Raw genomic sequence first — 70,339 nt, 5'->3', positions numbered from 1 at the left:
AGAGAGAGAGAGAGAGAGAGAGAGAGAGAGAGAGAGACGATCTGAGCTCGTCTCTTAATAACATCAAACTGTATCAGCATAGAAAGAGTTTTACATTTTAACTCATTTCATTTCACTAAATTCAAAGAGTCAAAAGCAAAGTTATTATTTGTATAAAGTAATTGAGGATAATGATGCAAACAGAGTGCAGGTTGATATCTAATGATTCTTCCTCCTTTGTAGAAGTGAAACCGTTCATAGCAGCTGTAGTTCACTGTCATAGTGTCTCTCATAGTTTATTAAACTGATTTTACTGTTACTTTGTGCATCAGATTGGGATCATTCATGTTTTCCAGTGAAACAGGTTTGACAGGTGAGAGGACTAATTTGATTGAAAAGCGATCGGTTGATAATGAAAATAATCGTTAAAGAACATTTTAAGACTGAAAAATAAATAATAAAAGTTTTCAAAAGAAGGATTTTCCTGACTTCGTGTGTTCCCCAGAGGTTTTTCATGGTGGGGACCTTTTCCTGACAAAGTGTGTAAGTGTACATTAGCATATTAGCTTCGTATTAGCATATTAGCTTAGCGATTAGGCCCCTGGCATTCTGGATTATTAAATGCAGTGTTAATGGTTAGGGTTAGGGTTTCAATCCAACATTTGTTCAGATACTTGTCATGAATTGTGCTGTGGCTAACAGTGATGGCAATTGTATGCTAATTATTATGGGTCCTCACAAGGGGGGCAAAATTTAGGTTAAAAATCTATGTGAGAGTTATTGATATTTAAAGTCATGTTTTTGTGGAAAAAAACAGAAGATGAATTTAGTAGTTAAAATGATGTTTCTAGACCCTTTAGAAAGGCTGGAACCCACAGGGCTCCATCCAGTCAGGGGTCCCCACAGGGTAATAAAAACAGGTATAGGTGTGTGAGAGAGAATGTTTATGAATCAGAACATTTATAATTTAACATCTGCTGTTTCTTCTGTTAACAGTTATAATTAATTATTCTAAAGATTGAAGTGAAATCAATAAATTATGACAAATCAAATTTGGTCTTCAACTGTTGACCTTTTCACTTTACACCCAGCAGCTGCTCACACACACACTCCACTCTGACTTTTATTCATGCTGGAAATATTTATTTGATTTATATGTGAGGTTACAGATTAGATCAGAGAGAAAGAAAGAAAGAGATCAACAGATATTCTGTTTGTTCGTTCTGGAGAATTACTGCACAGGACGAATCTTCATGCTGATGGTCTTCAGGGAGTAGTTATGACCCTTCCAGTGGTACCACTCCACTCCTACGAATTTGATGGTGGCATCAGCCCCCCAGCGATAAACTGCATTGGGGTTTGTATAGAAACAGGCTTTGTACCAGAACGCCCCCAGGAACAGTCTGGCACAGTTAGTGCTGTAGGAGTCCTGGTCTTTGTCGAAGGTGGAGAACTTCTGTCCGCTGTGATAACTCAGGGAGTCTCCTACAGAAACACAAGAAAACAACAAGTGTATGATCACAACACTGCTGCTAATGACACCATATTATATAATGTTATATAACTATTAACACTACAACTGTCACTACTAATACAGTACTACTGCTATGGCCACCACTTGTACAAATACTTCCAGTACTACTAGTACTGCATCTGCTGCTGCTACTGTAACATAACAACATGCAGTATGTCATGTAGACAAGAACTGTAAAAGGTTGAAGGGATAAAAACACCTGAAACCTGCTGGGGCTCATTTACATTTTTCCTTTAAATGTGTTTATAAAAACCAAAGCTTCATGTAATCAATAAAACATGAGCAGAACACAGATTTGTTGTTACTGAGTTGAAAATCTCTGTGAATCTGTCTTTAGCTGAAGGAATCACACAAATAATCCAATATAAGGACAGAAATCCTCAGTGTCTCCATGTGGAAACCAAACATCAGACAAACAGAAGTACTAACTGCTAACAGTAACTGACCTGCTCCTCCATTATTGAATCCAGACACATGCAGTCTGTATCCGTACGCCTCTGATTCGATGGAGAACGAGGAGTAACGAGCAAACACTTTGTTCCCACTGAAGTCCTCCATGTCGACACGAAGCTCCACCCTTTTTCTACGAGTCAGATGGAAGAGACTCTCTAGGCCTGAAAACACACAAACATGAAGTCACGTCAGAGTTTGTTTGTTTTAATGAACAGAGAGTTTCATGAAGTCACATGACTGTTCTCACCCAGCCAGTACTCTCCAGCAGCGCTACCAAAGCCCTTCTTGTAGTGATCCCAGGGCCTGTAGAAGTTCACCGAGCCGTCCATCCTCCTCTGGAACACCTGGGGGTTATTATGACGGTCAAACAGGAAGTGTTCATACTGAAAACCACTCAGCTGTGACTTGATGACTTCTGTTCAAAAACTCACCGTCCAGCCTCCTCCATCTGAGTCCATGTCACAGTACACCTACACACAAACACACTCATTAGTAAATACGATCCTTTACTAAAACTATATTCAACCAATCAGCAGCTGCCACGTCTTGAGTCTGAAGCACCTTAAAGTGTCACTGACAGCTGCTAGCTGCTCCAACTGACTCCTATTCAACAAGTCTCAACTTCTTTCTAGAAATACTGAGTCAGTCTTTGTTTTCAACGAGTCATTCTGGTCTCAATCTCTAAATTCAGGCCCTCTAATAAGTGTGCTGGTGGTCATTTAAAAAATATTACTTTTAATAAGATGCAACCTCCAGGAAATCTATTAGTGTGTCTCAGAGCCTCCAGTGTTGTTGTTCAGTGGAGGAGAGATACACCAGCTTCAGCAGCATCAGATTGCATCGTAAAGTCCACGTCAGTGAACCCAACTCATAGTAAAACATAAAGCTCGTCTCCAGAGAGTCAGGAGGAGGAATAATGTGTCTGTTTCCCAGTCACAGTTTCTTCAGGAGTTTTATGTTGACTTCTGTCTGCTGACACTAACAGACGTTGTAATGATTTTTAAGGTAAAGTACTGTTTCAAAATGATATAATCCTCTTTGTCAGGTTCATCAATGATGAAGTGATCTGAAGATTTTTTCAATGTTAAGACTCATCCTTACTCCATTGGACTCAGTAGTAGCATTTCCTTGATATGATTGGTCTGAAATGTACCTCCCTCCTTGATTATTCTCTAGTTGATGTGTTTTTAAACAAAGGATTTCAGATAGTTATACTAAAATGAGTTCTTTAAATGCAAAAAAATGAATTTAGAATGTCAAATTCACTCTGCCTAAATGATTGAATAAGGCATGTGCTGATAAAACTATTTGATTCCTATCAAGCTTTGATTTGAAGTGTCATTACTGAGTCAAATGTATGAAATTTGTCCCGTGGAGTCAAAATGGTCCAAAAAGCTTGTTAGCATGCAGTATGCAAACAAAAGCAACATGTGCAGAATGCCAACAATACTCTCCAGTATGCATCTGACCAGTCTACCTCACCTACTGTGTCCCACAATGCAAAGCACTGGAATATCAGAAGAACTGACTGAGTGATGAAGTTATACCATTGGTTGGCCGAATGCCACCACTTCCTGTATCTGTTTCAAATTAAAAGCAGTTAAATCTTTGGTAAAATCAATAAGACCACAAGATGCTGCTTGGTAGCAGTGATTACTGAACTGTGAATACAGACGCTGATGAGTTTTGATTCAAACAGACTCTAGGACTCTTTCACATGAAAACACTCACACACACCTACATTTCTTTTCTTGCTTGATTTAATACAACTATTGAAAACTGAACTGAGTTGTGGTCCGTCTGTTTTTGCAGTGCAGGTTTTGGGGACGTATATTTTATTGCTTTTTGCTGTTTGACTTATTGTCTCGTATGGTTTGACGATGCTACTTTCTTTCTGTTTCACAGTTACTATTTTTTAGACGTGACTTTGACTTCGCTCTTCTTCTGACGCTCTTCAAGTGTCAGAATTACAAATATATAAAGTCTGTGTATCTAACCAGTAACAGGACTACCTCCAGTTATATCTGCTGGTTTAGTAGAATCAACCTGAACTGTCTTCACATGGTGATGGACTCATCTTTGAACCAATATCTTCTAACTGTGTCCCAGAGAGGATGAAGTGTACCTGGACAGCAGACGTGGCTCCGATGGGATAGATGGTGTACACTCCACTGGGTCGGCTTTTATCATTGTGATGGATGTCACTGCAGTCCAGCGGGAGATACAGACGTAAGCAGCAGGTCAACGCTGGAGCCAGGAGGAGGAGGAAGACTGAAACCAGCTGCAACAGAAACACAGCAGCACACATGAAACAGAAGATGTTAAAGAACAGTTCACAGTTCATATGAGCAGTGAGAGAGGTTTTCCTCTCTGTAATCATTCCTCCTGTTCATACTGACTATTAAAAGATCTCCTTCAAATGTGCTTCCAGTGTTCAGTGATGGAGGATTGTATCACAGTGAGTCACACAGTCATTTAAAGTAGATGATCAGCTTCTATTGAGCTTCAGCAGTCTGAGTTAGTCATATCAAGTGATATCTGACACATTTACAGTCTTTTTAGCAGTAAATTCCCTCTTAGTGTTTCCTGTTGAGCTGTGGTGGAAGTATAGTAACAAAAAGACTTTGGTACTAAAAACACTGTAACGCTGAAACATAGAAGATGAAGATTTGACTCATTTGGACGCTGAAGCTTCATATTAGCTTCACATCAACTTTTAAATCCATGTTTCCACAGAAGGAGGACTGGATTTAGTCCTCCATCACTTCCATTGTAAACATGATGAAGGATCTAATGGTCAGTATGAACAGGAGGAATCATTACAGACAGAAAAATTGCTTCAGTGTTCATTTAGGCTCCTGACTGCTGGTTTGAAACACTTTCAAAATTGTGAACCCATACTTTAAGCAACTATTTCTGCTCATAAATGTCCTTAAAATCAAAATTGAAATGATTATGGATCCCTGGTCAACACATCCTCTAACAAACTGAAAGGCCTGACCAACATGAATTCAGTCAGGTGTATAAAGTCTCAAACTTACCTTCATCGTCAGAGTTCTGCTGAGGTGATGTGAAGAAAATCTTGATATCACTCAGTCTGTATGCTCTGATGTGTCTGAGCTGTATTTATATCCCAAAGATTCTACCTAATCCTACCTAACCACTCCTCATGCCTGAACCTCACCAGTGTGAGCAGGTAGTGGGCGTGTGGCAGGTGTGCTGTGTGTCTCTGGGTTTGTGGGTGGAGACTAAAGAATAGACTTCATGCTGGCAGAGTTTACAGATCACTGATAATATAATTATAACTGAACTTTTAACAATAAAGAACGAAATTAAAAAAAATAATTACATGAACTTAACTGTTTTAGTTTTTACTGTTTTTAAACAATTTTCAAACAACTTATGAAATCCTAACTGATGATCTTTTTGTGCCTAATCACAACATTTTTATCTCATTACAGACCATGAATTCAATTTCTTTTTTATCTTGTAACAAACCATTAGTTGGGATGTTTTTTATAAATGATTTTGGCTTCTTTTAAGTTTAACTTTGTGTGGATTTTAAAGTACTACTGTTGATTTTCTCCCTGTACACAAACCTCATTAGCAGAGTCAGCAGCATCATTCATTTTCCAAACCGCTTATCCTCTCTGTAGAGTTGCTCCACTGTGCTACAAATTGTTAACATGAAAAGAAAAATGTAGACCAAATTGATTATCAAATGGACGATGGTGGAAGAAGGATTCAGATTTTTTAAGTTATAAAAAAAACATACATAAAATAAAGTTTGATAAACAATCTGAAGTGATTTATGTTGAAGGAATCCAACCAAGCAGCTTTAACTGAAAATATTTCTCTTCATAATTATTTTAAAGTTAAGAATATAAGTGTTTGTGTCAGAGGCATCACCTATACAACAGATAATATCTCTTGAAAAAACATTGTGTAAACCAAAGGGCGTAGGTCTGTTTCAATATTGGTGGGGACCTTTTCTGTTGTACCGTAAAAATCAACAGTCGTGTATGTGTACACACAAATAAAAAGTACTAATTACCTGTCCATCATTCCTGTGCCAAAGTCATCAAAGGTGACTCTACTCAATGACTTCAGACCAGTTTCCCTAAAGCCTGTTCCCATGAAAACATTTTAACAATCATTCTGTTCATCATACTTGAATTCTTGCACGTAACCACTGATGGAGCCATCAGATAGTTTAGTAAATCAACCGGTTAGTTGAGGCTGCAGTAACTGAAGCACTTCACTACACCCTGCAACACATCCTGTTCATCGACTTCAGTTCAAACTCATTATCATTATGGTGGCTGATGCTGTCATTGGTGAGTTTATACCTTCTAGCACAACCAGGTGCTGCGAAGCATTTGTCCAGGAAGGCTAAAGTCAGGCCAGATTTGCCACTTCAAGACCGGATGCTGGAGGGCCAAGTGGGAAACACAACTAGAAGACCTAGGCCAGAGGCTCTGCTTCCTAGCTGAGATTGTGTCAACCAACCTCAGACCAGACCTCATACTATGGCACCAATACATTATTAGGTCAATGTTACTTTGCTACGTAAGGCTGCTCTTTGTTAGACTAGCTCTGCATTTAACACCATCCAGACTCTACTTCCTGAAGATCCTCAGGAAGAACCACCTGACACAGGAACTGCTTGTGTCCTTCTACTGCTGCTCCATAGAGAGCATACTGATCTACTGCATCTGTGTGTGGTTTGCCAGCTGCACAGTAGCAGAGAGGAAAAGTCGTCACCACTGGCCACGTTTGCCCTCTCCCCTCCCTGGAAGATCTCTACAACTCCCACTGTCTCAAAAACAGCCCACAGCATCCTCAAGGAACCATCCCACCTGTGACACAATCTGTTTGACTTGCTGCCCTCAGGCAGATGTTATAGGACAATAAAAACACAGACTAACAGATTGAAAAACAGTTTTCATGCAGGAGCCATAACTGTTCTAAATACTCTAAACCTGATTTTTTATTTTTGTACAGTTGCAACAACACTTTATATGTACTTTATATGATACTAAGGAAATCGTGCAATAATGACAGCAGAATGTGGAACGCCTTGTATGTGTGTATTATGTGTTTCCAGTATTGGGTGTACTGTTATGGCATTACATTTACATTAACGCAGTAATGTAACACGTTACATTGTCTACAGTCAGTAATCATATTACAGTTACTAAACAAAGAAATATGGAGTTACTTGTGTTACAAAAGTTCATCAAATATTATGTATAAATTGGGCAAATAATAAAATAACCAAAGGTACGTTTCATGCACTCTGCCTGACTTCTCATGCTCACACAAAGCTAATAGCAATACATTGACGGACCTAGAGTGATGCTCAAGCTGAGTGTGTGCAGACTCAAACCAAGCAGCCAAAGCTTAACAGTCTTCCATCCTGCCTGATATTAGTGCTCACAGTGTCTCTTAAGTTCAGAATGGGGGATGTAAATCATACATATTTATATTACACTTAAAGATTAAAGGGATGTCTAGGTGTGTTTTTACTACAAAGTAGCCTGGGCTATTCAAAGTGTTTTCAGTTTCATTTTTTTTTGAGGGTCTGAAATGTGATTCACATTTTCGCTGCCAAAGCTCCGCTGCCTTATAGTCTCTCTAACTCTGGTCCTGCGCTGTGCTCAGTGTGCTGTGTGAGAGGGGGAAAAGCCAGTGGCTAGAGTGGCCGCACCAAATGTGTTACCAATATATTTATCTATATCTTTTACATTTCTTATGCAAACAACGTCAAACTTGGCACTGCACTTACTCGTGCCCGTAGCAAGACACCTGTCACGTTTGAAATCAATGAACGCTTGGAAAGATTTGTGAATAACAGACAGACAGAGAGACAGAGAGACAGACGTTCCTGTCATTTATAGATAGGTGTTTGATTGAGTCCTGTGTGTCCTATCCTGAGTCGTGTTATGATCATTTCTTCCCTCCGGTTCTTCCAAAACAAACACATTTTTGGCAGCCTAAACATGCAAAATGGCTCTATGGCGCCCTGTAGGAGATTGACGCAGGAGAACTAAATTTGGTATGTAAATGTATCATGTCCAGATAGACAAAAAAGTTGTGGGGACCACACTGTCCGTCCAACAGGAAGTCAGCCATTTTGAGTCAAAGTTGCAATTTTTCCGCTATTTTGCCATTTCCAGCCCTCATACTTTAACAAACTCCTCCTAGATATTTGACCCTACCGACTTCAAATTTGGTCAGCATCATCTAAAGACATTGGAGGTGAAAAATTAACAAAGTCTTTTGCCTGTGTTATACATGGTGGGCATGGCAGTGTGGCAAATTTGGCCATGAAATGCCTTATAACTTGACTCCATGTCAACAAATCTGTTGAGCTAAATTCTACTAAATTTCACACACTGCACGTTAAAGGTATTTCCAAATTAATTTGCAAACATTTTACTGTTAATTTTAACTATCTAACAATGACAGGGACGACTACCCTTCCAGTCTGAATACAAGGACTTCAAAAGGGAAAAATCTATGGATTGACCATTCGCACTCCAGAGCAAAACGCAGGACTGTTTTTTTTTGATGAACTTATTGTCAGCAGTCAACAGGACAACATCATTTGTTTGTAGTTTCCAAAATTGTTTCAAATCACTGTTAAAAAATAATAGTGTTAATAATGCCACAACACTGTGGGTAATCTAACTTTGGCAATCATTCATTTTATTATGTCTCCCAGGAAAAAGACTACCAGGTGACAGTAAGGCTGACATTTCTGTATCTTCATCCGCATACATCAGTGCCAACACTGTCTGTGCCAGCATCTGGCAAACACTGTGCCTGAATAGAGTGAGAAATCCTGAATGTGTGACACTCCACAGGTTAGTATAACTCATATTAACCCAAAAATTAAAACTGGAGACAAAATGTAACTATTGTACAAGGCTGGTATATGTGTGACAGAGTAGATTTGTGCTTGGTAAATTATGGCAAGAAAGAGTGCTTGGAGATGGTGTTCTTATTGGATGAAATCAATGGAGTTGTGACTGGGACAGTGCAGAACGCCTTCCAACTAACCACCAACTGCCAACCCATGCAGACTGCTGTCAACTCCACTGATGGGGATCTTAGTGCAGTACAAGATACCTGTTTGCTGTCTGGAGGTGCTATTGGTGCTGAAGAGGTGTCAGCCATCTTGGACGTCCATCGCACTGGTGGTGTCTCCCATCTGTCCGGTACTAGCCCATCCTCACTGCAGTTGCCTGATGAAGCCCCATCCATCATCATCCCACACAGTCAGTTGCACAATCTGCAGCAGCAGGATGCTACAGTGAGCAGAGCGGCCAAACAAGAGGCCAAACGCACATGAAAGAGCAGCTAAGTTGAGCTGTGTACTCAGATTGTTGAAGCACTGGGAGAAATTGAAGGTGCATAATGGGATTATCTTCAGAGTGAAGAGAGACCGTCACATAAACAGGAAAATCTTTCAGTTTGTCATACCTGAGTCTTTGAAACATTATGTCCTGCACGGCGTTCATGATGCAGCTGGTCACCAGGGCCGTTCATGAACTCTTTCTCTGGCCAGTGGAAGATTCTTCTGGACAGGCATGGAAAGAGATGTTGTGATGCATGTGAAGCACTGCCAGAGGTGTATTTTAGCGAGGACTCCTGAACCGAATGCCTGGGCTCCTCTTGAGAACATCTGCACTTCAGCTCCTATGGAACTAGTCTGCATTGATTTTTGGACAGCAGAGACAAGTGACAAGAAGACCACTGATGTTCTTGTTGTCACAAACCATTTCTCAAAGCTGGCACTCGCCTTTCCCTGTAGAAACCAATCTGCGAAGCAAGTTGCCCGCTGCTTATGAGACAAATTTTTCTGCATCTATGGGTTCCCAAAACAAATCCATTCTGATCAGGGGGCCAACATTGAGAGCAGGCTCATCAAAGATCTTCTTGAGATGGCAGGTGTACCCAAGTCCCATACGACTCCGTATCACCCCATGGGCAACGGAATCACAGAAAGATTCAACAGAACTCTTGGTGGCATGATGAGAACTCTCCCCCCAAAGTCTAAGTGGCCGCAGGTGCTCTAGGTGTTAACCTTCTGCTATAACTGCACTGTGCATGAGACCACAGGCTTTGCACTGTTTTACCTGATGTTTGGGCGGACCCCACGCTTGCCCATTGACATCATGTTCCATCATGTCTTGGAGAATGACAACATCGTCAGCCACCATGAGTTTGTGGACCACCTGAGGAGAGATCTCTCTGAGGCTGCACAGATTGCTCAGCAGTATGCCTATGGTGAGCAAAATTGTCATGCCAAAATCTACAATCGCAAGGTCAAGGGGTTGCCATTGACTGTGGGTGACCGGGGCGAGAAAAGCAAGAAAAAGGTTGCAGACTGGTGGGATTTAACCCCTTTCGATGTGGTGTCCGTGAGATCTGGAATTAACGTGTATGGGATTCAGGATAGTATCACAGGAAGGGAGAAGGTTGTGCACAGAAACATGCTGCTCCCAGTCAACTTCCTGGCATTCCCTGAGCAAGTTGGGCCCCAAGCAATCTCTGGAGAGTCACAGTCGGCTGTGCCATGTGAGAGTGGCCAGAGCTCTGTTGTGGATAATCAAGAGGATGCTCAATCATGCACTATGACTTGGCTCATGCAATCACCTGTCCAAGCTGAAGCGGGTAATGAGAGTGTTTCAGGAGGAAGTGACCTCAGTGACACTTCACTTGTGCTTGCCATGAAGACCATAGACATATATATGTAGACGTCGCATTGACTGCTGCTGCCGATTGGAGCGACGTGCCTACACGGCGGCCATCTTGATACAGGGCCACTTGCTCCTGCAGTGCATTATGTCTACATAGGAATGACGTGTTTGCACTATTAAAAAGTGATCATATATTGCTCAATTGTAATAATAAAAAAAATATATATAGACGCTGCATTGAGTGTGGAGAGTCTCCACAGTTTCAAAGTAGAATTATTCACTGAAATCTCGACCGATTTCCAAACGGTTTGATTTGTTAAAAACGTGTCTATCTATCTGTCTGTCTATCTGTCTGACATTTGTAACAAACAACCTGAGTGAATATATGTTAATTGAGCAATTTTATTTATTTATTTATGTCTATGATGGAGACAGGCCAGTCAGTGGAGTTGCCTGACTGTGCTCCTGATGACTTTGAGCATGATCACAGCACTCATGCACACCCTGACTCGCCATCAGACTCAGTGCACGACACAGGACACTTGCCTACTGATATAACTATTGCCTTAAGTGATCCTCTCATTCAAGATGAAGTTGAGTTAGTAGAGATATTTTGCACTCATCCACAAACCACACAGGCCCCTTTGGTTTTCACAAGGTGTGGGAGGGCCATTAGGCATCCAAATATGCTTATTTGTGAAATGTCAGGCCAGAGATTTGTGGAGAATACTTTGGTGCCATTGCGGCTACTGTGCACATGTCAATTTGCGTGTAGAACAACCGCTCAGATGTTTGTGCCAAGCAGTCACTTATTTTCTTTTTACTTTCATTTTACTGATTCAGTTTGCTTTATGAATTGGGTGTGTTTGATTCCCTACACTCATAGAGCGAAGACATGTACAAGTTTATGCGATTTAAATGGCATATCTGTTTGTCTGCGATAAATATGGATTTTAGTACCATCCTGTCCTTACACACTTCTTAAGGAAGGGAAGAATTTCCCACATTTATTATCATAAATCAAAAATATGTTACAGAAAGGTTTTCATGATGGACCCCTGTGGTACAACACAACTTGGTTAATTTTCAGATATCCGCTGCATTACTACATAACTAATTGTTGGAGAGAATTACTAGTGTTAGATGAATCAAAAAGGATTGTGAAGGATTGTTAAGACTGACATTCTGATGTCTGATTAAAGACAGAAACTGCTGTCAAAACAGGAATGAGGATGTAACTAGAAAAAACAATAATTCTGTTTGTTTGTGTCTGGTAATAAATCAAGAATGTGTTTGTACTACATTCTGATGGTAAGTGGGGGAAAACCAAGCTCAGTGCGTGACATTATTAGTTTCCTTGTACCTGCTGGGTGTGGTGTTGCAGACACCCTAATCTCTTCTTCATCGGTCCTGTGTGTGTGCAGGCTGCTGTTTCCTCATTGAATCACTGATGAAAAATGACAGTTTAAGTTCACTCGTATCAAAGTACAAAGTCTGACTGGTCTAACAGGGAAAGTCAGTCAGGTCAGATGGTGTCATGTTACTCTTCAGGATGTGTTTACTCTCTGTAAAAGTTGTGTTGTTTCAGTGTATAAAACTCATATAAAAATCAATTGTTTCTGTCTATTCAACATTATAATAAAGACTTGAAGTCTGATTAATCTGAAACATCCGAATGTAAATTCACATGTGGATTTTGACTCACTTTCCTTCTATATATATAAATTTCTCCATCATAGACTAATACAGGATGATCTTATCTTAAAAGGCTGCACGGGCGGATCTAGAAACTTTGACATATGATTGGATGATCTCTAGCGCCACATAGTGGAATACAGGAAGTGTCGTTTAACCCCATCACACAAGGTTCAATGAAACCCCGGATGCAAAGACATCGACGTGCCCGCTGTGCAAACCTGCCGACTGCAGTGCGGCCCAAGGTGCAAAGGGTGCGAGGACCCGTTAACGCTGCTTGCAGCTTTAATGTTAATTGAGGTTACAGTAATTCATATTTTAGGTAATTTTCCATTGAATAATTCAAAACAAATGATTGTAGGTTGTGATGGACATTTTTCATTGATTTGAATCCCTGCAGATGATTATATTGGGTTGTGATGAAATTAAGACTTGCTCTCATCTTTTAAATTTAGCAGGGAAGATCATATCCCTTTAATAATGTAAAATTAAAACAGAAAATACTCTAAAATACTTTAATTTATAGTAGTAAATTAAAGGAGCTGTATATTTATATTCTGTCCCGTCTTCTTCTACATCGACCCAGAGTTTGACGAGGACCTGAGGATGGTGTGAGTGGACACCATCACTCTGTCCTTCACCTTCTTCGAGGCCAAAGAGGGTCAGAAGCTTCCTCTGCTGGGACCCAGCTACAACTGACAGAGACGACGCTGAAAAACTCAACCTGGGGGAGAATTACTCAGAAGTTGCAAAACCGCCAATGTAACAATGATACATTACGAGTAAAATTTTAAAGTCGCTGTTAGATACAAGACTTTACACCCAGCAGCTGCTCACACACACACTCCACTCTGACTTTTATTGATGCTGGGAATATTTATTTGATTTATATGTGAGGTTACAGATTAGATCAGAGAGAAAGAAAGAAAGAGATCAACAGATATTCTGTTTGTTCGTTCTGGAGAATTACTGCACAGGACGAATCTTCATGCTGATGGTCTTCAGGGAGTAGTTATGACCCTTCCATGAGCCCCACTCCACTCCTACAGCATTGATAGTGGCATCAGCCCCCCAGCGATAAACCCCGTTAGGGTTTGAATCGTAACAGTCTTTGTACCAGAACGCCCCCAGGTACAGTCTGGCACAGTTAATGCTGCTGTGAGAGTCCTGTTCTTTGTCGAAGGTGGAGAACTTCTGTCCGTTGTGACGACTCAGGGAGTCTCCTACAGAAAACAACAAAAAAACAACAAGTGTATGATCACAACATTGCTGCTAATGACACCATATTATATAATGTTATATAACTATTAACACTACAACTGTCACTACTAATACAGTATTACTGCTATGGCCACCACTTGTACAAATACTTAATACAAATAATCCAATATAAGGACAGAAATCCTCAGTGTCTCCATGTGGAAACCAAACATCAGACAAACAGAAGTACTAACTGCTAACAGTAACTGACCTGCTCCTCCATCAGTGAATCCAGACACATGCAGTCTGTATCCGTGGGACTCTGGGTCGATGGAGAACGAGGAGTAACGAGCAAACGCTTTGTTCCCACTGAAGTCATCCATGTCGACCAGCAGCTCAAACTTTTTCCTCAGAGTCAGATGGAAGAGACTCTCCAGGCCTGAAAACACACAAACATGAAGTCACATCAGAGTTTGTTTGTTTTAATGAACAGAGAGTTTCATGAAGTCACATGACTGTTCTCACCCAGCCAGTACTCTCCAGCAGCTCTACCAAAGCCCTTCTTGTATTGATCCCAGGGCCTGTAGAAGTTCACCGAGCCGTCCATCCTCCTCTGGAACACCTGGGGGTTATTATGACGGTCAAACAGGAAGTGTTCATACTGAAAACCACTCAGCTGTGACTTGATGACTTCTGTTCAAAAACTCACCGTCCAGCCTCCTCCATCTGAGTCCATGTCACAGTACACCTACACACAAACACACTCATTAGTAAATACGATCCTTTACTAAAACTATATTCAACCAATCAGCAGCTGCCACATCTTGAGTCTGAAGCACCTTAAAGTGTCACTGACAGCTGCTAGCTGCTCCAACTGACTCCTATTCAACAAGTCTCAACTTCTCTCTAGAAATACTGAGTCAGTCATTGTTTTCAACGAGTCATTTTGGTCTCAATCTCTAAATTCAGGCCCTCTAATAAGTGTGCTGGTGGTCATTTTGGAAATTATTGCCCCATTAAAGGACCAGTGTGTAAGATTAAGGGGACGTATTGTCAGACATTGATTATAATATTCATAATTATGTTTTTATTAATGTATTAAAACCTGAAAATAAGAATTGTTCTGTTGTTAGCATAGAATGAACCTCTATATCTACAGAGGTCCTCTTCCACAGAGCCTACCATGTTTCTACAACCCAAATAAATGTAGTGGAGTAGAAAGTTCAGTACAGTAAAGTACAGTACTTGAGTAAATGTACTGAGTAACTTTCCACCACTGTGTGACAGTGTGAGGGTTCATGTGTAGTTTGTGTCCTGCTGAAAGCTCAGACATACAGTCAGTCTGTGGATACAACTAGATGGAACTAATAGACAACAGAGACATCTAGTGGTGGAACGTGTTCATTTCAACAGAGCCTCCAGTTATATCTGCTGGTTTAGTAAAATCAACCTGAACTGTCTTCACATGGTGATGGACTCATCTTTGAACCAACATCTTCTAACTGTGTCCCAGAGAGGATGAAGTGTACCTGGACAGCAGACGTGGCTCCGATGGGATAGATGGTGTACACTCCACTGAGTTGGCTGTTGTCATTGTTATGGATGTCACTGCAGTCCAGCGGGAGGACGAGAGGTAAGCAGCAGGTCAACACTGGAGCCAGGAGGAGGAGGAAGACTGAAACCAGCTGCAACAGAAACACAGCAGCACACACAAAATAAACTACAACTAAACTCAGAAAAGATACACTTCTATAACTTGGGATTTTGTGGATCACAGAGTGAAATTTTAAAGGTGCTGAGAAAATACAGAAAATTAAGTTGTAGAAACTCTTTTATCACCACAGACATTTGTTCATATTAATTCAGTCAGGTGTATAAAGTCACAAACTTACCTTCATCATCAGAGTTCTGCTGAGAGGATCTGATGAAAATCTTGATGTCAGTCAGTCTGGATGCTCTGATGTGTCTGAACTGTATTAATATCACAAATATTAAGAAATGACTGAACAGCTGCTGCTTCACACTGATAAAACTACTTTCTGAACTAGTGGAAACATGATGTCTTTGAGTGTGTGTGTGTGTGTGTTCCTGTAGACATGACTTTGTTGGGCCCCAAACCTGACATCCACCTACATTGTGGGGACTCTGCTCCATTACTGGGACAAAAGAGACTTTTCTCACAATGTTAACTGTTTACCATGAGGTTAAGATCTGTAGGGTTAAGGTTAGCATTAGGCATTAGGTCATTAGGTCAGATCTGGCTGAAAGTAGTCCACCAGTTCATCTCCTCTGACACCAACATATTCCCTGTCTTCTTAGCTGTGGATTCCTGTGCTTTAGAGACCCTTACCTGGTCAACATGTCAGTGTACCTGTCCCCAACTGAACTATTGTGTGTGTGAGCGTATTCACCTCGCTCCACTCATCCACTGGTCGGTTTGGCTTCCCCAGTGTGGGCCCTCTGACTCTTCCCAAGCCCACAGACACTCTTTACCTGAACATTGCACTGAACTGTGTTGCTACTCATCTGTTTGCCTCTGAACCTTTTTTTTTTTTTTACTATTATTGTTTTTTATTGCTTGTGTATTTATTAATTATTGTTTTTTATTCTTTTCATTTATGATTTTTACTATATGCTTTACTGCTGCAATATTGTACATTTCCCCATCATGGGACTAATAAAGGAATTTATTATCTTATCTTAACCTGCTGAAGCTGACATTTAAAGTCATTACCAACTAATCCTGTTATCTGGTGTACTGAATTTGGGTTCAACACACACCTGTTACAGTGAGGGTTCCCAACTCCTCACTGATCATCTAAACACCTTGTGAAGAGAAAGGATCAGATGAGGAACCCTACATCTCCTGCATGGTCACTAAACCAGATCACTGACCAAAACCACATTTTATCCTTCAAACTAGAAGATACAGCAAGATAGAAAGACCGATTCATACCCCAGTGTGAATGGATGATACCTCTTGGATAAACCTTCACCATTGGCTTTCATAGCTCACCTTTGAGAGCCAATCACACACAGAGATTAGCTGACATCGACTCTAATCTTATTGTGAACTCTGACTTTTAGGACATAAATGATTTACTAAACAACTGTTCAAAGGGCAAACAACAATAAGTAACAGGACAAATATTTATCAGAACACACACAATAAATTAGTTTCTTATCTGAGACTCTGTGGTTCCTGGTTGCTGACTGTTTTTCTTGTCTTTCTTTCTACAGTGCCAGTTGAAAGCTTGCATTGTGGTAGTGTGAAGATGTGATTTAGAACAATAGGAAACCTCAAAATATTGAGTCATGAGTTAAGGATCAAGACTAAGGGAGCATAAACCAGGAGCTCTCCTCCAATGTAAACTTTTGAAATCCTAACCGGCCAACTCATAATTACAAGCTCCAGACTCCAGCTTCTCATCTCTGGACATCAGACTCCATCGTCTGTGAGAAGCAGCCCCAGTGAACAAGCAAGTTAACTGCAAAACCTTCATCAACTTGCTTAAACTTGGTCTTTCATAATTTGTAACTTCAATCAGCAATTCAGGACAAAGCTGCTGTACCTTTAATTTGACTCGCAGCTTCTCAGGTGACACTCATCTCAAATTTTTATCTGATCTCTACAACTACACAACAGATAATGCATGTTTATCATTCACTAGCCATAACCTAGGAACCTCTCAAATGTATAATTAAGATTAATAACATTCATAATTCAAATTGAACTCTTGTGTGGACAGCATTGAACACTGTCTCCTTATTATACCTACTCTAATATCAGTAATGTTTCTGGATGAATGATTTTCAACAATAACTCGTAATTCTATCAAAAAACTATTTGAGAGGACAAATTCTTACAACCTGAATGTCTCGTGTAGACACAGTGAAACTATGTTAAGTGTCTACTATGTTTTACTGTCATGTAAGTTGGTGTTAGCTTCTCTGTCCTCTCCTCTGCTTCATTAGTTGGTAATGTGTATTAAAATCTAGCAAATTCCTGTAAACTTAGCTACTGGCTCAAACTCTCAGGAGTGCCTGATAGTGACTGTAAATATCTGTGTTCTTCATTCTTTATAAACTTCACTCTGTATTTTAATGTCAGGAATATTATTTATTTTACTGACATTTTTTATTTCTTTCAACCAGTAAGAATATTGATAAATACTGTATTTGTATTACTTCCTTCTTCTCTTTCCTTCATTCACCAATGCAGTCAACAAAGCAACATAACACATCACTATAACTACCATCTCTACTGTTATCAGATCATTTAAACACACATAGACACAAACATGATGAAAACTGTTGGTTACGTTACCTTTAGATGCTGAAAATAATCTGAATCAAGCCGATGAGTGAGGGTGAAATTAATCTGCAGCTTCAACCAGGAAACCAACCAGGAGACGAATGAACAAGTTACTCACAGCCGGAGGTTTATAAGGTCTGCTGAGTCACAAACTATCTCAATTGCATGTACAGTAATGATCTTTAACCTGGAACAAAAATCAAATATTAATAGGCAGTATAAATGTTTATCAGTTGGATCATAAAGTATGATGTGTTGTTGCTTTTATTCCAACAAGGAAATAAAAAGTGCTGTTGTAGGCTAAAGATCAATCCCATCCCTGCATCTGGTAGGTTGCACACAGTGTGTGTTTAAATAAATATTCTAATGATAATAGTCCACAATTGTGTGACAATGCATTGATTTTAATCATATAATATCACATTTGCTTGGGGGAGGATCCACAAACCCTCCAACTAAAGCTTCTATGGACCTTTGACCTTGTTATTGTATTTGACTGCTGCAGCTCTAATTATTTTATCAACTGGATACCATCATAAAACATCAACAATCTTATCATGTCAGCAAAATGGTGCACAACAAGAAACACTGCAGCCAGTATTCTATTAAATATCTCAGCTATGGATACATATCCTTCTGGTTTGGTTTTTGTTTTTCACATCACTCGTGGTCGAAGACACGAGTAGACTGTCAGGATGAAACATGAAACAGAAGAAATTCAGGAGTCGATGCTGCGATGGACAAAAGTTCAGAGCTTTTGTGTGTGTGTGTGTGTGTGTGTGTGTGTTTGTGTGCAAGTTAGAATATTTATAATTTAACAGCTATAGTTTCTTCTGATAAAAAGTTATATTATAAGCCCCAGCTGTGACCTCCTGAGTTTCCTTGTCTGTCTTGTCTCCTCCCCTTGTGCTCCTCTCCTGTTTGTCTGTGTTTCCATTGGCAGAGGCAGGGCTCAGTGGTGGAGGTTTGGCACACCTGATACTCATCTCAATCAACAGCTGCAGCATCAAGATCGTTCTGCTACTCATGTGGTAACGCTCGGCAGAAGAGTGTGTTTTCTTGTGTCTTTTGCATTGTGTAGATTACTTCTATTGTAACTGCTCTCTCCTGTTCCCTATACAGTTTTGCCTACCCCACCCGCTGGTGCCCTGCCTCTGCCCCCTTGGATCCTGCTCCCTGTGCACTGCCTTCCCAGCTTGGACCTTGCCACACCAACCTTCCCTGGAAGCCTTACCCCAGACCCAGCCACTGCTCCCTCACTGCCCCACTCACCTTGTCATTAAACCCTGCCTTTGAGTTTACCTTCTGTGTGTTTGCTCGTCTCTGTGGTCTGCTCTGGGGTCCTAATATTTCTGGTTGTGACAGAAATCAATAATTATGAAAAACAGTGTTTTGGGGTTTTGTTTACAAGCTGTGATCTATCATTTCTTTTCACTTTAATTTGCTGTGTGTAACAATGAAAAACATGAAACAGAGAGAACAGACAATAAAATCAAACAGAAAAGGGGAGAAAAACAAAGTACTTACAGCAGTAGTAACTGCATGTTAGAGGAAGAAAATAGAGATTCATTCTTTTACTTTGGTACTTTAGTGACCTCTTTATAATATAACATCACCTCTGAACTCACAATGAAGGACTGGAACCACCCCCCCCCCGTTTGTCTCTCTGTCTCTCTGCCTAACACCTTTTAAAGATATAAAATTCTTAGTCAAATGTTGCCTTATTGATAACATTTTATCAACTGTGTTCCCAATAGACATTATGAGTCAGTTTATGTTGTGAGGTAATTTTTTTCTTTTCTCTTTCACACATGTGTTAATTTTAAGGTGATAGATTGTTGTTGTAAACAACTGCTGAAAGCTCAGACATACAGTCAGTCTGTGGATACAACTAGATGGAACTAATAGACAACAGAGACATCTAGTGGTGGAACGTGTTCATTACAGCAGAGTTCAAGCTGCTGTGAGCTCCAATACAAGCCAACTCCATCTGTCATTTGGTTTTTCATCACTTCAGTGATCTCATGTGATGTTTGTGATGTAAGCTGTTAACCTTAAAGAAACAAAAAGAAAGAAAAAAGGTCAATTCATTCAGGCCTTTAACAGACTCACCTTAGGGGGTCCGCGGAGGTACTGCAGGGGGTCGCGAAAGACATTTTAAATATTCCCCTCGCAATCTTTTCCACAAATTGAAATATCTTTAAATACACATTAACATGAATCCAACACACTGTAGTGAACAGATAAATGGAGGCAGAAGACGTCTTTCAGTCAGCCGTGCACACGTTCAGCGACACACAGGAGCTCTTTCAAGCTGGGCTCCGGTTCATTCACAACACCTGTCCCGCCAACGAGGAGGACCCGCCCCCTTCGCTGCTGTGCCAATCACGAGGCCGTACCTTGCACATGAATATATGAACCTGTGTATTACAGACGTCCCAACTCTCCCGGAAGTTCCTGAAGTCTCCCGCATATTGATAGCGCTCCCTGACGCCCGCAAATGAGACACAATCTCCCGGAATCTGGAGTGAGCAAAAGCACGAACTAGAGAGTGACTGCGCGCGTGTATGTGACTATAAATGAAGCGCACGCGCGTGTGTGTGTGTAACTATAAATGCAGCGCGTGTGAGAGCAAAGCGTCCTTATAGCTCTGTGTTGCCGCATCCGGACCAGCACCGATCGGCGATCGCGACCCCCCCTCCCCTCTGAACGGACCCCCCTGAAATGACTGTTTTGCATGTTGGGATGTCTCGTATTATTTGAATATATTACTATTGAATGCACAATAACAAGGTACATTTATGGCACTATAGGACCAGTTAATATAAAACACAATTTTATACAATATAAGAAGGGGTCCCCGCTCCATCTCTCCATCAGTTTGGGGGTCCTCGGCCTGGAAAACGTTGAAGACCCCTGCAATAGAATATAAAGTACTTTAAAGTGCTGATGCAGTTATTGCACGCGCAGTAAACAGTGTTTCTTTCCAGATGTAATCACACAGAAACACAAAGAACCTGTCAAACTGCTGATCGACTCATTTTCTAATTGTGTCAACTGCAGCTGTCAGATAAATGTACTCTGTTACTTTCCACCACTGAAAATAAGACACAAGGAGATTCTTTAAATTTAGGAATTATTTCGTTTTGGAGAAATAAAACTATAATATTTGTATCTGCCTGTATGTGCTTGACTTTGGCCACCAGGGGGCAGCAGAGGAATAGCAGCGCTTTAGAATAAATCCAGATAGATAAAACAGGTGATGGTTTCCTGTGTGACCAAACATTCATTCACACAAAGAGATGACAAACTGTACCTCACTGACAATGTTGATTTTATGTAAAAGGAAGATAATCAGACTGTTTTTCTTCTGATTATTTGATAAACATTTCATCACAACTCAATTATTATCCCTTACATACGCTTCAGGGTCACATTTCAGCCATTTTTGCATTTTAGAGCTGTAAAAAACACTGTACACATATAAGAAAAATACAATAAATACATTAAAATGTAATTTTAAAAAATGGAGTTGTAAATGTTTCTGAATATTGATATTGTTAAATTGTAATAATATATTGTGAATATACTCTGGTTTTAAAAACATTTTAGAGTTTATAAAATCATGAAGGAAAACCCCAGACCAGCAGAGATATCTAATACCTCCAGTGTGTTCTGGGTCTCCTCCCCGCTGGACATACCTGGAACTCCTCTAAAGGGGACATCCAGGAGGATCCTGACCAGGAGCCCAAACCACCTCTGCAGCGGCTCTACTCCTAGCCTCTCCCGGATGTCTGAACTCCTGACCCTTCCTCTAAGGCTGAGCCCAGACAGTCTCCGGAGGACACTCATTTGGGCCGCTTGTATCCACCATCTCATTGTTTGGGTCACTACCCAAAGCTGGTGAGCAGAGGTGAGGGTTGGGACGTAGACTGAATGCTGAACTGAGAGCTTCACCTTCAGGCTCAGCTCTTTCTTCACCAGGACGGTCATCACTGCTGATGCTGCACCCATCCACCTGATGCTGCACCCATCCACCTGATGCTGCACCCATCCACCTGTTGCTGCACCCATCCACCTGTTGTTGCACCCATCCACCTGATGCTGCACTCATCCACCTGATGCTGCACCCATCCTCCTGATGCTGCACCCATCCACCTGTTGCTGCACCCATCCACCTGTTGTTGCACCCATCCACCTGATGCTGCACTCATCCACCTGATCCATCGCTCCATCTTACCCTCAATGTGAAGAAGACCCCCAGATACTTAAACTCCTCCGCCTCCTCCCCAACACTGAGGGGGCAGTACACCTTTTTCCAGCAGAGCACCATGGCCTCAGATTTGGAGGTGCTGACTCTCATCCTGACCGTTTCACCTGTAGAGTCCAACAGAACAACATCAACCACAAAAACCAGAGAAGCAATTCTGAGGTCCCCAGCTGGACTCTCTCTTCCCTGGCTGCATCTTGAGATTCTGTCCATATTTATGCACTATGATAAATTTTATGAAATGACAATTAAAAATAAAGATGAAATAAAAGATTTCTAGATTAGAAAACAATATTAACCACATCTTTTTCAAAGTGCAGTGTCTCTTTTGGTCATATTTCATTCCAGAAACTAAAATGTGTTTAAAAGTATTAAAAACAGATTACATTTATCTCACTTTTATTTTACAGTTAAAAAGGTTTTCAGACTTTAATAAAGGATAAAATTTTTGTTTTTAGGTGTAACATTTCTAAGAGAAGAGAACCCGGATTATTTTTCTACATTTCACTTCCAGATGTTTGTTTTTCACATCGCTCACGATCGAAGAGACGAGTCGACCGTCAGGATGAAACAGAAGAAATTCAGGAGTCGATGCTGCGATGGACAAAAGTTCAGAGAATGAACTGATTCAGACTGTCGCTGTGTGTGTGTGTGTGTGTGTGTGTGTGTGAGAGAGAGAGAGAGAGAGAGAGAGAGAGAGAGAGAGAGAGAGAAAATGTATATAAATCAGAACATTTATAACAGCTACAGTTTCTTCTGATGAACAGTTATAGTGAATTCTTCCAAAGACTGAATAAATAAATTATGACAAATCAAAGTTGGTCTTCATGATCTATCATTTCTTTTCACTTTAATTTGCTGTGTGTAACAATGAAAAGCATTAAACATAGAGAACAGGCAATAAATAAGAACAGAGATTCATTATTTATCTTTAGTGCTGGATCGAGTGGTGTTATTGTGTCTGTCAGGATATCTGATCAGTCGTTTCTATTTTCAATTTAAAAAAATCTTTTTAGTTTTGCATTTTGAAGTTTCTAATTTCATGATGGGAAAAAATAATTAATTCTTGAACATCTTTTTTTATTTTTTCCTTCATTTCCATAATTCATTGTTTGATACAAGACTTTACACCCAGCAGCTGCTCAAACTCCACTCTGACTTTTATTGATGCTGGAAATATTTATTTGATTTATATGTGAGGTTACAGATTAGATCAGAGAGAAAGAAAGAAAGAGATCAACAGATATTCTGTTTGTTCGTTCTGGAGAATTACTGCACAGGACGAATCTTCATGCTGATGGTCTTCAGGGAGTAGTTATAACCCTTCCACGTGGACCACTCCACTCCTATGTAGTTGATGGTGGCATCAGCCCCCCAGCGATAAACTGCGTTGGGGTTTGTATTGTGACAGCCGCCGTGGTACCAGAACGCCCCCAGGTACAGTCTGGCACAGTTTTTGCTGTAGGAGTCCTGGTCTTTGTCGAAGGTGGAGAACTTCTGTCTGCTGTGAGGACTCAGGGAGTCTCCTACAGAAACACAAGAAAACAACAAGTGTATGATCACAACACTGCTGCTAATGACACCATATTATATAATGTTATATAACTATTAACACTACAACTGTCACTACTAATACAGTACTACTGCTATGGCCACCACTTGTACAAATACTTCCAGTACTATTAGTACTGCATCTGCTGCTGCTACTGTAACATAACAACATGCAGTATGTCATGTAGACAAGAACTGTAAAAGGTTGAAGGGATAAAAACACCTGAAACCTGCTGGGGCTCATTTACATTTTCTCTTTAAATATGTTTATAAAAACCAACGCTTCATGTAATTAATAAAACATGAGCAGAACACAGATTTGTTGTTGCTGAGTTGAAAATCTTTGTGAATCTGTCTTTAGCTGAAGGAATCACACAAACAATCCAATATAAGGACAGAAATCCTCAGTGTCTCCATGTGGAAACCAAACATCAGACAAACAGAAGTACTAACTGCTAACAGTAACTGACCTGCTCCTCCATTATTGAATCCAGACACATGCAGTCTGTATCCGTACGTCTCTGATTCGATGGAGAATGAGGAGTAACGAGCAAACACTTTGTTCCCACTGAAGTCCTCCATGTCGACACGAAGCTCAACCTTTTTCCTCCGAGTCAGATGGAAGAGACTCTCCAGGCCTGAAAACACACAAACATGAAGTCACGTCAGAGTTTGTTTGTTTTAATGAACAGAGAGTTTCATGAAGTCACATGACTGTTCTCACCCAGCCAGTACTCTCCAGCAGCGCTACCAAAGCCCTTCTTGTAGTGATCCCAGGGCCTGTAGAAGTTCACCGAGCCGTCCATCCTCCTCTGGAACACCTGGGGGTTATTATGACGGTCAAACAGGAAGTGTTCATACTGAAAACCACTCAGATGTGACTTGATGACTTCTGTTCAAAAACTCACCGTCCAGCCTCCTCCTGCTGAGTCCATGTCACAGTACACCTACACACAAACACACTCATTAGTAAATATGATCCTTTACTAAAACTATATTCAATCAATCAGCAGCTGCCACGTCTTGAGTCTGAAGCACCTTAAAGTGTCACTGACAGCTGCTAGCTGCTCCAACTGACTCCTATTCAACAAGTCTCAACTTCTCTCTAGAAATACTGAGTCAGTCATTGTTTTCAACGAGTCATTCTGGTCTCAATCTCTAAATTCAGGCCCTCTAATAAGTGTGCTGGTGGTCATTTAAAAAAATATTACTTTTAATAAGATGCAACCTCAAAGAAATCTATTAGTGTGTCTCAGAGCCTCCAGTGTTGTTGTTCAGTGGAGGAGAGATACACCAGCTTCAGCAGCATCAGATTGCATCGTAAAGTCCACGTCAGTGAACCCAACTCATAGTAAAACATAAAGCTCGTCTCCAGAGTGTCAGGAGTAGGAATAATATGTCTGTTTCCCAGTCACAGTTTCTGTGTTGACTTCTGTCTGCTGACACTAACAAACAATTTTATAATTTTTAAGGCAAAGTACTGTTTCAAAATGATATAATCCTGTTTGTCAGGTTCATCAATGATGAAGTGATCTGAAGTCTATGTATAGACTGTTAACATTTAGACAATGTTTAGACTCATCCTTACTTCATTGGACTCAGTAGTAGTATTTCCTTGATATGATTGGTCTGAAATGTACCTCCCTCCTTGATTAATCCCTAGTTGATGTGTTTTTAAACAAAGGATTTCAGATAGTTATACTAAAATGAGTTTTTTAAATGCAGAAAAAATGCATATGGAATGTCAAATTCACTTTGTCTAAATGATTAAATAAGGCATGTGCTGATAAAACTATTTGATTCCTATCAAGCTTTGATTTGAAGTGTCATTACTGAGTCAAATGTATGAAATTTGTCCCGTGGAGCCAAAATGGTCCAAAAAGCTTGTTAGCATGCAGAATGCAAACAAAAGCAACATGTGCAGAATGCCAACAATACTCTCCAGTATGCATCTGACCAGTCTACCTCACCTACTGTGTCCCACAATGCAAAGCACTGGAATATCAGAAGAACTGACTGAGTGATGAAGTTATACCATTGGTTGGCCGAATGCCGCCACTTCCTGTATCTGTTTCAAATTAAAAGCAGTTAAATCTTTGGTAAAATCAAGAAGACCACAAGATGCTGCTTGGTAGCAGTGATTACTGAACTGTGAATACAGACACTGATGAGTTTTGATTCAAACAGACTCTAGGACTCTTTCACATGAAAACACTCACACACACCTACATTTCTTTTCTTGCTTGATTTAATACAACTATTGAAAACTGAACTGAGTTGTGGTCCGTCGTAACTCTGACTGGCACCGCTCTTCATTTAAAAGTGTCAGAATTACCAAGTTTATATAAAGTCTGTGTATCCAACCAGTAACAGGACTACCTCCAGTTATATCTGCTGGTTTAGTAGAATCAACTTGAACTGTCTTCACATGGTGATGGACTCATCTTTGAACCAACATCTTCTAACTGTATCCCAGAGAGGATGAAGTGTACCTGGACAGCAGACGTGGCTCCGATGGGATTGATGGTGTACACTCCACTGGGCCGGCTTTTATCATTGTTACGGATGTCACTGCAGTCCAGCGGGAGATACAGACGGTAGCTGCAGGTCAACGCTGGAGCCAGGAGGAGGAGGAAGACTGAAACCAGCTGCAACAGAAACACAACAGCACACATGAAACAGAAGATGTTAAAGAACAGTTCAGTTCATATGAGCAGTGAGAGAGGTTGTCCTCTCTGTAATCATTCCTCCTGTTCATACTGACTATTAAAAGATCTCCTTCAAATGTGCTTCCAGTGTTCAGTGATGAAGGACTGTATCACAGTGAGTCACACAGTCATTTAAAGTAGATGATCAGCTTCTATTGAGCTTCAGCAGTCTGAGTTAGTCATATCAAGTGATATCTGACACATTTACAGTCTGTTTAGCAGTAAATTCCTTCTTAGCGTTTCCTGTTGAGCTGTGGTGGAAGTATAGTAACAAAAAGACTTTGGTACTAAAAACACTGTAACGTTGAAACATAGAAGATGAAGACTTGACTCATTTGGATGCTGAAGCTTCATATTAGCTTCACATCAACTTTTAAATCCATGTTTCCACAGAATGAGGACTGTGGATTTAGTCCTCCATCACTTCCATTGCAAACATTATGAAGGGATCTAATGGTCAGTATGAACAGGAGGAATGATTACACACAGAACAATTGCTTCAGTGTTCATTTAGGCTCCTGACTGCTGGTTTAAAATGCTTTCAAAATTGTGAACCCGTACTTTAAGCAACTATTTCTGCTCATAAATGTCCTTAAAATCAAAATTGAAATGATTATGGATCCCTAGTCAACACATCCTCTAACAAACTGAAATGCCTGATCAGCATGAATTCAGTCAGGTGTATAAAGTCTCAAACTTACCTTCATCGTCAGAGTTCTGCTGAGGTGATGTGAAGAAAATCTTGATATCACTCAGTCTGTATGCTCTGATGTGTCTGAGCTGTATTTATATCCCAAAGATTCTACCTAATCCTACCTAACCACTCCTCATGCCTGAATCTCACCAGTGTGAGCAGGTAGTGGGCGTGTTGTCTGGCAGACAATGGCAGGTGTGCTGTGTGTCTTGTCTCTGGGTTTGTGGGTGGAGACTAAAGAATAGACTTCAGGCTGGCAGAGTTTACAGATCACTGATAATAATTATAACTGATGTTTTAACAATAAAGAATGAAATTAAAAGAGGGGGCCTGGGACTTCCAGATATGCAGTTATATTACTGGGCTGCCCAAGTAAGACCATTGTTCTACTGGTCTGAAGATGAAGAGACCCTCTCCTGGACACAAATAGAAAAACCCATCCTAAATATAAAAGATTTATCGCATATCCCGTATTGTTTTAATAACAAAACTCTAAAGAAATACACAGACAACCCGATTATTATTCACTCAGTTAATATTTGGAGCAAAATTAACCGTTATATAGGGCAAGTCACCTCCTTATCTCCACTTACCCCTATCATGTCTAACCCATCCTTAGATTTTGTGCAGAAGGACCTGGGCTTTAAAGTGTGGGCCCAGAAGAATATCATCAAGATTGACGACCTATATGATGGTAACACTTTAAAGTCATTTCAGCAGTTGAGAGACTCCCACACATTACCAGTCATAGAATTTTACCCAGTTTGGGTCAATATGCATTATTAGGTCAATGTTACTTTGTACCAATTTATTTTACACACAACATGTTCAAGCTTTGGCTATATATTGTCACAAATCTATTGTTTCTTCTAGCAGCAGGGGAGCTATGTAAGGCTGCTCTTTGTAGACCAGCTCTGCATTTAACACCATCCAGACTCTACTTCCTGAAGATCCTCAGGAAGAACCACCTGACACAGGAACTGCTTGTGTCCGTCTACCGCTGCTCCATAGAGAGCGTACTGATCTACTGCATCTGTGTGTGGTTTGCCAGCTGCACAGTAGCAGACAGGAAAAGTCTCCAGAGGGTCGTCACCACCGCCCAGGTTTGCCCTCTCCCCTCTCTGGAAGATCTCTACAGCTCCCACTGTCTCAAAAAAAACCCACAGCATCCTCAAGGACCCATACCACCTGTGACACAATCTGTTTGACTTGCTGCCCTCAGGCAGATGTTATAGGTCAATAAAAACACAGACAAACAGATTGAAAAACTGTTTTTATGCAGTTTGGTTCGTTTTCGTTGGTGTGAAAGCATCAATCACACTCGGGTGCGCACTAAATCAAGCGGACCGAGACCTCCAAAAAAAGGTGGTCTCGGTCCACTTGACTCTGCACCAAATGCCGACCTACCGGAAGATGAGGGAACATCAATCTGTTACTTTTACTGTTAATTTTAACTATCTAACAATGACAGGGACGACTACCCTTCCAGTCTGAATACAAGGACTTCAATAGGGAAAAATCTATGGATTGACCATTCGCACTCCAGAGCAAAACACAGGACTGTTTTTTTTTGGATGAACTTATTGTCAGCAGTCAACAGGACAACATCATTTGTTTGTACTTTCCAAAACTGTTTCAAATCACTGTTCAAAATAATAGTGTTAATAATGCCACAACACTGTGGGTAAGGTCACTTTGGCAGTCATTCATTTTATTATGTCTCCAGGAAGAAGATTACCAGGTGACGGTAAGGCTGACATTTCTGTATCCTCATTCGCATGCATCAGTGTTGTTTTGTATGAATCATTGCCAACACTGTCTGTGCCAGCATCTGTACTTCAATAACAAGAATAGTGAGAAACCCTGAATGTGTGAAACTCCACAGGTTAGTATAACTCATATGAACCAAGACAACAGGACAAAGTGAAGCTATTGTAAACAAGGCTGGTATATGCTTCTATACTTCAGAAATAAGTGTGGAAAAAGTTATTATCATTATTATTATTATTATTATCATAAAGCAAAAATATGGTTTATGATGCAGCTAGTAAATTTGTGAGGTAAACGAGGTGAATCAAAAAGGATTGTGAAGGATTGTTAAGACTGATGTTTCTGATGTCTGATTAAAGACAGAAACTGCTGTCAAAACATGAATGAGGATGTAATTAGAAAAAAATAATTCTGTTTGTTTGTGTCTGGCAGTAAATCAAGAATGTGTTTGTACTACATTCTGATGGTAAGTGGGGAAAACAAGCTCAGTGTGTGACATTATTAGTTTCCTTGTACCTGTTGGGTGTTGTGTTGCAGACACCTTAAACTCTGCTTCATCGGTCCTGTGTGTGTGCAGGCTGCTGTTTCCTCATTAAATCACTGATGAAAAATGACTCGTATTCACTCATATCAAAGTACAAATGTTTGCTGAGGCTTTCCTTCTTAATCTTAAAATAATGATTAGGTTAAATACCCTGCAGTTGGTACCAGAGTTTACGCTAGACTGTTTTTATGGCCGGTAATATTCCAGAATTCGGGCCGTACAGAACAACAACATATGTTTAATACAGCACAGAGCTCCCTAAGGTCACATGGTTAAAAAAAAAAACTCAATGCGCATCTGTGCACACGGATTACCTGCATGACTGTAGTGACCTCAGTTGGTTTAGCTTTGATTCAACACATTCATTTTATTAAAAAGTTATTAAAAGAATGAATTCTAAATTGACCTTTTGAACTGAGCATAGACTACAACGATAAAATAAAACAAATAGCCGCAATGTTATTAATTAAGTCTCCGTGTGCGCTGTGATTGGTCAGAGGAGCTCTGTACAAGCAGCTGCTGTGAGCGAGGACAGAGACTTGGATGAGGTGAGGACATTTATATTAGTTTGATAAAGTTAAATGTGAAGTAGGTTTGCTGTTGGCTTCCTGACTTACTTTAAAAAAGACAAGAGATAGAAAGTCAGAGAGCGAGAGAGCGGTGGTCTAGTGAGAATGAATGACAAAGACAGAGAGAGAGAGAGAGAGAGAGAGAGAGAGAGAGAGAGAGGAGATTAATCAAAAAGGCTTGTGAAGGATTGTTAAGACTGATGTTTCTGATGTCTGATTCAAGACAGAAACTGCTGTCAAAACAGGAATGAGGATGTAATTAGAAAAAACAATAATTCTGTTTGTGTCTGGCAGTTAATCAAGAATGTATTTGTACTACATCCTGATGGTAAGTGTTCCCCACAAACAATGCGACGCAACGAGGAGGTAAACATGGGAGCTGAGGTGGTTGCTGTATTTCAGGTTTGTGTGTTTGTGTACTTGGCAGTGGGTACTTTTTTCCGGCGGTGGATGCTTTCTACTACTATTCTTCTTCTGTTGGGTTTTAAAAATGCAGCTTATTTTGACACTTTCTGTTGATGTCACTTCCCACTTTGAGTACACCTAATCAGGACCGAGTCAACCCCACCCAGGAGTTTTTCGAAAGCACAATATGTAATTTGTGCCATTAGCTGTTTGACACAAGACTTTACACCCAGCAGCTGCTCACACACACACTCCACTCTGACTTTTATTGATGCTGGAAATCTTTATTTGATTTATATGTGAGGTTACAGATTAGATCAGAGAGAAAGAAAGAAAGAGATCAACAGATATTCTGTTTGTTCGTTCTGGAGAATTACTGCACAGGACGAATCTTCATGCTGATGGTCTTCAGGGAGTAGTTAACACCCTTCCAGCGGTGCCACTCCACTCCAACAGCATCGATAGTGGCATCAGCCCCCCAGCGATAAACCCCGTTAGGGTTTGAATCGTGACAGTTGTCGTACCAGAACGCCCCCAGGTACAGTCTGGCACAGTTTCTGCTGACGGGGTCCTGGTCTTTGTCGAAGGTGGAGAACTTCTGTCCGTTGTGATAACTCAGGGAGTCTCCTACAGAACACAAGAAAACAAGAAGTGTATGATCACATGTTACAACCCAGCTCGTTGAAGGAAATGTAACATAAAAAACAGATGTTAAAGGTTTAAACAAAATTATTTATTAACCAAAGATTTACAAGAAACAAGAGAGCTAACAACAAAACAGAAAGGAAATCTACCAAACCTCTATGAACAGTCTCTATAAAAATACAAAAGGTGAGCAGGACCCCTACTCCTAGTGAGCTAGTACAAAATAAAGAGCTAATGATGGTGTGTGTCAGTAAACTAAGCTTGGCCAACAGGTGACAATTCACGGTATCAAAACCTAGCAGCCCTGAGTGTCGGGCCGCAGAGCATTTAAAAGCTCATGCTCTAATTGGAGCTAGGGATTGGAGCAGTTCCACCGACGCCGCACCAATCAGGAACACGAGTTGGAGCTGGAGGAATGGGAGGAGTCAGGACCGGAGATTGGCTAGGCTGGAAAGGAAGAAACTAAACAAAAATAAGAACACAGAGAGAGCCCAAACACACCCAATACACACTTCTAGAGGGCCGTGACATCACAACACTGCTGCTAATGACACCATATTATCTAATGTTATATAACTATTAACACTACTACTGTCACTACTAATACAGTACTACTGCTATGGCCACCACTTGTACAAATACTTCCAGTACTACTAGTACTGCATCTGCTGCTGCTACTGTAACATAACAACATGCAGTATGTCATGTAGACAAGAACTGTAAAAGGTTGAAGGGATAAAAACACCAGAAACCTGCTGGGGCTCATTTACATTTGTCCTTTAAATGTGTTTATAAAAACCAACTTCATGTAATTAATAAAACATGAGCAGAACACAGATTTGTTGTTACTGAGTTGAAAATCTTTGTGAATCTGTCTTTAGCTGAAGGAATCACACAAATAATCCAATATAAGGACAGAAATCGTCAGTGTCTCCATGTGGAAACCAAACATCAGACAAACAGAAGTACTAACTGCTAACAGTAACTGACCTGCTCCTCCATCAGTGAATCCAGACACATGCAGTCTGTATCCGTGGGACTCTGGGTCGATGGAGAACGAGGAGTAACGAGCAAACACTTTGTTCCCACTGAAGTCCTCCATGTCGACCAGCAGCTCGACCTTTTTCCTCCGAGTCAGATGGAAGAGACGCTCCAGGCCTGAAAACACACAAACATGAAGTCACGTCAGAGTTTGTTTGTTTTAATGAACAGAGAGTTTCATGAAGTCACATGACTGTTCTCACCCAGCCAGTACTCTCCAGCAGCGCTACCAAAGCCCTTCTTGTAGTGATCCCAGGGCCTGTAGAAGTTCACCGAGCCGTCCATCCTCCTCTGGAACACCTGGGGGTTATTATGACGGTCAAACAGGAAGTGTTCATACTGAAAACCACTCAGCTGTGACTTGATGACTTCTGTTCAAAAACTCACCGTCCAGCCTCCTCCATCTGAGTCCATGTCACAGTACACCTACACACAAACACACTCATTAGTAAATATGATCCTTTACTAAAACCATATTCAACCAATCAGCAGCTGCCACGTCTTGAGTCTGAAGCACCTTAAAGTGTCACTGACAGCTGCTAGCTGCTCCAACTGACTCCTATTCAACAAGTCTCAACTTCTCTCTAGAAATACTGAGTCAGTCATTGTTTTCAATGAGTCATTCTGGTCTCAATCTCTAAATTCAGGTCCTCTAATAAGTGTGCTGGTGGTTATTTTGGAAATTATTGCCCCATTAAATGACCAGTGTGTAAGATTAAGGGGACGTATTGTCAGACATTGATTATAATATTCATAATAATGTTTTTATTAGTGTATCAAAACCTGAAAATAAGAATTGTCGTGATGTTAGCATAGAATGAACCTCTATATCTACAGAGGTCCTCTTCCACAGAGCCTACCATGTTTCTACAGGAGCCCAGAACAGACAAACCAAACACTGGATTGTTATGACCTGACTCAAGTGGCCACAACAAAAGGGAGACACACCATGTTAAAAAACGACAGATTCAAAATCTTGTTATTATCCATTGTGTTAAATCTTCATCTGAAACCCTAACCCAAATAAATGTAGTGGAGTAGAAAGAACAATATTTCCCTCTGACATTTAGAAAGTAGCATCACATGGAAATACTACAGTAAAGTACAAGTACCTCAAACTGTACTACAGTAAAGTACTAGTACCTCTAAACTGTACTTAAGTACAGTACTTGAGTAAATGTACTGAGTAACTTTCCACCACTGTGTGACAGTGTGAGGGTTCATGTGTAGTTTGTGTCCTGCTGAAAGCTCAGACATACAGTCAGTCTGTGGATACAACTAGATGGAACTAATAGACAACAGAGACATCTAGTGGTGGAACATGTTCATTTCAACAGAGCCTCCAGTTATATCTGCTGGTTTAGTAGAATCCAACTGAACTGTCTTCACATGGTGATGGACTCATCTTTGAACCAACATCTTCTAACTGTGTCCCAGAGAGGATGAAGTGTACCTGGACAGCAGACGTGGCTCCGATGGGATAGATGGTGTACACTCCACTGAGTTGGCTGTTGTCATTGTTATGGATGTCACTGCAGTCCAGCGGGAGGACGAGAGGTAAGCAGCAGGTCAACGCTGGAGCCAGGAGGAGGAGGAAGACTGAAACCAGCTGCAACAGAAACACAGCAGCTCACACAAAATAAACTAAAACTAAACTCAAAAGAAGATTCACGTCCAATTTTGTTGAAACAACTGACTGTAATTTGGGATTTTTGGGATTTTTAAAACAGAATCACAGAGTGAAATTTTAAAGGTGCAGAGAAAATACAGAAAATTAAGTTGTAGAAACTCTTTTATCACCACAGACATTTGTTCATATTAATTCAGTCAGATGTATAAAGTCACAAACTTACCTTCATCATCAGAGTTCTGCTGAGAGGATCTGATGAAAATCTTGATGTCAGTCAGTCTGGATGCTCTGATGTGTCTGAACTGTATTTATATCACAAATATTAATAAATGACTGAACAGCTGCTGCTTCACACTGATAAAACTATTTTCTGAACTAGTGGAAACATGATGTCTTTGAGTGTGTGTGTTCCTGTTAACATGACTTGTGTGTGTGTTCCCAAACCTGACATCCACCTACATTGTGGGGACTCTGCTCCATTACTGGGACAAAAGAGACTCTTCTCACAATGTTAACTGTTTACCACGAGGTTAAGATCTGTAGGGTTAAGGTTAGCATTAGGCATTAGGTCATTAGGTCAGACCTGGCTGAAAGTAGTCCACCAGTTCATCTCCTCTGACACCAACATATTCCATGGCTGTGTCTCAAATGGCGCACTTGCACACTTCAAGCACTATGTTTTAGGGCATAGTGCGTTCACACTGAAGAACGAGCGAAAACTCAGTGCTCTGAAAGTACCCGGATGGTGCACTCATAACGGACAAAAAATCCAGTGTGAGATGATGGACACTACTCACACTAAACGGACGCCATTTTGCCTACGTAGCGGAAGGGGAGGGACTTTTTGCCCAGTTTTCAGATGTCAATAATGTCAATATTTTCGCGGGTCGGAGAATCGCGATCAAATGTTAGCCCGTCACTTCCGCTAAGTGCTAAACGCCAGTGCTCCATTTGAGACAATACTTACCCACGACAGTGTGCACTACAGAGGTAAGTGCTCAGTGCGCACTCTGCACTACATTCTGGTGCACTCACGTAAGTGCTCCATTTGAGACACAGTCCCTGTCTTCTTAGCTGTGGATTCCTGTGCTTTAGAGACCCTTACCTGGTCAACATGTCAGTCTACCTGTCCCCAACTGAACTATTGTGTGTGTGAGCGTATTCACCTCGCTCCACTCATCCACTGGTCGGTTTGGCTTCCCCAGTCTGAGCCCTCTGACTCTTCCCAAGCCCACAGACACTCTTTACCTGAACATTGCACTGAACATTGTTGCTACTCATCTGTTTGCCTCTGAACCTTGTTTTTACTATTATTGTTTTTATTGCTTGTGTATTTATTAATTATTGTTTTTTATTCTTTTCATTTATGCTTTTTTACTGTCTGCTTTACTGCTGCAATATTGTACATTTCCCCATCATGGGACTAATAAAGGAATTTATTATCTTATCTTAACCTGCTGAAGCTGACATTTAAAGTCATTACCAACTAATCCTGTTATCTGGTGTACTGAATTTGGGTCCAACACACACCTGTTACAGTGAGGGTTCCCAACTCCTCACTGATCATCTAAACACCTTGAAGAGAGAGGATCAGATGAGGAACCCTCCATCTCCTGCATGGTCACTAAACCAGATCACTGACCAAAACCACATTTTATCCTTCAAACTAGAAGATAAAGCAAGATAGAAAGACCGATTCATACCCCAGTGTGAATGGATGATACCTCTTGGATAAACCTTCACCATTGGCTTTCATAACTCACCTTTGAGAGCCAATCACACACAGAGATTAGCTGTCATTGACTCTAATCTTATTGTGAACTCTGACTTTTAGGACATAAATGATTTACTAAACAACTGTTCAAAGGGCAAACAACAATAAGTAACAGGACAAATATTTATCAGAACACACACAATAAATTAGTTTCTTATCTGAGACTCTGTGGTTCCTGGTTGCTGACTGTTTTTCTTGTCTTTCTTTCTACAGTGCCAGTTGAAAGCTTGCATTGTGGTAGTGTGAAGATGTGATTTAGAACAATAGGAAACCTCAAAATATTGAGTCATGAGTTAAGGATCAAGACTAAGGGAGCATAAACCAGGAGCTCTCCTCCAATGTAAACTTTTGAAATCCTAACCGGCCAACTCATAATTACAAGCTCCAGACTCCAGCTTCTCATCTCTGGACATCAGACTCCATCGTCTGTGAGAAGCAGCCCCAGTGAACAAGCAAGTTAACTGCAAAACCTTCATCAACTTGCTTAAACTTGGTCTTTCATAATTTGTAACTTCAATCAGCAATTCAGGACAAAGCTGCTGTACCTTTAATTTGACTCGCAGCTTCTCAGGTGACACTCATCTCAAATTTTTATCTGATCTCTACAACTACACAACAGATAATGCATGTTTATCATTCACTAGCCATAACCTAGGAACCTCTCAAATGTATAATTAAGATTAATAACATTCATAATTCAAACTGAACTCTTGTTTGGACAGCATTGAACACTGTCTCCTTATTATACCTACTCTAATATCAGTAATGTTTCTGGATGAATGATTTTCAACAATAACTCGTAATTCTATCAAAAAACTATTTGAGAGGACAAATTCTTACAACCTGAATGTCTCGTGTAGACACAGTGAAACTATGTTAAGTGTCTACTATGTTTTACTGTCATGTAAGTTGGTGTTAGCTTCTCTGTCCTCTCCTCTGCTTCATTAGTTGGTAATGTGTATTAAAATCTAGCAAATTCCTGTAAACTTAGCTACTGGCTCAAACTCTCAGGAGTGCCTGATAGTGACTGTAAATATCTGTGTTCTTCATTCTTTATAAACTTCACTCTGTATTTTAATGTCAGGAATATTATTTATTTTACTGACATTTTTGATTTCTTTCAACCAGTAAGTATATTGATGAATACTGTATTTGTATTACTTTCTTCTTCTCTTTCCTTCATTCATCAAATCAGTCAACAAAGCAACATAACACATCACTATAACTACCATCTCTACTGTTATCAGATCATTTAAACACACATACACACAAACATGATGAAAACTGTTGGTTACGTTACCTTTAGATGCTGAAAATAATCTGAATCAAGCCGATGAGTGAGGGTGAAATTAATCTGCAGCTTCAACCAGGAAACCAACCAGGAGACGAATGAACAAGTTACTCACAGCCGGAGGTTTATAAGGTCTGCTGAGTCACAAACAATCTCAATTGTATGTACAGTAATGATCTTTAACCTGGAACAAAAGTCAAATATTAATAGGCAGTATAAATGTTTATCAGTTGGATCATAAAGTATGATGTGTTGTTGCTTTTATTCCAACAAGGAAATAAAAAGTGCTGTTGTAGGCTAAAGATCAATCCCATCCCTGCATCTGGTAGGTTGCACACAGTGTGTTTTTAAATAAATATTCTAATGATAATAGTCCACAATTGTGTGACAATGCATTGATTTTAATCATATAATATCACATTTGCTTGGGGGAGGATCCACAAACCCTCCAACTAAAGCTTCTATGGACCTTTGACCTTGTTATTGTATTTGACTGCTGCAGCTCTAATTATTTTATCAACTGGATACCATCATAAAACATCAACAATCTTATCATGTCAGCAAAATGGTGCACAACAAGAAACACTGCAGCCAGTATTCTATTAAATATCTCAGCTATGGATACATATCCTTCTGGTTTTGTTTTTGTTTTTCACATCACTCGTGGTCGAAGACACGAGTAAACTGTCAGGATGAAACATGAAACAGAAGAAATTCAGGAGTCGATGCTACGATGGACAAAAGTTCAGAGCTTTCGTGTGTGTGTGTGTGTGTGTGTGTGTGTAAGTTAGAATATCTATAATTTAACAGCTATAGTTTCTTCTGATAAAAAGTTATATTATAAGCCCCAGCTGTGACCTCCTGAGTTTCCTTGTCTGTCTTGTCTCCTCCCCTTGTGCTCCTCCCCTGTTTGTCTGTGTTTCCATTGGCAGAGGCAGGGCTCAGTGGTGGAGGTTTGGCACACCTGATACTCACCTCAATCAACAGCTGCAGCATCAAGATCGTTCTGCTACTCATGTGATAACACTCGGCAGAAGAGCGTGTTTTCTTGGTGTCTTTTGCATTGTGTAATTACTTCTATTGTAACCACTCTCTCCTGTTCCCTAAACAGTTTTGCTTACCCCACCTGCTGGTGTCCTGCCTCTGCCCCTTGGATCCTGCTCCCTATGCACTGCCTTCCCAGTTTGGACCTTGCCACACCAACCTTCCCTGGAAGCCTTACCCCAGACCCAGCCACTGCTCCCTCACTGCCCCACTCACCTTGTCATTAAACCCTGCCTTTGAGTTTACCTTCTGTGTGTTTGATCATCTTTGTGGTCTGCTCTGGGGTCCTAATATTTCTGGTTGTGACAGAAATCAATAATTATGAAAAACAGTGTTTTGGGGTTTGTTTTTTTTACAAGCTGTGATCTATCATTACTTTTCACTTTAATTTGCTGTGTGTAACAATGAAAAACATTAAACAGAGAGAACAGACAATAAAATCAAACAGAAAAGGGGAGAAAAACAAAGTACTTACAGCAGTAGTAACTGCATGTTAGAGGAAGAAAATAGAGATTCATTCTTTTACTTTAGTGCTTTAGTGACCTCTTTATAATATAACATCACCTCTGAACTCATGATGAACTAGAACCAACCCCCCCCTCTCTCTCTCTGTCTCTCTGCATAACACATTTTCAAGATATAAAATTTTTATTGTCAAATTTTGCCTTATTGATAACATTTTATCAACTGTGTTCCCAATAGACATTATGAGTCAATTTATGTTGTCAGGTAATTTTTTTCTTTTCTTTTTCACACAACATGTGTTAATTTTAAGGTGACAGATTGTTGTTGTAAACAACTGCTGAAAGCTCAGACATACAGTCAGTCTGTGGATACAACTAGATGGAACTAATAGACAACAGAGACATCTAGTGGTGGAACGTGTTCATTACAGCAGAGTTCAAGCTGCTGTGAGCTCCAATACAAGTCAACTCCATCTGTCATTTGGTTTTTCATCACTTCAGTGATCTCATGTGATGTTTGTGATGTAAGCTGTTAACCTTAAAAAAACAAAAAGAAAGAAAAAAGGTCAATTCATTCAGGCCTTGAACTCACCTTAGGGGGTCCGCGGAGGTACTGCAGGGGGGTCGCGAAAGACATTTTTAAAATATTCCCCTCGCAATCTTTTCCACAAATTGAAATGTCTTTAAATACACATTAACATGAATCCAACACACTGTAGTGAACAGATAAATGGAGGCAGAAGACGTCTTTCAGTCAGCAGTGCACACATTCAGCGACACACAGGAGCTCTTTCAAGCTGGGCTCCGGTTCATTCACAACACCTGTCCCGCCAACGAGGAGGACCCGCCCCCATCGCTGCTGTGCCAATCACGAGGCCGTACCTTGCACATGAATATATGAACCTGTGTAACCCAACTCTCCCGGAAGTTCCTGCAGTCTCCCGCATATTGATAGTGGCTCCCTGACGGCCGCAAATGAGACACAATCTCCCGGAATCTGGAGCGAGCAAGAGCGCGAACTAGAGAGTGACTGCGCGCGTGTGTGTGCATGTGTGTGTGTGTGTAACTATAAATGCAGCGAGTGTGAGAGCAAAGCGTCCTTATAGCTCTGTGTTGCCGCACCCGGACCAGCAACGATCGCGACCCCCCCTCCCCTCTGAACGGACTTCCCTGAAATGACTGTTTTGCAGGTTGGGATGTCTCGTATTATTTGAATATATTACTATTGAATGCACAATAACAAGGTACATTTATGGCACTATAGGACCAGTTTAATATAAAACACAATTTCATACAATATAAGTAGGGGTCCCCGCTCCATCTCTTCATCAGTTTGGGGGTCCTCGGCCTGGAAAACGTTGAAGACCCCTGCAATAGAATATAAAGTACTTTAAAGTGTTGATGCAGTTATTGCACGCGCAGTAAACAGTGTTTCTTTCCAGATGTAATCACACAGAAACACAACTGCAGCTGTCAGATAAATGTACTCTGTTACTTTCCACCACTGAAAATAAGACACAAGGAGATTCTTTAAGTTTAGGAAATAAAACTATATTTGTATCTGACTGTATGTGCTTCTTCACTTTGGCCACCAGGGGGCAGCAGAGGAATAGCAGCGCTTTAGCATAAATCCAGATAGATAAAACAGGTGATGGTTTCAAGTGTGACCAAACATTCATTCACACAAAGAGATGACAAACTGTACCTCACTGACAATGTTGATTTTATGTGCAAGGAAGATAATCAGACTGTTTTTCTTCTGATTATTTGATAAACATTTCATCACAACTCAATTATTAACCCTTACATACGCTTCAGGGTCACATTTGAGCCATTTTTGCATTTTAGAGCTATAAAAAAACACTGTACACATATAAGAAAAATACAATAAATACATTAAAATATAATTTAAAAAATAGAGTTGTAAATGTTTCTGAATATTGATATTGTTAAATTGTAATAATTAATTATGAATATACTCTGGTTTTAAAAAGATTTTAGAGTTTATAAAATCATGAAGGAAAACACATTTTTGGTGATAATTTAGGAAAAAAAAGATTTGTGAATAAAAATATTTTATATAATAATGATAATTTAATTTAAAGTTGATCTTTCCACTCATCATGTATTTGGACATTTTTAACAGGTTGTTTTAAATGTTCTTTAATGATGACGTCACGCAAAGAGTGACACAGCCCTGCCCACGTCATGACGGACGTCTGCGGCGTCAAATCCAAGCTCCAAGTTGCCCTAGCAACTCCACGGATGGACCAAACAGAGGGAAGCCATCTCTCCTCCCCTCCTCCCCCACATCAACCAGCTGACACCACCGCCGATGGAGCAGGGAGGCGGAGGAGGGATGGCCAGAGATCCCACAACTCTTCCCTCTCACTCCGGACTCCACGAACCGAGCTGAGGTGATGACACAGAACACTTGTAGCTCCCTGGGCACAATCTGAGCCACATATTTCACACCTGACAACATTATCCTTTACTTTCTGGAAGTTTTTAAACCACGCTGGACTCTTGTGTCAATCTGTTTTCTGCCTCTTCTCCGGGTCTCAGACTGGGCAGTGAAACTCAAGCTCCTTCTCTCCAGCTACGCTCATCAACTCCTCCTGGAGGATCCCAAGCTGTTCCCAGACCAGCAGAGATATCTAATCCCTCCAGTGTGTTCTGGGTCTCCTCCCAGTTGGACATACCTGGAATTCCTCTAAAGGGGCCCAAACCACCTCAGCTGGCTCCTTTCCATGTGAAGGAGCAGCGGCTCTACTCCTAGCCTCTCCCGGATCTCTGAACTCCTGACCCTATCTCTAAGGCTGAGCCCAGACAGTCTCCGGAGGACACTCATTTGGGCCGCTTGTATCCACTATCTCATTGTTTGGGTCACTACCCAAAGCTGGTGAGCATAGGTGAGGGTTGGGACGTAGACTGACTGCTAAACTGAGAGCTTCACCTTCAGGCTCAGCTCTTTCTTCACCAGGACGGTCATCACTGCTGATGCTGCACCCAGGGCCGGCCCGTGGCATAGGCAGTATAGGCAAATGCTAAGGGCGCCGTCCATCCAGGGGGCGCCACAAATGGGGGAAGAAAAAAAAAAATGTAACTTCCACTATTCTTAAAACTACTTGGTATCATGTCTTAATATGAAGATAATAAGCCCACATTAATTTAACTGCATAGCAAAGCCTGTTAAATAGGAATACTAATAATAATAATGATGACACGTTACTTTCCTAAGGCGCCCCCCCCACTGATTAGACTGTACCTGCTACCTGGGGGAGGATGGTCGTTTTTTAACGTGACCCCAAGGCAAGCTCGACAACAACATGTCATAACGTCCCAAACTGTATGGTGCCCAGGGGAGGAAAAAAAGAAAAGAAGAGGAGGAAAAACGAGACAAAGACAGAGGTAACGTTACAATAAAGATAATGTCATGACATTATTTGTGTGTTGCAGAACGACGATAACGTCGTTAACCATTAGCATAACATGGTTTGTTGTTAAACTGTTAGTTTTAACGCCAGTTAATGTTATGGAAGAGCCTAAGTTGGAAAATAGTAATGTAACTACTCCCACCTTACTTCCCAGCAAGCACATTTTGGTTGAAAAGACGTCTAAAAGACGTCTATGGTAACCGGTGAAAAGACGTTGAAAATTGGTTGAAAAGTGAAAGTTTTTTTACCGGCTATATGGAGACGTTTATTCAACTTTCACATAGAAAACATATTCACCGGGAATTGCTGTATAGAAAATTCCCAGCTTATTTAGTGTGCAGACATAGCCTATACTATAGTTTCATATTTATGATATTTTATTCAACATTAAATGCTTTGAAATTACGTTTTGTTTAGACGTCATTTCACCTCCTCTCATTTATAGAAAACACGTCAAAATAATCAATAGAGCTACAACTGAGGTAATTATCAACCGACATCAAACAAATGTGTGTTTTGTGACACGTTGATGTTGTAACCGTTTTCAGACGATTGAAAAGACGTTCAGACCTCATATCAACCTGTTTTTAACCGGAAATCAAACGTTGAAATTAGGGTTTGTGCTCCCTGGGTTTCCTCAGGGTAATGTGTAAATATTAGATCTATTCAGCATTTTTATTAACATCTGGTTAGCTAAGGTTTTCTTAGCTTGTAATAGTCAATCAAAATGCTATTCCTTTTCCACCCTTTTATTATAGTTGTAAGCCTAGCTGTATGTTGTGTTACAGTTCATATTGTCTAAAGTGTGTTTATAGTGATAAACTTTACATCAGTGTTAAAGTGCACATCATTCATGTTATAGCATAACTTAACATTCCCACATTCTATATTATACTGCAGTTTACTACTTCTTTGCATTCTGCTAATCAGTATTTTGTTGTAATGACAATAAAATTGAATCTTATATAATGTGCATATCAGAAAAAGTACATTGTATATTATACATGTACAGTATAGTCTAACATCATGCATGTGTCTCTTAGATTTTTCATTTATATTATTTCATTTCATTTTATTCTTGAAATCATATTAGCCTATGTATCATATCATATTTATTATTAGACTGGTGTCACATACTCCCCTTCTCTCTTCAGATGCGCTGTTGAGGTTTCTCAGTCCCACTCCTGCAAATCTTGGGCCACCTACAGCATCAAGCACTCCTCCTGTTGCCTCCACCTCAGCAGCACCACCCAGAAGTGATGCAGCAGCATGTCACTTGTTTACACTTTTTATTTTGTGGGTATTTAAATCTTATACTTTATGTAAGCTATTTATATTATATTTCATATATTCATATCATATTTTTTTGTATTTCTTTCTAATTTGTTCTAAGTATTTTGATTGGGCAATTTCTTTCTTTAAATAAAAGAATGTCCAAGATAAAGCTATTCAGTTTCTTGTGAGTATGTACACCAGCAGTGGAATTTAAAGGGGGGCGCCACCTAAAATCTTGCCTAGGGCGCCACATTGGTTAGGGCCGGGTCTGGCTGCACCCATCCACCTGATGCTGCACCCATCCACCTGATGCTGCACCCAACCACCCGATGCTGCACCCATCCATCCGATGCTGCACCCATCCATCCGATGCTGCACCCATCCATCCGATGCTGCACCCATCCATCTGATGCTGCACCCATCCACCTGTCAACATAACGCTCCATCTTACCCTCAATGTGAAGAAGACCCCCAGATACTTAAAGTTCTTTGTGTGAGGTAGCACCCCCCCCCCCCCCCCAACCCTGAGGGGGCAGTACACCTTTTTCCAGACTTGGAGGTGCTGACTCTGATCCTGACCGTTTCACATGTAGAGTTCAACAGAACAACATCAACCACAAAAACCAGAGAAGCAATTCTGAGGTCCCCAGCTGGACTCTCTCTTCCCTGGCTGCATCTTGAGATTCTGTCCATATTTATGCACCAAGATAAATTTTATGAAATGACAATTAAATATAAAGATGAAATAAAAGATTTCTAGATTAGAAAACAATATTAACCACATCTTTTTCAAAGTGCTTTTGGTCAGATTTCATTCCAGAAACTAAAATCTGTTTAAAAGTATTAAAAACAACTTACATTTATCTCACTTTTATTTTACAGTTAAAAAGGTTTTCAGACTTTAATAAAGGATAAAATTTTTGTTTTTAGGTGTAACATTTCTAAGAGAAGAGAACCTGGATTATTTTTCTACATTTCACTTCCAGATGTTTGTTTTTCACATCGCTCGCAATCGAAGAGACGAGTCGACCGTCAGGATGAAACAGAAGAAATTCAGGAGTTGATGCTGCGATGGACAAAAGTTCAGAGAATGAACTGATTCAGACTGTCGCTGTGTGTGTGTGTGTGTGTGAGAGAGAGAAAATGTATATAAATCAGAACATTTATAACAGCTACAGTTTCTTCTGATGAACAGTTAGTGAATTCTTCCGAAGACTGAATAAATAAATGATGACAAATCAAAGTTGGTCTTCATGATCTATCATTTCTTTTTACTTTAATTTGCTGTGTGTAACAATGAAAAGCATTAAACTTAGAGAAAGGATATCTGATCAGTCGTTTCTATTTTCAATTTAAAAAAATCTTTTTAGTTTTGCATTCTGAAGTTTCTAATTTCATGGTGGGAAAAAAATAATTAATTCTTTAACATCTTTTTTTATTTTTTCCTTCATAATTTTATTCTTATAAGAGTTCACAAAAAAATATATCAGCAGCTTTTTCTCATTAGTTTAAAATACTTAAAATCCTACTCGAAAGCACAATATGTAATTTCTGCATTTAACTGTTTGACACAAGACTTTACACCCAGCAACTGCTCACACACACACTCCACTCTGACTTTTATTCATGCTGGAAATCTTTATTCGATTTATATGTGAGGTTACAGATTAGATCAGAGAGAAAGAAAGAAAGAGATCAACAGATATTCTGTTTGTTCGTTCTGGAGAATCACTGCACAGGACGAATCTTCATGCTGAAGGTCTTCAGGGAGTAGTTATGACCCTTCCAGTGTTTCCACTCCACTCCTACATATTTGATAGTGGCATCAGCCCCCCAGCGATAAACGCCGTTGGGGTTTGTATAGACACAGGCGTTGTACCAGAACGCCCCCAGCCTGAGTCTGGCACAGTTACGGCTGCTGTGAGAGTCCTGGTCTTTGTCGAAGGTGGAGAACTTCTGTCCGTTGTGATAACTCAGGGAGTCTCCTACAGAAACACAAGAAACAACAAGTGTATGATCACAACACTGCTGCTAATGACACCATATTATATAATGTTATATAACTATTAACACTACAACTGTCACTACTAATACAGTACTACTGCTATGGCCACCACTTGTACAAATACTTCCAGTACTACTAGTACTGCATCTGCTGCTGCTACTGTAACATAACAACATACAGTATGTCATGTAGACAAGAACTGTAAAAGGTTGAAGGGATAAAAACACCTGAAACCTGCTGGGGCTAATTCACATTTTTCCTTTACATGTGTTTATAAAAACCAAAGCTTCATGTAATTAATAAAACATGAGCAGAACACAGATTTGTTGTTACTGAGCTGAAAATCTTTGTGAATCTGTCTTTAGCTGAAGGAATCACACAAATAATCCAATATAAGGACAGAAATCCTCAGTGTCTCCATGTGGAAACCAAACATCAGACAAACAGAAGTACTAACTGCTAACAGTAACTGACCTGCTCCTCCATTATTGAATCCAGACACATGCAGTTTGTATCCGTACGTCTCTGATTCGATGGAGAACGAGGAGTAACGAGCAAACACTTTGTTCCCACTGAAGTCCTCCATGTCGACACGAAGCTCGACCTTTTTCCTCCGAGTCAGATGGAAGAGACTCTCCAGGCCTGAAAACACACAAACATGAAGTCACGTCAGAGTTAGTTTGTTTCAATGAACAGAGAGTTTCATGAAGTCACATGACTGTTCTCACCCAGCCAGTACTCTCCAGCAGCGCTACCAAAGCCCGTCTTGTATTGATCCCAGGGCCTGTAGAAGTTCACCGAGCCGTCCATCCTCCTCTGGAACACCTGGGGGTTATTATGACGATCAAACAGGAAGTGTTCATACTGAAAACCACTCAGCTGTGACTTGATGACTTCTGTTCAAAAACTCACCGTCCAGCCTCCTCCTGCTGAGTCCATGTCACAGTACACCTACACACAAACACACTCATTAGTAAATATGATCCTTTACTAAAACTACATTCAACCAATCAGCAGCTGTCACGTCTTGAGTCTGAAGCACCTTAAAGTGTCACTGACAGCTGCTAGCTGCTCCAACTGATTCCTATTCAACAAGTCTCAACTTCTCTCTAGAAATACTGAGTCAGTCATTGTTTTCAACGAGTCATTCTGGTCTCAATCTCTAAATTCAGGCCCTCTAATAAGTGTGCTGGTGTTCATTTAAACAATTATTACTTTTAATAAGATGCAACCTCCAGGAAATCTATTAGTGCGTCTCAGAGCCTCCAGTGTTGTTGTTCAGTGGAGGAGAGATACACCAGCTTCAGCAGCATCAGATTGCATCGTAAAGTCCACGTCAGTGAACCCAACTCATAGTAAAACATAAAGCTCGTCTCCAGAGTGTCAGGAGGAGGAATAGTGTGTCTGTTTCCCAGTCACAGTTTCTTCAGGAGCTTTATGTTGACTTCTGCCTGCTGACACTAACAGACAATTTAATGATTTTTAAAATTTCAAAATGATATAATCCTCTTTGTCAGGTTCATCAATGATGAAGTGATCTGAAGTCTAGAGGTTTTCAATGTTTAGACTCATCCTTACTTTATTGGACTCAGTAGTAGTATTTCCTTGATATGATTGGTCTGAAATATACCTCCCTCCTCGATTAATCTCTAGTTGATGTGTTTTTAAACAAAGGGTTTCAGAAAGTTATACTAAAATGAGTTTTTTTTTAAATGAATGTAGAATGTCAAATTCACTCTGTCTAAATGATTGAATAAGGCATGTGCTGATAAAACCATTTGATTCCTATCAAGCTTTGATTTGAAGTGTCATTACTGAGTCAAATGTATGAAATTTGTCCCGTGGAGCCAAAATGGTCCAAAAGGCTTGTTAGCATGCAGTATGCAAACAAAAGCAACATGTGCAGAATGACAACAATACTCTCCAGTATGCATCTGACCAGTCTACCTCACCTACTGTGTCCCACAATGCAAAGCACTGGAGTATCAGAAGAACTGACTGAGTGATGAAGTTATACCATTGGTTGGCTGAATGCCACCACTTCCTGTATCTGTTTCAAATTAAAGCAGTTAAATCTTTGGTAAAATCAATAAGACCACAAGATGCTGCTTGGTAGCAGTGATTACTGAACTGTGAATACAGACACTGATGAGTTTTGATTCAAACAGACTCTAGGACTCTTTCACATGAAAACACTCACACACACCTACATTTCTTTTGTTGCTTGATTTAATACAACTATTGAAAACTGAACTGAGTTGTGGTCCATCTGTTTTTGCAGTGCAGGTTTTGGGGACGTATATTTTATTGCTTTTTGCTGTTTGACTTATTGTCTCGTATGGTTTGACGATGCTACTTTCTTTCTGTTTCACAGTTATTATTATAATTTTTTTATTTTTTAAAGATTTTGTTGGCATAGACACCTTTATTTATCAGTACAGGACAGGGAGAGAGAGGATGAAGTGTACCTGGACAGCAGACGTGGCTCCGATGGGATAGATGGTGTACACTCCACTGGGTCGGCTTTTATCATTGTGATGGATGTCACTGCAGTCCAGCGGGAGATACAGACGTAAGCAGCAGGTCAACGCTGGAGCCAGGAGGAGGAGGAAGACTGAAACCAGCTGCAACAGAAACACAACAGCACACATGAAACAGAAGATGTTAAAGAACAGTTCAGTTCATATGAGCAGTGAGAGAGGTTTTCCTCTCTGTAATCATTCCTCCTGTTCATACTGACTATTAAAAGATCTCCTTCAAATGTGCTTCCAGTGTTCAGTGATGGAGGACTGTATCACAGTGAGTCACACAGTCATTTAAAGTAGATGATCAGCTTCTATTGAGCTTCAGCAGTCTGAGTTAGTCATATCAAGTGATATCTGACACATTTACAGTCTTTTTAGCAGTAAATTCCTTCTTAGTGTTTCCTGTTGAGCTGTGGTGGAAGTATAGTAACAAAAAGACTTTGGTACTAAAAACACTAACGCTGAAACATAGAAGATTTGACTCATTCAGACTCTGAAGCTTCATATTAGCTTCACATCAACTTCAGTGTTCATTTAGGCTCCTTTCAAAGTTTTCTGCACATAAATGTCCTTAAAATCAAAATTGAAATGATTATGGATCCCTAGTCAACACATCCTCTAACAAACTGAAAGGCCTGATCAATATGAATTCAGTCAGGTGTATAAAGTCTCAAACTTACCTTCATCGTCAGAGTTCTGCTGAGGTGATGTGAAGAAAATCTTGATATCACTCAGTCTGTATGCTCTGATGTGTCTGAGCTGTATTTATATCCCAAAGATTCTACCTAATCCTACCTAACCACTCCTTATGCCTGAACCTCACCAGTGTGAGCAGGTAGTGGGCGTGTTGTGTGGCAGGTGTGCTGTGTGTCTCTGGGTTTGTGGGTGGAGACTAAAGAATAGACTTCATGCTGGCAGAGTTTACAGATCACTGATAATAATTATAACTGAACGTTTAACAATAAAGAATTTAATTAAAGACATTATTTAAAAGATTTTTTTGGTTTAACCCTTTTTTAACATAAGCTTTTACTCTTTTTAAACAATTTTCAAACAACTTATGAATTATTTCTCATAACTGATGATCTTTTTGTGCCTCATCACAACATTTTTATCTCTTTACAGACCATGAATTTAATTTATTTCTAATCTTGTAACAGACCATTAGTGTATTATCCTTTTAACTTGTCACAGCAGTATTGTGTGATTCTGGGATGTTTATTATAAATAGTTTTTGCTTCTATTAAGTTTAACTCTGTGTCGATTTTAAAGTTTTAATCTCAATTATCTCCTTGTACATAAAGCTCATTCCAGGTTCATTAATATGGACATAGGATTTATTCATCATTGATTTTCCAAACTGCTTATCCTCTCTAGATGGTTCCAGGGAGGCTGCAGCCAATCCTAGCTGTCATCAGGAGAGAGCCAGCCGACCGGCGGGTTCGAACCCAGAACTCTCTGCTGTGGAGCGACAGTGCTATCCACTGCACCACTATAGAATTTATTAACATGAAGAGCAATGTAGACCAGATTGATCATCAAATGGACGATGGTGGAAGAAGGATTCAGATCTTTTGAGTAAAAATTTAAAAAAATGCATGAAGTAAACTCTGAGAAACAATCTGAAGTGATTTATGTTGAAGGAATCCAACCAAGCAGGAAACATTTCGCTTCATAATTACCTTAAATGTTAAAGTTAATATAAGTGTTTGTGTCAGAGTGTACATCACCTGTACAACAGATCATATCTCTTCAAAAACTCAACAGTGTATGTGTATTCAGACCAGTTTCCCTCAAGCCTGTTCCCATGAAAACATTAGAACAATCAGTCTGTCATACTTGAATTCTTGCACGTAGCCACTGATGGAGCCATCAGATTGTTTAGTAAGTCAACCGGTTAGTTGAGGCTGCAGTAACCGAAGCACTCCACCACACCCTGCAACACATCCTGTTCATCGACTTCAGTTCAAACTCTTTATCAAACTTTTAGACATGAACATTGACCCGATCATATGTCACTGGATTCAGAGCATCCTGTGGAACAGGGTGAAAGTTAATAATCTAACCTCAGACCCTCTTCTCCTCAGCACAGGAACAGATGAAACCATTGTAGGCCTCTTCTCCAACTCTGATAAACCCAGTACTGCATTATGGGGGCTGAAGCTGTCATTGGTAGGTTTACACCTGCTAGCACAACCAGGTGCTGCGATGTCTTGCAGCAGTGCTGGAAAGGCAGCTGACACATGTCAACCCCCTTTCTCCCCCCACCTCCTGCTGACCAGCCACAGCATTTGTCCAGGAAGGCTAAAGTCAGGCCAGACTTGCCACTTCAAGACCGGATGCTGGAGGGCTAAGTGGGACACACAACTAGAAGGCCTAGGCCAGAGGCTATGCTTCCTAGCTGGGATTTTGTCAACCAACTTCAGACCAGACCCCATACTATGGTTGGCCTCACTGTGTCCTGGGAGGATGCAGTGGAGGAGGCCTACAAGAAGTTGAGGTACACAGAGCTGGCAGCTGATGGACAACAATGAGGCTGAAATAGGCTGTAGAGGGTTCTCAGCCACATCAACATCAAAGTTACTCCAGGAGATCTGAATGTGAGGGAAGGTCCAACAGGCAGTCAGAGACCTCTCAAGGGCCGCTGCAGGGGGGAGCCAGTGTCTGCGGACAAAGAGAAAGGACTCCACCTGGCCCCCAAGTGAGTAGATGGCATCTAGTAGGTGATTCACTGCTGAGCCCTCTGGAGATGTTGTGGGCCTATCAGTGAAACACAGAGGAAGGAGGAGCCCACTGACAACCTAGAGGATGCCATCACTCACTGGACCATCCAACACAGTCCTCATGTGTGTAACTAAGGGAAAGTAACATCTAGTCCTAGACAATAGATCTAAAAATCACACAATTTTACCCAGTTTGGGTCAATATGGCACCAATACATTATTAGGTTCAACCTTTGGCTATATATTGTCACAAATCTATTGTTTCCTGTACAAAGTTATGTGCAAATGATGTTAAAAAGATACACAAGTTAAAAACAATCATTAACCAACAGTGACAGTTCTGACTTGAAGGGGGTGAATATTTATGCAATCACTAATTTTACTTTTTTTTTTTTTAGAAATCTGTTTTCACTTTTACACTGAAGAGGTTTTTGTTGGTGTTTTTTTTTAAAGCCAAATTATATTGACCATGATTCAATTCATAAAAGCAATAAAAGTGGAAAACATCCAAGGGGGTGAATACTTTATAGGCACTGTACTGTATGTATAGAGAAAATAGCTTTCACACTGGGAACGGGACCCACCAGCACAGGAAGACAATGAGATAGTCACAGAAAACTGATCATATCAAATTCTACATTCCAGCCATGAGGGCAGCTTTTCTCAAAGGGGGTGGTACCAGATCTAGACTCTAAATAATAAATGATACAGTATTGATGCCAAAACTGTTTATTTCTATGTCAGTAATTTCACAGTATGGTATACACTGTTCAAAAGTTGTGGGGAAAAAATATAGTAACAATCCTCAATCCTGCCTGATATTAGTGCTTACAGTGTCTCTTAAGTTCACTTAAAGTATACTTAAATATTAAACAGTTATCAGACATTGTACAAAAAAGAAAAACCTTTAATCTAGTTTTACATCAGTGCCTAGAATGTAATTTTAGTAATCCAACTAGAGTGTCATTAATGTTTGTTGATGCTTTCCTTGATAATCTTAACAATGATTAGGTTAAATACCCTGCAGTTGGTACAGTTTGGGATGAGGAGCATGTGGAGCCTCTTCTGTGTCACTGCTGCTACAACTTGGGGCAAACTCCTGTTGGTTCCCATCGTCATGATCTGACTGGTCACCAGGTGAAGTGTCTGGTCACACAATGAAATAAGGCAACAGTTTCTTGTCTTTTTAATTGTGTTTCCATATAATATGACATATTACATGCATTAATTGTTTAACACTCAATTATGACAAACTGTACACGCAGTATACAATATAAAATTAAAAGGGACTTTACTTGCTGAACTGCAGGTGATGGGCCTTCATCTTCCCCTCCATATTCATCACCATGTAAATGTCACCGAGTGGAGTGACTGAAATAGGGTGCAAGACCAAACCTTTTCTAGTAGGGGAGCGACCACCACAAACAGACCGGATTGGAAATTTCTTTTAATATATTATATTATTAAACAATCAATAAAAATAAAATAGGTCCTTTTTATGAGTCTTTATGAGTCCATTTAAAAGAGTCCACCTGGTTTGTGTTGCTTCCAGACCCAGGGACACGTTGAGCTCTTGGACCGCAGGTCTGTAGATAGCTTTAAAGAGAAGGAGAGCATACGATGACCATCAGGATGTTCAGCCTATCAATCTTCAGTTGGTAAGATGTACAGGGCAGAAATAGTCTTGGTGGGGGAGGGATAATTAATAATAAAGCTTAAACACAAAATAAACAAAAGCCAACTCAGGGCAGGTCAAAATAAAACAGCCAAACAGTTGGAAAACAAATTTCACTGCACTCAAAACAAGCCCCCATCCAAGCTATTTAGTACATCCATGTAAATAACTGAGGTCAGATTCCTTTGAATTAATACAGAGATAGAAAGGGTACTCAGCTGGAGGAAGGGTGGAACCCCACACCTCCACTGTCTCCTATGGCTTTCCCCTCTCGCACCGTGCGCTCTCTTTCTTGGTCGGCCTGACGTATCAACAGTGTGTTCTCCTTCAGCTGCAATTCCTATCTCTCCACAGTTTCTGTGTTCCCAGACCGACTCACTCCAGTCGTGATAACCATCGGTTTATGCTCCATCCTTCCTTCGATCAGGCCGTATCACCTGTTTACGTCAGCCAAGCTGCTCCATGTCCTGCCTCACCGTCTGCGGCTCCTGACTAAAAAAGAAAGTGAAGCACCCACAGCCCTCCTGCAAGCGCTACCCAATTACACACATGCAGATGATCAGGTAATTATCGCAGTAGGTAGTTGGACAGCCACACCCACACACACACCCACCCTATCACCCTGTGACATAAAGCTCCTGAGTAAATGCCTTCAAAGGAAGGCCAGACCCCCCTAGAGGGTCGGATTGAGGTCAATTTGGCAATCATTCATTTTATTATGTCTCCAGGAAGAAGACTACCACGGTGACGGTAAGGCTGACATTTCTGTATCCTCATTCGCATGCATCAGTGTTGTTTTGTATGAATCATTGCCAACACTGTCTGTGCCAGCATCTGTACTTCAATAACAAGAATAGTGAGAAACCCTGAATGTGTGAAACTCCACAGGTTAGTATAACTCATATGAACCAAGACAATAGGACAAAGTGAAGCTATTGTAAACAAGGCTGGTATATGCTTCTATACTTCAGAAATAAGTGTGGAAAAAGTTTCATGTCAAACAAGAATACAAGTACTGCATTATTATCATAAGTGAATCAAAAAGGATTGTGAAGGATAGTTAAGACTGATGTTTCTGATGTCTGATTAAAGACAGAAACTGCTGTCAAAACAGGAATGAGGATGTAACTAGAAAAAACAATAATTCTGTTTGTGTGTGTCTGGCAATAAATCAAGAATGTCTTTGTACTACATTCTGATGGTAAGTGGGGAAAACCAAGCTCAGTGCGTGACATTATTAGTTTCCTTGTACCTGTTGGGTGTTGTGTTGCGGACACCCTAATCTCTTCTTCATCGGTCCTGTGTGTGTGCAGGCTGCTGTTTCCTCATCAAATCACTGATGAAAAATTACAGTTAAAGTTCACTTGTGTCAAAGTACAAAGTCTGACTGGTCTAACGGGGAAAGTCAGTCAGGTCAGATGGTGTCATGTTACTCTTCAGGATGTGTTTACTCTCTGTAAAGGTTGTGATGTTTCAGTGTATAAAACTCATATAAATATCAATTGTTTCTGTCTATTCAACATTATAATAAAGACTTGAAGTCTGATTAATCTGAAACATCCAAATGTAAATGCACATGTGGATTTCGACTCACTTTCCTTCTATATATGTAAATTTCTCCATCATAGACTAATACAGGATGATCTTATCTTCAAAGGCTGCACGGGCGGATCTAGAAACTTTGACATATGATTGGTGGGTGTTCTCTAGCACCACATAGTGAACACAGGAAGTGTCGTTTAACCCCATCACACAATGTTTAATGAAACCCCGGATGCAAAGACGTTGACGTGCCCGCTGTGCAAACCTGCCGACTGCAGTGCAGCCCAAGGTGCAAAGGGTGCGAGGACCCGTTAACGCTGCTTGCAGCTTTAATTGTAATTGAGGTTACAGTAATTCATATTATCCATTGAATAATTCAAAACAAATGCTTGGCTGCAGGTTGTGATGGACATTTTTAATTGATTTGAATCCCTGCAGATGATTATATTGGGTTGTGATGAAATTAAGACTTGCTCTCCTCTTTTAAATTCAGCTTTTAAGAGTCTTTATTTGATATTTTTGAAGTCACTATAACCCTAACTCTCTAATAATGAAATATGAAATCAGAAAATACTTTTAAACTGCTTTAATTTATAGCAGTAATATACTCTTACTTTGCCTTAACGGGGACATATTCTTCACATTTCGAGCTGTATATTCATATTCTGTCCCGTCTTCTTCTACATCGACCCAGAGTTTGACGAGGACCCGAGGACGGTGCGAGTGGACACCATCACTCTGTCCTTCACCTTCTTTGAGGTCAAAGAGGGTCAGAAGCTTCCTCTGCTGGTATACAGCTACAACTGACAGATACGACGCTGAAAAACTCAACCTGGGGTAGAATTACTCAGAAGTTGCAAAAACCGCCAATGTAACAATAATACATTACGAGTAAAATTTTAAAATCGCTGTTAGATACAAGACTTTACACCTAGCAGCTGCTCACACACAAACTCCACTCTGACTTTTATTCATGCTGGGAATCTTTATTTGATTTATATGTGAGGTTACAGATTAGATCAGAGAGAAAGAAAGAAAGAGATCAACAGATATTCTGTTTGTTCGTTCTGGAGAATTACTGCACAGGACGAATCTTCATGCTGATGGTCTTCAGGGAGTAGTTATGACACTTCCATGAGCCCCACTCCACTCCTACAGCATTGATAGTGGCATCAGCCCCCCAGCGATAAACCCCGTTAGGGTTTGAATCGTAACAGTCTTTGTACCAGAACGCCCCCAGGTATAGTCTGGCACAGTTAATGCTGCTGTGAGAGTCCTGTTCTTTGTCTAAGGTGGAGAACTTCTGTCCGTTGTGACGACTCAGGGAGTCTCCTACAGAAAACAACAAGTGTATGATCACAACATTGCTGCTAATGACACCATATTATATAATGTTATATAACTATTAACATTACAACTGTCACTACTAATACAGTATTACTGCTATGGCCACCACTTGTACAAATACTTAATACAAATAATCCAATATAAGGACAGAAATCCTCAGTGTCTCCATGTGGAAACCAAACATCAGACAAACAGAAGTACTAACTGCTAACAGTAACTGACCTGCTCCTCCATCAGTGAATCCAGACACATGCAGTCTGTATCCGTGGGACTCTGGGTCGATGGAGAACGAGGAGTAACGAGCAAACGCTTTGTTCCCACTGAAGTCATCCATGTCGACCAGCAGCTCAAACTTTTTCCTCAGAGTCAGATGGAAGAGACTCTCCAGGCCTGAAAACACACAAACATGAAGTCACGTCAGAGTTTGTTTGTTTTAATGAACAGAGAGTTTCATGAAGTCACATGACTGTTCTCACCCAGCCAGTACTCTCCAGCAGCGCTACCAAAGCCCTTCTTGTAGTGATCCCAGGGCCTGTAGAAGTTCACCGAGCCGTCCATCCTCCTCTGGAACACCTGGGGGTTATTATGACGGTCAAACAGGAAGTGTTCATACTGAAAACCACTCAGCTGTGACTTGATGACTTCTGTTCAAAAACTCACCGTCCAGCCTCCTCCTGCTGAGTCCATGTCACAGTACACCTACACACAAACACACTCATTAGTAAATATGATCCTTTACTAAAACTATATTCAACCAATCAGCAGCTGCCACGTCTTGAGTCTGAAGCACCTTAAAGTGTCACTGACAGCTGCTAGCTGCTCCAACTGACTCCTATTCAACAAGTCTCAACTTCTCTCTACAAATACTGAGTCAGTCATTGTTTTCAACGAGTCATTCTGGTCTCAATCTCTAAATTCAGGCCCTCTAATAAGTGTGCTGGTGGTCATTTAGGAAATTATTGCCCCATTAAAGGACCAGTGTGTAAGATTAAGGGGACGTATTGTCAGACATTGATTATAATATTCATAATTATGTTTTTATTAGTGTAGTAAAACCTGAAAATAAGAATTGTTGTGATGTTAGCATAGAATGAACCTCTATATCTACAGAGGTCCTCTTCCACAGAGCCTACCATATTTCTACAGAAGTCCAGAACAGACAAACCAAACACTGGATTGTTATGACCTGACTCAAGTGGCCACAACAAAAAGGAGACACACCATGTTAAAAAACGACAGATTCAAAATCTTATTATCCATTGTGTCAAATCTTCTGAAACCCTAACCCAAATAAATGTAGTGGAGTAGAAAGTTCAATATTCCCGTCCGAGATGTAGGAAGTAGCATCACACGGAAATACTACAGTAAAGTACAAGTACCTCAATCTGTACTACAGTAAAGTACTAGTACCTCTAAATTGTCCTTAAGTACATTACTTGAGTAAATGTACTGAGTAACTTTCCACCACTGTGTGACAGTGTGAGGGTTCATGTGTAGTTTGTGTCCTGCTGAAAGCTCAGACGTACAGTCAGTCTGTGGATACAAGTAGATGGAACTAATAGACAACAGAGCCATCTAGTGGTGGAACGTGTTCAATTCAACAGAGCCTCCAGTTATATCTGCTGGTTTAGTAGAATCAACCTGAACTGTCTTCACATGGTGATGGACTCATCTTTGAACCAACATCTTCTAACTGTGTCCCAGAGAGGATGAAGTGTACCTGGACAGCAGACGTGGCTCCGATGGGATAGATGGTGTACACTCCCCTGAGTTGGCTGTTGTCATTGTTATGGATGTCACTGCAGTCCAGCGGGAGGACGAGAGGTAAGCAGCAGGTCAACACTGGAGCCAGGAGGAGGAGGAAGGAGGAGGAAGACTGAAACCAGCTGCAACAGAAACACAGCAGCACACACAAAATAAAATAAAACTAAACTCAGAGAAGATTCACATCCAACCTTGTTTTAAACAGAATCAGAGGGTGAAATTTCAAAGGTGTATAAAGTCACAAACTTACCTTCATCTTCAGAGCTCTGCTGAGAGGATCTGATGAAAATCTTGATGTCAGTCAGTCTGGATGCTCTGATGTGTCTGAACTGTATTTATATCACAAATATTAATAAATGACTGAACAGCTGCTGCTTCACACTGATTAAACTATTTTCTGAGCAAGTGGAAACATGATGTCTTTGAGTGTGTGTGTTCCTGTTGAAATGACTTGCGGGTGTGTTCCCAAACCTGACAGCCACCTACATTGTGGGGACTTTGCTCCATTACTGGGACAAAAGAGACTCTTCTCACAATGTTAATTGTTTACCATGAGGTTAAGATCTGCAGGGTTAAGGTTAGCATTAGGCATTAGGTCATTAGGTCAGACCTGACTGAAAGTAGTCCACCAGTTCATCTCCTCTGACACCAACATATTCCCTGTCTTCTTACCTGTGGACTCCTGTGCTTTAGAGACCCTTACCTGGTCAACATGTCAGTCTACCTGTCCCCAACTGAACTATTGTGTGTGTGAGCGTATTCACCTCGCTCCACTCATCCACTGGTCGGTTTGGCTTCCCCAGTCTGGGCCCTCTGACTCTTCCCAAGCCCACAGACACTCTTTACCTGAACATTACACTGAACTGTGTTGCTACTCATCTGTTTGCATCTGAACCTTGTTTTTACTATTATTGTTTTTATTGCTTGTGTATTTATTAATTATTGTTTTTTATTCTTTTCATTTAGGCTTTTTACTGTCTGCTTTACTGCTGCAATATTGTACATTTCCCCATCATGGCACTAATAAAGGAATGTATTATCTTATCTTAACCTGCTGAAGCTGACATTTAAAGTCATTACCAACTAATCCTGTTATCTGGTGTACTGAATTTGGGTCCAACACACACCTGTTACAGTGAGGGTTCCCAACTCCTCACTGATCATCTAAACACCTTGAAGCATGGTCACTAAACCAGATCACTGACCAAAACTACCTTTTATCCTTCAAACTAGAAGATACAGCAAGATAGACAGACCGATTCATACCCCAGTGTGAATGGATGATACCTCTTGGATAAACCTTCACCATTGGCTTTCATAGCTCACCTTTGAGAGCCAATCACACACAGAGATTAGCTGACATCGACTCTAATCTTATTGTGAACTCTGACTTTTAGACATAAATGATTTACTAAACAACTGTTCAAAGGGCAAACAACAATAAGTAACAGGAAAAATATTTATCAGAACACACACAATAAATTAGTTTCTTATCTGAGACTCTGTGGTTCCTGGTTGCTGACTGTTTTTCTTGTCTTTCTTTCTACAGTGCCAGTTGAAATCTTGCATTGTGGTAGTGTGAAGATGTGATTTAGAACAATACGGAACCTCAAAATATTGAGTCATGAGTTAAGGATCAAGACTAAGGGAGCATAAACCAGGAGCTCTCCTCCAATGTAAACTTTTGAAATCCTAACCGGCCAACTCATAATTACAAGCTCCAGACTCCAGCTTCTCATCTCTGGACATTAAACTCCATCGTCTGTGAGAAGCAGCCCCAGTGAACAAGCAAGTTAACTGCAAAACCTTCATCAACTTGCTTAAACTTGTTCTTTCATAATTTGTAACTTCAATCAGCAATTCAGGACAAAGCTGCTGTACCTTTAATTTGACTCGCAGCTTCTCAGGTGACACTCATCTCAAATTTTTATCAGATCTCTACAACTACACAACAGATAATGCATTTTTATGATTCACTAGCCATAACCTTGGAACCTCTCAAATGTATAATTAAGATTTATAACATTCATAATTCAAATTGAACTCTTGTGTGGACAGCATTGAACACTGTCTCCTTATTATACCTACTCTAATATCAGTAATGTTTCTGGATGAATCATTTTCAACAATAACTCATAATTCTATCAAAAAACTATTTGAGAGGACAAATTCTTACAACCTGAATGTCTCGTGTAGAAACAGTGAAACTATGTTAAGTGTCTACTATGTTTTACTGTCATGTAAGTTGGTGTTAGCTTCTCTGTCCTCTCCTCTGCTTCATTAGTTGGTAATGTGTATTAAAATCTAGCAAATTCCTGTAAACGTAGCTACTGGCTCAAACTCTCAGGAGTGCCTGATAGTGACTGTAAATATCTGTGTTCTTCATTCTTTATAAACTTCACTTAATATTTTAATGTCAGGAATATTATTTATTTTACTGACATTTTTTTATTTCTTTCAACCAGTAAGTATATTGATGAATACTGTATTTGTATTACTTTCTTCTTCTATTTCGTTCATTCACCAAATCAGTCAACAAAGCAACATAACACATGACTATAACTACCATCTCTACTGTTATCAGATCATTTAAACACACATAGACACAAACATGATGAAAACTGTTGGTTACGTTACCTTTAGATGCTGAAAATAATCTGAATCAAGCCGATGAGTGAGGGTGAAATTAATCTGCAGCTTCAACCAGGAAACCAACCAGGAGACAAATGAACAAGTTACTCACAGCCGGAGGTTTATATGGTCTGCTGAGTCACAAACAATCTCAATTGTATGTACAGTAATGATCTTTAACCTGGAACAAAAGTCAAATATTAATAGGCAGTATAAATGTTTATCAGTTGGATCATAAAGTATGATGTGTTGTTGCTTTTATTCCAACTAGGAAATAAAAAGTGCTGTTGTAGGCTAAAGATCAATCCCATCCCTACATCTGGTAGGTTGCACACACTGTACTTTTAAATAAATATTCTAATGATAATAGTCCACAATTGTGTGACAATGCATTGATTTTAATCATATAATATCACATTTGCTTGGGGGAGGATCCACAAACCCTCCAACTAAAGCTTCTATGGACCTTTGACCTTGTTATTGTATGTGACTGCTGCAGCTCTAATTATTTTATCAACTGGATACCATCATAAAACATCAACAATCTTATCATGTCAGCAAAATGGTGCAAAACAAGAAACACTGCAGCCAGTATTCTATTAAATATCTCAGCTATGGATACATATCCTTCTGGTTTTGTTTTTGTTTTTCACATCACTCGTGGTCGAAGACACGATTAGACTGTCAGGATGAAACATGAAACAGAAGAAATTCAGGAGTCGATGCTGCGATGGACAAAAGTTCAGAGCTTTTTTGTTTGTGTGCAAGTTAGAATATTTATAATTTAACAGCTATAGTTTCTTCTGATTAAAAGTTATATTATAAGCCCCAGCTGTGACCTCCTGAGTTTCCTTGTCTGTCTTGTCTCCTCCCCTTGTGCTCCTCCCCTGTTTGTCTGTGTTTCCATTGGCAGAGGCAGGGCTCAGTGGTGGAGGTTTGGCACACCTGATACTCATCTCAATCAACAGCTGCAGCATCAAGATCGTTCCGCTACTCATGTGGTAACGCTCGGCAGAAGAGCGTGTTTTCTTGTGTCTTTTGCATTGTGTAATTACTTCTATTGGAACCGCCCTCTCCTGTTCCCTATACAGTTTTGCCTACCCCACCCGCTGGTGCCCTGCCTCTGCCCCCTTGGATCCCGCTCCCTGTGCACTGCCTTCCCAGTTTGGACCTTGCCACACCAACCTTCCCTGGAAGCCTTACCCCAGACCCAGCCACTGCTCCCTCACTACCCCACTCACCTTGTCATTAAACCCTGCCTTCGAGTTTACCTTCTGTGTGTTTGCTCGTCTCTGTGGTCTGCTCTGGGGTCCTAATATTTCTGGTTGAGACAGAAATCAATACTTATTGAATACAATGTTTTGGGGCTTTTTTTACAAGCTGTGATCTATCATTTCTTTTCACTTTAATTTGCTGTGTGTAAAAATGAAAAACATGAAACAGAGCAGACAATAAAATCAAACAGAAAAGGGGAGAAAAACAAAGTACTTACAGCAGTAGTAACTGCACGTTAGAGGAAGAAAATAGAGATTCATTATTTTACTTTAGTGCTTTAGTGACCTCTTTATAATATAACATCACCTCTGAACTCATGATGAAGGACTAGAACCAACCCCCCCCCCCCCGTCTCTCTGCATAACACATTTTAAAGATATAAAATTCTTATTGTCAAATTTTGCCTTATTGATAACATTTTATCAACTGTGTTCCCAATAGACATTATGAATCAATTTATGTTGTCAAGTACTTTTTTCTTTTCTCTTTCACACAACATGTGTTAATTTTAAGGTGATAGATTGTTGTTGTAAACAACTGCTGAAAGCTCAGACATACAGTCAGTCTGTGGATAGAACTAGATGGAACTAATAGACAACAGAGACATCTAGTGGCGGAACGTGTTCATTACAACAGAGTCAAGCTGCTGTAAGCTCCAATACAAGTCAACTCTATCTGTCATTTGGTTTTTCATCACTTCAGTGATCTCATGTGATGTTTGTGATGTAAGCTGTTAACCTTAAAAAAACAAAAAGAAAGAAAAAAGGTCAATTTATTCAGGCCTTTAACAGACTCACCTGAGGGGGTCCGCGGAGGTACTGCAGGGGGGTCACGAAAGACATTTTTTTATATTCCCCTCGCAATCTTTTCCACAAATTGAAATGTCTTTAAATACACATTAACATGAATCCAACACACTGTTGTGAACAGATAAATGGAGGCAGAAGACGTCTTTCAGTCAGCAGTGCACACATTCAGCGACACACAGGAGCTCTTTCAAGCTGGGCTCCGGTTCATTCCCAACACCTGTCCCGCCAACGAGGAGGACCCGCCCCCATCGCTGCTGTGCCAATCACGAGGCCGTACCTTGCACATGAATGAACCTGTGTATTACAGACGTCCCAACTCTCCCGGAAGTTCCTGGAGTCTCCCGCATATTGATAGCGGCTCCCTGACGGCCGCAAATGAGATCTCCCGGAATCTGGAGCGAGCAAGAGCGCGAACTAGAGAGTGACTGCGCGCGTGTGTGTGTGTGTAACTATAAATGCAGCGCGTGTGAGAGCAAAGCGTCCTTATAGCTCTGTGTTGCCGCACCCGGACCAGCACCGATCGCGACCCCCCCCACCCCCTCCCCTCTGAACGGACCCCCCTGAAATGACTGTTTTGCAGGTTGGGATGTCTCGTATTATTTGAATATATTACTATTGAATGCAGGGCCGGCCCAAGCCTCCATGGGGCCCTAAGCAAAATTTGATTTTGGGGCCCTCTATTACTGCCAATAATAATGATTATTGATCATTCACACACCTACTATAAACGTATTCTACTTATTCTACTCCGTCATTATGAATACACTTGTAAAACTAAATGTGAAAACTTTTTGTTGTAGTTAGATTGTAATCAACAGTGATTAATGCAATGGAAGCAAACACCAGATTTGCAAACTTACAGAAAATTTTTTCAATTAATATTTGGCTAAGTCAGCAACTCCCCTTACCTCAAAGAGCAGCCCGGCATGTTTTACCCATCTATGGTTTTTAATCTGAAATGGTAGCAAATTCAGCTACAAGAGCAGCCTGGGGTTGATTAACACTTAATATTCAAAGTGATATAGTACTAAGTGGGATACTGAATGTCATCTAGGTCAATTAAAAGTAACAAAATAAACTAATCATTTACCATAAACACAATCTGCTTTATTATTATTATTTTAAATAAACTGCAACACCATATATACAAAAACAGGCAGTATTAAATAAAATAAAAATACAACAACAAATACTTAAATAATGATGAAAATCAACTGGCACCTAAAACAAGGTAACACAAATGGTTGATAAATAAAATATTAAGTTGAATTAGGTCTGAAAACTATGTAAAAATGTGCAAAATCTTTGGTAAAAATAGGGAGGGAAATACAAAACACACTCCTGTAATTCAAACATTTGACTTTTATATGTAAAAAACACAGCATTGAATAAAATAAACAAAGAAATATCAAATAAAATATAAAGTTAAATAATTACGTCTGAAAACTATGTAAAAATGTCTCTTCGGGAATGTGAATGTGTCCTTTATAGGCAGTGGCCCTCTTAATACCTGTTCAGTCCTTTCTGAGTCTGACAGGAAAGAGGGACACTCAGCTGGGTCCACTGGCGGAGCTGCTGATCCCTGCTGCAAACTGGATGCTGAATAAGACACATCATTCTCGATGACCAAAGATGAAGGACCTATAGGGAAATTAAAATAATATTTTTGGACAAAATTATTAATCTCAGAATATTCTGCAATACACTGAGCAATTATAAAGGCTGTTTTGTTGTTAACTTACCAGGTACAGCTGAGGTTGCAGAGAGGACAGTGGGTACAGTGGATGTAGCAGAGGATAGAGATGGACCTGAGATGAAAAACATGTCCCTTGTCATATGATTATATTTTATATTATTACATCTTAATGAGATCATTTGACTAGAATTGTCAAATAGTGTGGTCACGGGGCCCTAAGCAGCTGCTTAGTTCGCTTATGCCTTGGGCCGGCCCTGATTGAATGCACAATAACAAGGTACATTTATGGCACTATAGGACCAGTTTAATATAAAACACAATTTTATACAATATAAGTAGGGGTCCCCGCTCCATCTGTCCTTCAGTTTGGGGGTCCTCGGCCTGGAAAACGTTGAAGACCCCTGCAATAGAATATAAAGTACTTTAAAGTGCTGATGCAGTTATTGCACACGCAGTAAACAGTGTTTCTTTCCAGATGTAATCACACAGAAACACAGAGAACCGGTCAAACTGCTGATCGACTCATTTTCTAATTGTGTCAACTGCAGCTGTCAGATAAATGTACTCTGTTACTTTCCACCACTGAAAATAAGACACAAGGAGGTTCTTTAAGTTTAGGAATTATTTCGTTTTGGAGAAATAAAACTATATTTGTATCTGCCTGTATGTGCTTCACTTTGGCCACCAGGGGGCAGCAGAGTAATAGCAGCGCTTTAGAATAAATCCAGATAGATAAAACAGGTGATGGTTTCCTGTGTGACCAAACATTCATTCACACAAAGAGATGACAAACTGTACCTCACTGACAATGTTGATTTTATGTGCAAGGAAGATAATCAGACTGTTTTTCTTCTGATTATTTGATAAACATTTCATCACAACTCAATTATTATCCCTTACATACGCTTCAGGGTCACATTTCAGCCATTTTTGCATTTTAGAGCTGTAAAAAAAAACCACTGTACACATATAAGAAAAATACAATAAATACATTAAAATATAATTTTAAAAAATGGAGTTGTAAATGTTTCAGAATATTGATATTGTTAAATTGTAATAATTAATTGTGAATATACTCTGGTTTTAAAAACATTTTAGAGTAACCCTTTTTCCAGCAGAGCACCATGGCCTCAGATTTGGAGGTGCTGACTCTCATCCTGACCGTTTCACATGTAGAGTCCAACAGAACAACATCAACCACAAAAACCAGAGAAGCAATTCTGAGGTCCCCAGCTGGACTCTCTCTTCCCCGGCTGCATCTTGAGATTCTGTCCATATTTATGCACTATGATAAATTCAGTGAAATGACAATTAAAAATAAAGATGAAATAAAGATTTCTAGATTAGAAAACAATATTAACCACATCTTTTTCAAAGTGCAGTGTCTCTTTCGGTCAGATTTCATTCCAGAAACTAAAATGTGTTTAAAAGTATTAAAAACAGATTACATTTATCTGACTTTTATTTTACGGTTAAAAAGCTTTTCAGACTTTAATAAAGGATAAAATATTTGTTTGTAGGTGTAACATTTCTAAGAAAAGAGAACCCGGATTATTTTTCTACATTTTACTTCCAGATGTTTGTTTTTCACATCGCTCGCGATCGAAGAGACGAGTCGACCTGGATCGAGTGGTGTTATTGTGTCTGTCAGGATATCTGATCAGTCGTTTCTATTTTCAATTTTAAAAAATCTTTTTAGTTTTGCATTTTGAAGTTTCTAATTTCATGGTGGGAAAAACATAATTAATTCTTGAAAAACTGTTTTTATTTTTTCCTTCATAATTTTATTCTTATAAGAGTTCACACAAAAATATATCAGCAGCTTTTTCTCATTAGTTTAAAATACTTAAAATCCCACTCAAAAGCACAATATGTAATTTCTGCATTTAACTGTTTGACACAAGACTTTACACCCAGCAGCTGCTCACACACACACTCCACTCTGACTTTTATTGATGCTGGAAATCTTTATTTGATTAATATGTGAGGTTACAGATTAGATCAGAGAGAAAGAAAGAAAGAGATCAACAGATATTCTGTTTGTTCGTTCTGGAGAATTACTGCACAGGACGAATCTTCATGCTGATGGTCTTCAGGGAGTAGTTAAAACCCTTCCAGTGGTACCAGTCCACTCCTACACCATAGATGGTGCCATCAGCCCCCCAGCGATAAACCCCGTTAGGGTTTGAATCGTAAGCGGCTTCGTACCAGAACGCCCCCAGGTACAGTCTGGCAAGATTAGCGCTGCTGTAGGAGTCCTGGTCTTTGTCGAAGGTGGAGAACTTCTGTCCGTTGTGACGACTCAGGGAGTCTCCTACAGAAACACAAGAAAACAACAAGTGTATGATCACAACACTGCTACTAATGACACTGTTCGGTTCTTTAAGATTCTCCCCACCGAACGGGGCATCAGGAGAGGACACTTTGTTATAACTTGTTGTGGTTTCTTTTTTTTTTTATTAGCTTTGATTGGATTTTGCAGATAGCAGATTGCAGGTTATAAACCTATAGAATAGAAAGGCTATGATATAAACAACAATATTGACAGCCATATATTCATAATACCATAAATTCTGAATGCACAAATATAAATATCCATATAAAGACACACAAATATAAATATAGATCTACTGTATGAATTCATATAAATATATATATCCAGAAACGTCAATAGTCAGTATTATTAAGCAGTATAAATACCATAAAATAATTAATGTTTAAATTGAATGACAAGCACAACACATTAAACATTACATTGCAACACATAAGCCACATTGCATCACTAATATTGCACATTAAACTAATAGCCCAAAGTGCTGGCCTAAATGCAAACCAGTGAGTGTAGTTTTAAGTAGTAAAGCTGAGCATAGTAATTCATTATATATGTAAAGCGATTGACTACATTACCCATCCTGCATTGCGAGCAGGAAGACAGCCAATTACAAGTAACTACGTCACCCAACCAGCACCACAAAACAGGAAGTAAACTCATGTGACCGTGAAAGCGTTACAATTCAAACATTAGCCACGGATACCATCAAACCGGCAACGTTAGACATTGGACCGCAGACAATGTTTATCAATGTGACCAAAGTAAGTTATCAAGCATATAAATCGGGCACATACACCGCGACAGTGGCAGCACAAGCAAACAAACTTAAACCGCAGCTCAATGAATGGAAACAGCAGCTTACCGGTGGCGCATCTCTCCTGATGAAACAACATGCCAAAACTAGTGCTCGCTCCCGCTTATAGCCCGTGCTCGTTCATTACCTGTTTCACCTGTTTACTGGCCCGCGCTTCAATCAGGTAAGTGAACAGCGAACCTCCCTCTTGTTCACCTGTGTGACGTTACCGTTAATCACCTGTGACTCCCACTTACTCACCCGTGACCTAGCGGACGCAACAGACACCATATTATATAATGTTATATAACTATTAACACTACAACTGTCACTACTAATACAGTACTACTGCTATGGCCACCACTTGTACAAATACTTCCAGTACTATTAGTACTGCATCTGCTGCTGCTACTGTAACATAACAACATGCAGTATGTCATGTAGACAAGAACTGTAAAAGGTTGAAGGGATAAAAACACCTGAAACCTGCTGGGGCTCATTTACATTTGTCCTTTAAATATGTTTATAAAAACCAAAGCTTCATGTAATTAATAAAACATGAGCAGAACACAGATGTGTTGTTACTGAGCTGAAAATCTTTGTGAATCTGTCTTTAGCTGAAGGAATCACACAAATAATCCAATATAAGGACAGAAATCCTCAGTGTCTCCATGTGGAAACCAAACATCAGACAAACAGAAGTACTAACTGCTAACAGTAACTGACCTGCTCCTCCATCAGTGAATCCAGACACATGCAGTCGGTATCCGTGGGACTCTGGGTCGATGGAGAACGAGGAGTAACGAGCAAACGCTTTGTTCCCACTGAAGTCCTCCATGTCGACCAGCAGTTCAAACTTTTTCCTCAGAGTCAGATGGAAGAGACTCTCCAGGCCTGAAAACACACAAACATGAAGTCACGTCAGAGTTTGTTTGTTTTAATGAACAGAGAGTTTCATGAAGTCACATGACTGTTCTCACCCAGCCAGTACTCTCCAGCAGCGCTACCAAAGCCCTTCTTGTAGTGATCCCAGGGCCTGTAGAAGTTCACCGAGCCATCCATCCTCCTCTGGAACACCTGGGGGTTATTATGACGGTCAAACAGGAAGTGTTCATACTGAAAACCACTCAGCTGTGACTTGATGACTTCTGTTCAAAAACTCACCGTCCAGCCTCCTCCATCTGAGTCCATGTCACAGTACACCTACACACAAACACACTCATTAGTAAATATGATCCTTTACTAAAACTACATTCAACCAATCAGCAGCTGCCACGTCTTGAGTCTGAAGCACCTTAAAGTGTCACTGACAGCTGCTAGCTGCTCCAACTGACTCCTATTCAACAAGTCTCAGTTTCTCTCTAGAAATACTGAGTCAGTCATTGTTTTCAACGAGTCATTCTGGTCTCAATCTCTAAATTCAGGCCCTCTAATAAGTGTGCTGGTGGTCATTTTGGAAATTATTGCCCCATTAAAGGACCAGTGTGTAAGATTAAGGGGACGTATTGTCAGACATTTAATACAATATTCATAATATTGTTTTTATTAGTGTATTAAAACCTGAAAATAAGAATTGTTGTGATGTTAGCATAGACTGAACCTCTATATCTACAGAGGTCCTCTTCCACAGAGCCTACCATGTTTCTACAGAAGTCCAGAACAGACAAACCAAACACTGGCTTGTTATGACCTGACTCAAGTGGCCACAACAAAAGGGAGACACACCATGTTAAAAAATGACAGATTCAAAATCTTCTTATTATCCATTGTGTCAAAACTTCATCTGAAACCCTAACCCAAATAAATGTAGCGGAGTAGAAAGTTCAATATTTCCCTCTGACATGTAGAAAGTAGCATCACATGGAAATACTACAGTAAAGTACAAATACCTCTAAATTGTCCTTAAGTACAGTACTTGAGTAAATGTACTGAGTAACTTTCCACCACTGTGTGACAGTGTGAGGGTTCATGTGTAGTTTGTGTCCTGCTGAAAGCTCAGACATACAGTCAGTCTGTGGATACAACTAGATGGAACTAATAGACAACAGAGACATCTAGTGGTGGAACGTGTTCATTTCAACAGAGCCTCCAGTTATATCTGCTGGTTTAGTAGAATCAACCTGAACTGTATTCACATGGTGATGGACTCATCTTTGAACCAACATCTTCTAACTGTGTCCCAGAGAGGATGAAGTGTACCTGGACAGCAGACGTGGCTCCGATGGGATAGATGGTGTACACTCCACTGAGTTGGCTGTTGTCATTGTTATGGATGTCATTGCAGTCCAGCGGGAGGACGAGAGGTAAGCAGCAGGTCAACACTGGAGCCAGGAGGAGGAGGAAGACTGAAACCAGCTGCAACAGAAACACAGCAGCACACACAAAATAAAATAAAACTAAACTCAGAGAAGATTCACATCAAATTTTGTTAAAACAACTGACTGTAATTTGGGATTTTTAAACAGAATCACAGAGTGAAATTTCAAAGGTGCAGAGAAAATACAGAAAATTAAGTTGTAGAAACTCTTTTATCACCACAGACATTTGTTCATATTAATTCAGTCAGGTGTGTAAAGTCACAAACTTACCTTCATCATCAGAGTTCTGCTGAGAGGATCTGATGAAAATCTTGATGTCAGTCAGTCTGGATGCTCTGATGTGTCTGAACTGTATTAATATCACAAATATTAATAAATGACTGAACAGCTGCTGCTTCACACTGATAAAACTATTTTCTAAATAAGTGAAAACATGATGTCCTTTAATGTGTGTGTCCCTGTTAACATGACTTTATTGGGCCTGAAAACCCGACATCCACCTACATCTCATCTGTTTATCAGGTCTCTACAACGACACAACTGATAACTGCATCATGCATGTGAATCATTAACTAACCATAACCTTGTGTACCAGTTACTCTGGTGTGTCCTGTTTGTAAAATTTTGTCGTATTTGTAACTTGGAGCTGTAGTATTAGTTATAAATGTTTATCTAAAGTGGACTTGTTGGTGTTTCCTTGTTCTTGCATCTCTGTCACTAAACCTTGAAAGACTTTACACCCTCTCCAATTTATAATTAAGATTAATAACATTCATAATTCAAATTGAACTCTAGTGTGGACAACATTGAACACTGTCTCCTTATTATACCTACTCTAATATCAGTAATGTTTCTGGATAAATAATTTAATGTTGGAGTTGTACACAATAATAATGAATCATTCAAATAGTCATGAAAATATTTGAGAGCACAAATTCCTGCAACCTGAACACCTCGTGTAGTAATGCTGCTAAGTGTCTAACACATGTTGCTGTCATGTAAATTGGTGTTAGCTTCTCTGTCCTCTGCTTCATTAGTTTGTGTATTAAAATTTGGCGAATTCCTGTAAACTTAGGTAAAACTTCACTCAGTATTGTGACATCAGGAATATTATTCATTTACTGACATTTTGTTGCTTTCAACTGATAAAAATATTGATAAATACTGCTCATATTTCTTCCTTTTCTATTTCGTTCATTCACCAAATCAGTCAACAAAGCAACATAACACATCACTATAACTACCATCTCTACTGTTATCAGATCATTTAAACACACATAGACACAAACATGATGAAAACTGTTGGTTACGTTACCTTTAGATGCTGAAAATAATCTGAATCAAGCCGATGAGTGAGGGTGAAATTAATCTGCAGCTTCAACCAGGAAACCAACCAGGAGACAAATGAACAAGTTACTCACAGCCGGAGGTTTATATGGTCTGCTGAGTCACAAACAATCTCAATTGCATGTACAGCAATGATCTTTAACCTGGAACAAAAGTCAAATATTAATAGGCAGTATAAATGTTTATCAGTTGGATCATAAAGTATGATGTGTTGTTGCTTTTATTCCAACAAGGAAATAAAAAGTGCTGTTGTAGGCTAAAGATCAATCCCATCCCTGCATCTGGTAGGTTGCACACAGTGTGTTTTTAAATAAATATTCTAATGATAATAGTCCACAATTGTGTGACAATGCATTGATTTTAATCATATAATATCACATTTGCTTGGGGGAGGATCCACAAACCCTCCAACTAAAGCTTCTATGGACCTTTGACCTTGTTATTGTATTTGACTGCTGCAGCTCTAATTATTTTATCAACTGGATACCATCATAAAACAACAACAATCTTATCATGTCAGCAAAATGGTGCAGAACAAGAAACACTGCAGCCAGTACTCTA

The 70,339-nt window shown here is 40.0% G+C and overlaps 7 protein-coding genes across 7 annotated transcripts; all 7 read right to left on the bottom strand.

The window, feature by feature from the left end:
* Positions 1 to 1,100: 1,100 nt before the first annotated feature.
* Positions 1,101 to 2,444, bottom strand: LOC128381927 (microfibril-associated glycoprotein 4-like). Its single transcript, XM_053341968.1, has 4 exons — positions 2,398 to 2,444; positions 2,214 to 2,310; positions 1,960 to 2,127; positions 1,101 to 1,464 (listed from the first exon to the last, which is right to left on the bottom strand). Exons 1-4 carry the CDS (start codon positions 2,422 to 2,424, stop codon positions 1,211 to 1,213), a joined length of 546 nt encoding a protein of 181 aa, XP_053197943.1. The 5' UTR covers positions 2,425 to 2,444; the 3' UTR covers positions 1,101 to 1,210.
* A 10,816-nt stretch (positions 2,445 to 13,260) lies between these two features.
* LOC128381925 (microfibril-associated glycoprotein 4-like) lies at positions 13,261 to 15,488 on the bottom strand. Its single transcript, XM_053341967.1, has 6 exons — positions 15,462 to 15,488; positions 15,099 to 15,254; positions 14,279 to 14,317; positions 14,095 to 14,191; positions 13,841 to 14,008; positions 13,261 to 13,592 (listed from the first exon to the last, which is right to left on the bottom strand). The coding sequence occupies exons 1-6, from the start codon at positions 15,468 to 15,470 to the stop codon at positions 13,336 to 13,338; spliced, it is 726 nt and encodes a 241-aa protein (XP_053197942.1). The 5' UTR covers positions 15,471 to 15,488; the 3' UTR covers positions 13,261 to 13,335.
* Positions 15,489 to 23,313: 7,825 nt separating this feature from the next.
* LOC128381810 (microfibril-associated glycoprotein 4-like) lies at positions 23,314 to 27,709 on the bottom strand. The gene is made up of 7 exons (XM_053341843.1): positions 27,701 to 27,709; positions 27,115 to 27,133; positions 26,198 to 26,343; positions 24,614 to 24,652; positions 24,430 to 24,526; positions 24,176 to 24,343; positions 23,314 to 23,680 (listed from the first exon to the last, which is right to left on the bottom strand). Exons 1-7 carry the CDS (start codon positions 27,707 to 27,709, stop codon positions 23,424 to 23,426), a joined length of 735 nt encoding a protein of 244 aa, XP_053197818.1. The 3' UTR covers positions 23,314 to 23,423.
* A 2,949-nt stretch (positions 27,710 to 30,658) lies between these two features.
* On the bottom strand, positions 30,659 to 40,769 carry LOC128381809 (microfibril-associated glycoprotein 4-like). The gene is made up of 9 exons (XM_053341842.1): positions 40,661 to 40,769; positions 39,780 to 39,788; positions 39,580 to 39,652; positions 39,167 to 39,281; positions 33,535 to 33,690; positions 32,469 to 32,507; positions 32,285 to 32,381; positions 32,031 to 32,198; positions 30,659 to 31,022 (listed from the first exon to the last, which is right to left on the bottom strand). The coding sequence occupies exons 1-9, from the start codon at positions 40,767 to 40,769 to the stop codon at positions 30,769 to 30,771; spliced, it is 1,020 nt and encodes a 339-aa protein (XP_053197817.1). The 3' UTR covers positions 30,659 to 30,768.
* Positions 40,770 to 44,655: 3,886 nt separating this feature from the next.
* LOC128381808 (microfibril-associated glycoprotein 4-like) lies at positions 44,656 to 48,212 on the bottom strand. The gene is made up of 6 exons (XM_053341841.1): positions 48,207 to 48,212; positions 47,470 to 47,625; positions 45,914 to 45,952; positions 45,730 to 45,826; positions 45,476 to 45,643; positions 44,656 to 44,981 (listed from the first exon to the last, which is right to left on the bottom strand). The coding sequence occupies exons 1-6, from the start codon at positions 48,210 to 48,212 to the stop codon at positions 44,725 to 44,727; spliced, it is 723 nt and encodes a 240-aa protein (XP_053197816.1). The 3' UTR covers positions 44,656 to 44,724.
* Positions 48,213 to 54,431: 6,219 nt separating this feature from the next.
* LOC128381332 (microfibril-associated glycoprotein 4-like) lies at positions 54,432 to 55,541 on the bottom strand. The gene is made up of 4 exons (XM_053341322.1): positions 55,474 to 55,541; positions 55,290 to 55,386; positions 55,036 to 55,203; positions 54,432 to 54,798 (listed from the first exon to the last, which is right to left on the bottom strand). The coding sequence occupies exons 1-4, from the start codon at positions 55,498 to 55,500 to the stop codon at positions 54,542 to 54,544; spliced, it is 549 nt and encodes a 182-aa protein (XP_053197297.1). The 5' UTR covers positions 55,501 to 55,541; the 3' UTR covers positions 54,432 to 54,541.
* Positions 55,542 to 64,935: 9,394 nt separating this feature from the next.
* On the bottom strand, positions 64,936 to 68,722 carry LOC128381280 (microfibril-associated glycoprotein 4-like). The gene is made up of 6 exons (XM_053341249.1): positions 68,702 to 68,722; positions 68,313 to 68,468; positions 67,278 to 67,316; positions 67,094 to 67,190; positions 66,840 to 67,007; positions 64,936 to 65,302 (listed from the first exon to the last, which is right to left on the bottom strand). Exons 1-6 carry the CDS (start codon positions 68,708 to 68,710, stop codon positions 65,046 to 65,048), a joined length of 726 nt encoding a protein of 241 aa, XP_053197224.1. The 5' UTR covers positions 68,711 to 68,722; the 3' UTR covers positions 64,936 to 65,045.
* Positions 68,723 to 70,339: the final 1,617 nt, after the last annotated feature.

This window comes from Scomber japonicus, chromosome 20, assembly GCF_027409825.1.
Source record: "Scomber japonicus isolate fScoJap1 chromosome 20, fScoJap1.pri, whole genome shotgun sequence".
Taxonomy (NCBI): domain Eukaryota; kingdom Metazoa; phylum Chordata; class Actinopteri; order Scombriformes; family Scombridae; genus Scomber; species Scomber japonicus.
Note: the sequence above shows the minus strand (reverse complement) of the source record. Positions and strands in the feature narration are given on the sequence as shown.

What these genes read in the sequence shown, in the direction of transcription:
- LOC128381332 (XM_053341322.1), bottom strand. Translation starts at nt 55,500, where the DNA reads ATGGACTCAGCAGGAGGAGGCTGGACG. An exon ending in CAGCAGGAGGAGGCTGGACG is followed by an intron (nt 55,387 to 55,473) that starts GTGAGTTTTTGA and finishes AATAACCCCCAG; the next exon opens with GTGTTCCAGAGGAGGATGGA. An exon ending in ATTCACTGATGGAGGAGCAG is followed by an intron (nt 54,799 to 55,035) that starts GTCAGTTACTGT and finishes TGTTTTCTGTAG; the next exon opens with GAGACTCCCTGAGTCGTCAC.
- LOC128381810 (XM_053341843.1), bottom strand. An exon ending in CAGCAGGAGGAGGCTGGACG is followed by an intron (nt 24,527 to 24,613) that starts GTGAGTTTTTGA and finishes AATAACCCCCAG; the next exon opens with GTGTTCCAGAGGAGGATGGA. An exon ending in ATTCAATAATGGAGGAGCAG is followed by an intron (nt 23,681 to 24,175) that starts GTCAGTTACTGT and finishes GTGTTTCTGTAG; the next exon opens with GAGACTCCCTGAGTCCTCAC.
- LOC128381927 (XM_053341968.1), bottom strand. Translation starts at nt 2,424, where the DNA reads ATGGACTCAGATGGAGGAGGCTGGACG. An exon ending in TGCTGGAGAGTACTGGCTGG is followed by an intron (nt 2,128 to 2,213) that starts GTGAGAACAGTC and finishes GTGTGTTTTCAG; the next exon opens with GCCTAGAGAGTCTCTTCCAT. An exon ending in ATTCAATAATGGAGGAGCAG is followed by an intron (nt 1,465 to 1,959) that starts GTCAGTTACTGT and finishes GTGTTTCTGTAG; the next exon opens with GAGACTCCCTGAGTTATCAC.
- LOC128381808 (XM_053341841.1), bottom strand. An exon ending in GAGCCACGTCTGCTGTCCAG is followed by an intron (nt 45,953 to 47,469) that starts GTACACTTCATC and finishes GTTTGTGTGTAG; the next exon opens with GTGTACTGTGACATGGACTC. An exon ending in ATTCAATAATGGAGGAGCAG is followed by an intron (nt 44,982 to 45,475) that starts GTCAGTTACTGT and finishes GTGTTTCTGTAG; the next exon opens with GAGACTCCCTGAGTTATCAC.
- LOC128381925 (XM_053341967.1), bottom strand. An exon ending in GAGCCACGTCTGCTGTCCAG is followed by an intron (nt 14,318 to 15,098) that starts GTACACTTCATC and finishes GTTTGTGTGTAG; the next exon opens with GTGTACTGTGACATGGACTC. An exon ending in TGCTGGAGAGTACTGGCTGG is followed by an intron (nt 14,009 to 14,094) that starts GTGAGAACAGTC and finishes GTGTGTTTTCAG; the next exon opens with GCCTGGAGAGTCTCTTCCAT.
- LOC128381809 (XM_053341842.1), bottom strand. Translation starts at nt 40,769, where the DNA reads ATGTTGTCAGGTGTGAAATATGTGGCTCAGATTGTGCCCAGGGAGCTA. An exon ending in GAGCCACGTCTGCTGTCCAG is followed by an intron (nt 32,508 to 33,534) that starts GTACACTTCATC and finishes GTTTGTGTGTAG; the next exon opens with GTGTACTGTGACATGGACTC. An exon ending in ATTCACTGATGGAGGAGCAG is followed by an intron (nt 31,023 to 32,030) that starts GTCAGTTACTGT and finishes TGTGTTCTGTAG; the next exon opens with GAGACTCCCTGAGTTATCAC.
- LOC128381280 (XM_053341249.1), bottom strand. An exon ending in TGCTGGAGAGTACTGGCTGG is followed by an intron (nt 67,008 to 67,093) that starts GTGAGAACAGTC and finishes GTGTGTTTTCAG; the next exon opens with GCCTGGAGAGTCTCTTCCAT. An exon ending in ATTCACTGATGGAGGAGCAG is followed by an intron (nt 65,303 to 66,839) that starts GTCAGTTACTGT and finishes GTGTTTCTGTAG; the next exon opens with GAGACTCCCTGAGTCGTCAC.